The sequence below is a fragment of the Aegilops tauschii genome, chromosome 2 (genome assembly GCF_002575655.3).
Source record: "Aegilops tauschii subsp. strangulata cultivar AL8/78 chromosome 2, Aet v6.0, whole genome shotgun sequence".
NCBI classification, from domain to species: domain Eukaryota; kingdom Viridiplantae; phylum Streptophyta; class Magnoliopsida; order Poales; family Poaceae; genus Aegilops; species Aegilops tauschii.
Genome location: NC_053036.3, coordinates 130,922,505 through 130,994,593, shown reverse-complemented (window position 1 = coordinate 130,994,593; position 72,089 = coordinate 130,922,505). Strand labels below are relative to the sequence as shown.

At 43.3% G+C, this 72,089-nt stretch overlaps 1 protein-coding gene, 1 non-coding gene and 1 pseudogene across 6 annotated transcripts; 1 reads left to right on the top strand and 2 right to left on the bottom strand.

The window, feature by feature from the left end:
* The first annotated feature begins 29,540 nt into the window (after positions 1 to 29,540).
* LOC109786228 (MADS-box transcription factor 18-like) lies at positions 29,541 to 54,302 on the top strand. 3 transcript variants are annotated; one of them, XM_073508221.1, is made up of 9 exons: positions 29,608 to 29,687; positions 29,744 to 29,928; positions 51,658 to 51,739; positions 51,914 to 51,978; positions 52,064 to 52,163; positions 52,270 to 52,311; positions 52,575 to 52,613; positions 52,690 to 52,865; positions 53,704 to 54,302. In XM_073508221.1, the coding sequence occupies exons 2-9, from the start codon at positions 29,744 to 29,746 to the stop codon at positions 53,816 to 53,818; spliced, it is 804 nt and encodes a 267-aa protein (XP_073364322.1). In that variant the 5' UTR covers positions 29,608 to 29,687; the 3' UTR covers positions 53,819 to 54,302. The 3 variants fall into 3 exon arrangements, with proteins under 3 accessions (XP_020200409.1, XP_020200403.1, XP_073364322.1); XM_020344820.4 differs by having other exon boundaries at positions 29,541 to 29,928; XM_020344814.4 differs by having other exon boundaries at positions 29,587 to 29,928; positions 52,690 to 52,885; positions 53,704 to 54,229.
* On the bottom strand, positions 39,529 to 43,004 carry LOC141041577 (uncharacterized; annotated as a pseudogene).
* Positions 54,303 to 64,138: 9,836 nt separating the features above from the next.
* On the bottom strand, positions 64,139 to 66,841 carry LOC109786108 (uncharacterized). 3 transcript variants are annotated; one of them, XR_006669627.2, is made up of 6 exons: positions 66,501 to 66,841; positions 66,198 to 66,420; positions 65,712 to 65,800; positions 65,516 to 65,630; positions 65,350 to 65,407; positions 64,139 to 65,064 (listed from the first exon to the last, which is right to left on the bottom strand). It is a non-coding gene; the product is annotated as an uncharacterized protein (transcript). The 3 variants fall into 3 exon arrangements; XR_006669628.2 differs by lacking the exon at positions 66,198 to 66,420 and having other exon boundaries at positions 65,516 to 65,627; positions 66,501 to 66,836; XR_006669626.2 differs by lacking the exon at positions 66,198 to 66,420 and having other exon boundaries at positions 66,501 to 66,835.
* Between the last annotated feature and the right edge of the window lie 5,248 nt (positions 66,842 to 72,089).

Here is a 72,089-nt window from a genome sequence, read left to right as displayed (position 1 = left end):
TGAGTTGTAAGTAAATAAAAGTGTGATGATCATCATTATTAGAGCATTGCCCCAGTGAGGAAAGGGTGATGGAGACTATGATTCCCCCACATGCCAGGATGAGAAATCGAACAAAAAATAAATAAATAAACAGAAAAGGAGGCCAAAAAGAGGCCAACAAAAAAATAAAAAGAGAGATGGGGCAATATTACTATATATCTTGTTCCACACTCGTGCTTTAGAGGAGCACCATGTTTTTCGTATAGAGAGTCTCCTGAGTTGTCATTTTCATATACTAGCGGGAATTTAGCATTATATAACTTGGCTTGTATATTCCGATGATGGGCTTCCTCAAATGCCCGAGGTCTTCATGACCAAGCAAGTTGGATGCACACCCACTTAGTTTCCATTGAGCTTTCATACACTTATAGATCTTAGTGCATCTATTGCATGGTAATCCCGGCCCTACTCCTCGCATTGATATCAATTAATGGGCATCTCCATAGCCCATTGATTAGCCGCGTCGATGTGAGACTATCTTCCTTTTTTGACTTCCCTTATCGATCTCTATCACAGCATTTTGTTCCACTGTAACATCCCAAATTTTCAAATTGGAATGTTATACATAGCTCATTCATGCATATCATACTTTATTGCATTCCGTTTTGCGATCCTCAAAATTCTAAGCAACTCAAGGACCCTCGGAGAGAGTTGGGTATTTCCTAGTTTCATATTTGAAATTTTCTCAAATATCGAAACAAGGATCATTTTGGTTTTAATAATTTTTCTCTCTGAAAATATTCATACTAAATATATGAGAGGAGATAATATGACTTCTCCAAAATAAATGAAATATTGGAGGAAAATATTAAAATCAATTAATAAATTTTATTTGGATTTTATTGCAATTTTATTCGAATTAGGAAAAATTCGCGTTTTTCAAAATTGCATTAGAGGCCCAAATAAATGTTCACTTTGTCCGCTATATTTTTAGAGGCCGGAGAAAATTTACTTCAGGATTTTTGGAGTCCGTTTAGCATTTCTTTTGATCGTTTTTCTGCGTGTCGGATTTTTTTTAAAAAAAAGAGTTCTAACCGACTCCGGGCCGTAACCGGCCAGGACTCCCCAGGCCGGCCCCTTTATAAGCCGCCGCCCCGCGACCCCGCAGCCCACCCGAGCCCAGCCGCCGCCCCCGCGCCCAAACCCTAACCCTAAGTCGCCGCCGCCCCGACCCGCCGCCGCCGCCGGATCCGCCGCCCTGCCGCCGGAGTACGCCACCGTCCCATTCCACGAGGTAGCCACCGGTTTTTCCTTAAAACCGATCGGTTTTTATTTCTTAAACCTAGATCTCATTTTTTTTAGAATCGGTTTGTTCGGTTTTCTCGGTTCGGTTAAATAGCGGACGTTCGTCCGTACGTTCGTTTTAACGAACGTTGTTCGCCCGTTAGCCGCAGACAGCGAACGTTCGTTCGTTAGCCTGTTCGTCAGTTTTTCTTTTTCCAGGGTTTTTCGCGATTATTTTCGATCGTGATTTCTGCCCTGATTTTCGTTTTAGTTAATCTTTTCGCTCGTTTATCGGAATCAAGCGATTCAAGCGCCTAGATCTTCGTCTCGAAGTTATCTTTCTGTTTAACCAACTTGAACAAGATTTTGATACAGTAAAATTTGACTTTAGTCCAGATTAGTAATCGGATCTTGTTTCTTTCGTGGTTTGAGTTTCGTTGCTCCGTTTGATTTGATTTTTTTTGCAAACTGGAGTTCTTCAGTTGAACTTTCTGGTTAGATCTTCTTATTTGAGTTTTACCCGTGCATCATTGCTTGATTGCTTATGTATGCTATTGTTTGTTTGCGATAGAATTCCCGGAGTGTGAAGCGTGCTACTACGAGTCACTAGGTTTTGCGGATCGTCAGCAAGGCAAGTAACACATTGATCATACTTCTTTCATACCCAGTTTTTATGCATTAGTTCCAATCCTCAAACATTGCATGATTAGGATGTGTTTAACTTGTGGGTATTGGGAAGTAGTTGATGAGGTAGAACCTATTGCCCTGTATATTATCAAACCCTTGGGAGTTACTTCTATGTATGCTTATATTGCTATGCTATGCTCGTAGACGTGGTTTGGTTTGAGAGATCCATGACAGATGTGAGTTGTTAATTAATGGTTCAACTTAAGGTGGCAACTTTAATGCACATCTGGGTGGATTGCTTGTGGGCACCTGGAGAATCCAGTGTTGTCCTAGGATATCCCGGAGTACCCGTGTGATCATCCTACGGTCCGCCACCCAGGCTCAAAGGGATCATAAGATCATTCATGCTAGAAGCTTCTGTGTGCAGCCACAAGCTATTATGGGCTCTAGCATAGTTGAGTATGTTGCATGACCTCTTCCAGTGGTGGGCTAGCAGATGTAGAGGGAAAGTAGGTGTAACTGTCCACCCGGGGTTAGAGTTAATGTTTCTGAAAGACTGTGTCTCGGTCATCCGTTTCTCAAACACCTTGTAGTGCGATAAATCCAATGAAGGAGATCGAGTCTTGTGGGGAAAAGTGCGCAAACCTAATTTAATCTGTTCCCCGGTTATGGACATCTTGAGTAATCTGGTTCTTGGATTATCATATGGATCTCATCACTCTAATTTAACTTGTTGGGTTGATAATTACTTTTAATTGGGATTGAGTTGGAGGAACCTTCTCAATGATGTTTCAACTACCATAATAGTTAAATAAAATATATTCCTTTGTTGTAGGGAAAAATTGGCTTTTCGCAAAATCATATTAACCATAGAGCCTCCACCAACCATATATGCATATAGTGATAGCCTTTATCTGTTCATTACTCTACTGTGTTACATTGCCAGCATATTCCATGTGCTGACCCATTTTCGGGCTGGAACGTATCATGTTGCAGACTTTTCAGACGAGGAGTAAGGTTCGCTAGGCCGTTGTCGTGCACTCAACTATGGCGTTGGAGTTGATGGACTCACTTTATCTTCCAAGCCTTCCGTTGTTATCTTATTTAGATGGCCTTAAGCCATATTTATTGTAATAAGTTCTCTTTGGAGACTATTGATGTAATAAGTGTGTGATTGCTACTCTGTTATAAATTCTTCGAGTACTATGTGTGTCAGCATTACCGATCCAGGGATGACACTGAAGCACAGAGAATTGACCGTCTGAGGTCGGCTCGCTACAAGATGGTATCAGAGCACACGCTGAATGTAGGACACGGCCACTAAGAAAAGCCATAGGCCACTCTTCTCTACTCATTTCTGACTTCTCTCCATTTTCTACTCTTTAGGATGGCGGACTCAAGGAACAAGTTTGCACAACCGGATGAAGACCTACCTTTTGGACGACACTTGAAGGAAGTCACTAGGTACCTGAACATTGGAATACCAAGCTTCACAGGGACCTACACCGCCACTTTACCAGAAGAGGAGCGTTGGATGATTCAAGTTCAAGTTCCAGGAAGGACAAGTCCATTGCAGCTTTCATCCAGGAGCTAAATCAGCACATTCGACGCCAGGAGAACCGGATGTGCGCTAGTATGATGGATTTGAAGAAGGCGATGAACAGGAACATGGATCTAGAAGAGGAACTCAAGTCTACGCGCGACGGATATGAGGAGGAAATCGCAATACTATTGGAGAAGAATGACGACCTGATAAAGAAGATCAGAGTGTTCATGGGAGATCCCGTGCCAGGAAAAGATGACGATCAATCCAAGGACATTCGTTCTGAAGACTACATCATCATCGACGACACCGACTCCGACCCCGATAGTAGTGATGATGACTATGAAGATGAAGCTGGAGCAGATATTATGGAGTCTTCCACCGATCAAAATTTCTAGTAGACTATCATATGACCAAGTAGTTTTCCCCCATGTATATAGTATAGTCTGAGCATGGTACGATAGATAGACCGATTGTATGCCCTTGCTTGATTGATTGAATGATATGATATGATTGTGTTTGTCTCATGTGCATATGGGTAGTGTCTTCTCACTAGACCTCATTCTATTCTAATCTCTTCCCTCTAAACCCATCAGATGCCTCCGAGACGTGATACCGGATTTGTCTTCCCATCGGAGCTCACTTAGTTGATCCAGCAGCAGAATGCCTTGATGCAGTTGTTAGTTCAGAACCAAGGCAACAACAACAATAACAACAACAACCCACCGCCACCACCTCCAGTTGACAACTTAGCCCGTTTTCTGAGGTTGCAGCCGTCGGTGTTTTCCAGTAGCACCGAACCAATAGTTGCTGATGACTGGCTGCGCAGGATTGGAAGGGAGTTGACCACCGCAGGTTGCACAGATGCTGAGAAGGTGCGTTTTGCCGCACACCAATTGGATGGACCAGCAGCCTCATGGTGGGAGAATTACATAGCCACTTTTCCTATAGCCAATATCACCTGGGATCAGTTTCAGCAAGCATTCCGCACAGCCCACGTCTCAACTGGAGCTATGAGCACGAAGAAGCGTGAGTTTCGCAACTTACGCCAAGGGAACCGTACTGTGTGGCAGTACGTGGATGAGTTTAGCAAGTTATCCAGCTATGCCCCGGATGATGTGGCCACAAATGCTGCGAAGCAGGAGAAGTTTATGGAAGGGCTGAATGATGAGATGAGTATGCAGTTAATGGTGGCAACATTTAACAACTACCAGGATTTGGTAGACAAGGCTCTTATGATTGAAGGGAAGCAGCAGCAGATTGAGAGCCGCAAGAGGAAGTATGGACACGGGAAGTACAATTCAGGAGCTCAGCAAAAGCCTCGCTTTACCCCGAACTCGGGAGGACTTACCCATAACCATGGAGGCCACACTCACAATGGAGGAAGTTCTCATAATCATAATGGCCCAAAGAATGGGAATGGGAATGGAGCAAGCAGCAATCAGAACCGCTCCAATCCAGCCACGCCCGCCAAGAGGGACCTAAGTCACATTACTTGTTTCAAGTGCGGGAAGACTGGACACTATGCCACTGAGTGCCCTGAAGCGAAGAACGGAAATGGTAATGGGAGCTCTGGGAAGAAGCCCAATCCATTTAACAAAGGACAAGTGAACCACGTGAACGTGGAGGAGGTTGAAGAGCAACCAGATGCAGTTATCGGTAAGTTTTTAGTTAAGTCATTTACTGCAATCGTTCTTTTTGATACTGGTGCATCGCATCCATACATATCAAGGGGATTTGTGGATAAGTATAAGTTGCCCACTAAAGTTCTTAGGACACCTATGCTAGTAACCTCACCCGGAGCTGAGTATATGGCAAGCACTGGATGTTTTCAGATGCCATTAACCATAGGTAGTCATGTTTTCCCCTCTGACTTGATAATTCTAGAGTCGCAAGGATTGGATGTGATACTAGGAATGGATTGGCTGTCGATGTATGGAGGAAACATCGATTGCGCTAGTAAGTCAATTCTGCTTACCACCCCGGAGGGAAAAAGGATCAAGTATGTATCCAGGCATGCGCCAAGGAGAACCCAAGTAAATTCTCTCACGGGAGTTGTTCAGGAGGAAGTGCCCGTTGTGAAGGATTACCCGGATGTAATTCCAGAGGAGTTACCAGGCATGCCGCCAGATCGAGACATCGAGTTTTTGATAGAGCTTTTGCCAGGCACCGGGCCTATATCGAAGAGACCATACTGGATGCCCGCAAAAGATCTGGAGGAGATCAAGAAACAGATTAAGGAATTATTGGAGAAAGGTTACATCCGACGAAGTTCATCACCATGGGGAGCCCCAGTACTCTTGGTTGAGAAGAAGGATGGATCATTGAGAATGGTTGTTGATTATCGTGCGTTGAATGAAGTGACGATCAAGAACAAGTACCCACTGCCGATGATCAATGATTTGTTTGACCAGCTGCAAGGAGCTAAAGTGTTTTTGAAGATCGATCTGCGATCAGGATACCACCAGTTGAAGATTCGAGAGAAAGATATACCTAAGACAGCTTTCACCACAAGGTACGGGCTTTATGAGTATACGGTTATGTCATTCGGATTGACTAATGCCCCTGCCTATTTCATGAGTATGATGAACAAGGTGTTCATGGAGTTCTTGGATAACTTTGTTGTGGTGTTCATTTATGATATCTTGGTATACTCAAAGAATGAAGAGGAACACAAGGAGCATTTACGTTTAGTTCTCGAGAAGCTCAGGGAGCATCAGTTGTATGCCAAGTTCAGCGAATGTGAGTTTTGGTTGAAGGAAGTTGGATTCCTTGGACATGTTATATCAGGAGAAGGTATAGCAGTAGACCCCACCAAGGTTAAATCAGCCACTGATTGGTTATCACCCACCTTAGTCGGAGAGATCCGCAGTTTTCTTGGACTAGCAGGATATTACCGGAGAATTAGTGAGAATTTCTCCAAAATTGCGAAACCCATGACGGAGTTGCTGAAGAAGGACACCAGATTCAAATGGACAGAAGAATCTAAGGCCAGTTTTCAGGAGTTGAAGAAACGTTTGACTACAGCCCCAGTGCTAATTTTGCCGGATATACGCAAGGATTTCCAAGTGTATTGCGATGCATCTCACTTAGGACTTGGAGGAGTACTTATGCAAGACGGAAGAGTTGTTTCATATGCCTCACGACAGCTTCGATCGCATGAGTTGAATTATGCCACACATGACTTGGAGTTAGCAGCAGTAGTGCATGCGCTCAAAACCTAGAGACACTTTCTTATTGGAAACCGTTGTGATGTGTACACGGATCATAGGAGTTTGAAGTACATATTCACCCAGAAGGAGTTGAACCTCAGGCAGAGGAGATGGTTGGAGCTTATAAAGGATTATGACATGAAGCTGCATTATCATCCAGGAAAGGCCAATGTCGTAGCAGACGCTTTGAGCCGGAAAAGTTATGTCAATACTCTCTTAATGGGAGGGATGACAAAGGAGTTAGCCGAGGATCTTAGGGAACTTCGTTTGGAGATTGTTCCTAGAGGTTTTGTTGCAGCGATGGAAGTTCAGTCTACATTGTTGGGAAAGATTCGTGAAGCTCAGAAGGATGACAAGGAAATTGCTGAGATAAAGGAGAGAATGAGCAAAGGAAAGGCCAAAGGTTTTCGTGAGGATGAGCACGACACCTTGTGGTTTGAGGACCGCATTTATGTGCCCAATAATGCAGAGATCAGGAAGTTGATACTGCAGGAAGCTCATGACTCACCATACTCGATACACCCCGGAAACACTAAGATGTATTTGGATTTGAAGGAGCGTTTCTGGTGGACCGGAATGAAGAAGGATATTGCCGAGTATGTAGCCGTATGTGATGTATGTCAGAGAGTGAAGGCAGAACATCAGAAGCCAGCAGGATTACTGCAGCCTATGCCGATACCCGAATGGAAGTGGGATAAGCTTGGCATGGATTTTATTACCGGATTACCTAGGACCCGATCGGGATATGATTCTATCTGGGTAGTAGTGGATCGCTCGACCAAAGTAGCTCACTTTATCCCAGTGAAAACCACCTATACAAGTGCAAAGTTGGCCAAGATGTACATGACCAGGATCGTATGTCTGCACGGAGTTCCGAGGACCATCGTATCAGATAGAGGAACACAGTTTACTTCAAAGTTTTGGCATCAGTTGCACCAGACTTTGGGAACTAGGCTAGAGTTCAGTACAGCTTTTCATCCACAGACAGATGGATAGACTGAGAGAGTTAATCAGATTCTGGAGGACATGTTGAGAGCTTGTGTGCTGGATTATGGATCTAGTTGGGATGACAATTTGCCCTACGTGGAGTTCTCATACAACAACAGCTACCAGGCCAGTTTGAAGATGGCACCGTTCGAAGCCTTGTATGGAAGAAGATGTCGAACACCGTTGATGTGGGATGAAGTTGGAGACCGTCAGTTGTTTGGACCGGATTTTATTAAGGAATCTGAAGAGAACATTAAGCTAATTCGAGATAGACTGAAGGTAGCTCCGTCCCGACAGAAGAGTTATGCAGATTCAAAACGCAAGGAGGTAGTCTATGAAATCGGAGACAGAGCATATCTGCGAGTGTCGCCTCTGCGAGGAGTTAAGCATTTTGGAGTTAAAGGAAAGTCAGCCCCGAGATTTGTAGGACCATACCGAGTCTTGGAACGCATGGGAGAGGTTGCCTACAAGTTGGAGTTACCCGAAGGACTCTCAGGAGTTCATGATGTATTTCACGTTTCCCAGTTGAAGAAGTGTCATGCAGAGATGGCCGATATTCCTTTGAGAGATACAGTGCCCGTGGAAGCAATTCAGTTGGATAGTGATTTGACGTATGAGGAGAAACCTGTCAACATTCTCGAGTTTGCCAGCCGAGTTACTCACAGCAAAGTTATCAAGTTTTGCAAAGTTCGGTGGAGCCACCATACCGAGGATGAAGCCACTTGGGAACGAGAGGATGATCTACGGAAAGACCACCCACACCTGTTTTCTAGCCAACCCGAATCTCGAGGGCGAGATTCATCTTAAGGGGGGTAGGTTTGTAACATCCCAAATTTTCAAATTGGAATGTTATACATAGGTCATTCATGCATATCATACTTTATTGCATTTTGTTTTGCGATCCTCGAAATTCTAAGCAACTCAAGGACCCTCGGAGAGAGTTGGGGATTTCCTAGTTTCATATTTGAATTTTTCTCAAATATCAAACAAGGATCATTTTGGTTTTAATAATTTTTCTCTCTGAAAATATTTCATACTAAATATATGAGAGGAGATAATATGACTTCTCCAAAATAAATGAAATATTGGAGGAAAAATATTAAAATCAATTAATAAATTTTATTTGGATTTTATTGCAATTTTATTCGAATTAGGAAAAATTCGTGTTTTTCAAAATTGCATTAGAGGCCCAAATAAATGTTCACTTTGTCAGCTATATTTTTAGAGGACGGGGAAAATTTATTTTAGGATTTTCGGAGTCCGTTTAGCATTTCTTTTAATTGTTTTTTTGTGTGTCGGAATATTTAAAAAAAAGAGTTCTAATCGACTCCGGGCCGTAACCGGCCAGGACTCCCCAAGCCGGCCCCTTTATAAGCCGCCGCCCCGCGACCCCGCAGCCCACCCGAGCCCAGCCGCCTCCCCCGTGCCCAAACCCTAACCCTAAGTCGCCGCCGCCCGCGCCAGCCGCCGCCGCCGGAGTACGCCGCCGCCGCCGTCCCGTTCCACGAGGTAGCCGCCGGTTTTTTCTTAAAACCGATCGGTTTTTATTTCGTAAACCTAGATCTCGTTTTTTAGAATCGGTTTTGTTCGGTTTTCTCGGTTCGGTTAAATAGCGGACGTTCGGTCGTACATTCGTTTTAACGAACGTTGTTCGCCCGTTAGCCGCAGACAGCGAACGTTCGTTCGTTAGCCTGTTCTCAGTTTTTCTTTTTCCAGGGTTTTCCGCGATTATTTTCGATCTCGATTTCTACCCTGATTTTCGTTTTAGTTTATTTTTTTGCTCGTTTATCGGAATCAGGCAATTCAAGCGCCTAGATCTTCGTCTCGAAGTTCTCTTTCCGGTTAACCAACTTGAACAAGATTTTGATACAGTAAAATTTGACTTTAGTCCAGCTTAGTAATTGAATCTTGTTTCTTCCGTGGTTTGAGTTTCGTTGCTCCGTTTGATTTGATTTTTTTGCAAACCGGAGTTCTTCAGTTGAACTTTCTGGTTAGATCTTCTTATTTGAGTTTTACCCATGCATCATTGCTTGATTGCTTATGTATGCTATTGTTTGTTTGCGATAGAATTCCCGGAGTGCGAAGCGTGCTACTACGAGTCACTAGGTTTTGCGGATTGTCGGCAAGGCAAGTAACACATTGATCATACTTCTTTCATACCCAGTTTTTATGCATTAGTTCCAATCCTCAAACATTGCATGATTAGGATGTGTTTAACTTGTGGGTATTGGTATGTAGTTGATGAGGTAGAACTTGTTGCCCCGTTTATTATCAAACCCTTGGGAGTTACTTCTACGTGTGCTTATATTGCTATGCTATGCTCGTAGACGTGGTTTGGTTCGAGAGATCCATGACAGATGTGAGTTGTTAATTAATGGTTCAACTTAAGGTGTTAACTTTAATACACATCTTGGTGGATTGCTTGTGGGTACCTGGAGAATCCAGTGTTGTCCTAGGATATCCCGGAGTACCCGTGTGATCATCCTACGGTCCGCCACCCAGGCTCAAAGGGATCATAAGATTATTCATGCTAGAAACTTCCGTGTGCAGCAACAAGCTATTATGGGCTCTAGCATAGTTGAGTATGTTGCATGACCTCTTCCACTGGTGGGCTAGCAGATGTAGAGGGAAAGTAGGTGTAACTGTCCACCCGGGGTTAGAGTTAATGTTTCTGAAAGACTGTGTCTCGGTCATCCGTTTCTCAAACACCTTGTAGTGCGAGAAATCCATTGGAGGAGATCGAGTCTTGTGGGGAAAAGTGCGCAAACCTGTGTAGAGTGTACAAACTAATCATGGTTAGCTGTGTCCCCGGTTGTGGACATCTTGAGTATCTGGTTCTTGGATTATCATATGGATCTCATCACTCAAATTTAACTTGTTGGGTTGATAATTACTTTTAATTGGGATTGAGTTGGAGGAACCTTCTCAATGATGTTTCAACTACCATGATAGTTAAATAAAATATATTCCTTTGTTGTAGGAAAAAATTGGCTTTTCGCAAAAACATATTAACCATAGAGCCTCCACCAGCCATATATGCATATAGTGATAGCCTTTATCTATTCATTACTCTACTGTGTTACATTGCCAGCATAATCCATGTGCTGACCCATTTTTGGGCTGCAACATATCATGTTGCAGACTTTTCAGACGAGGAGTAAGGTTCACTAGGCCGTTGTCGTGCACTCAGCTATGCCGTTGGAGTTGATGGACTCACTTTATCTTCCAAGCCTTCCGCTGTTATCTTATTTAGATGGCCTTAAGCCATATTTACTGTAATAAGTTCTCTTTGGAGACTATCAATGTAATAAGTGTTTGATTGCTACTCTGTTATAAAATCCTTCGAGTACTGTGTGTGTCAGCATTACCGATCCAGGGATGACACTGAAGCACAGAGACTTGACCGTCTGAGGTCGGGTCGGTACATCCACCCATAGTGCTATGTCCATGGCTCACGCTCATGTATTGTGTGGGGCTGAGAATGCTAAACCGCGTTAAAAAGTATGAACCAATTGCTTGGCTTGTCATCTGGGTAGTTCGTGATTAATACAATGTGTTAGGAAGACTAAGCATGACGGGCTATATGATTTCATGGGGATAGCGTTCTTTGGCATTTTTCTTTTCAAAGGCATCACTACAAGGGAAAAGCCTAGCAGTAGCGCAGGTTTTTGGCCTACCGGTGGCGCGGGTGGCAGCGCTACTAGTACGACACTACAGCTAAAGGTTAGCAGTAGCGTGGGTTTACCCGCGCTACTGCTATATCCACTTAGTAGTAGTGTTTCCTAGAAGGGCGCTACTGGTAATTACTACTAGCGCATCTCGCAGCCCGCGCTACTACTATTATTCCGTATTTTTTATTTCATGTTGTATTCATACACTTTATACAAGTTTTCATACTGCAGCAATTTAGAGATTGTTTTTACATCATAATGAGTTATTACATCACTGGGTGAAAGAACCGTGGACTAGTTGTTGGGGAACGTAGTAATTTCAAAAAAAATCCTACGCACACGCAAGATCATGGTGATGCATAGCAACGAGAGGGGAAAGTGTTGTCTATGTACCCTCGTAGACCGTAAGCGGAAGCGTTATGACAACGCGGTTGATGTAGTCGTACGTCTTCACGATCCGACCGATCCTAGTACCGAAAGTACGGCACCTCTGTGATCTGCACACGTTCGGCTCGGTGACGTCCAACGAACTCTCGATCCAGCTGAGTGTCGAGGGAGAGCTTCGTCAGCATGACGGAGTGATGACGGTGATGATGAAGCTACCGGCGCAGGGCTTTGCCTAAGCGCTGCAACGATATGACCGAGGTGGATTATGGTGGAGGGGGGCACCGCACACGGCTAAGAGATCAATGATCAATTTGGGTGTCTATGGGGTTCCCCCTTCCCTCGCATATAAAGGAGGGAGAGGGGAGGCCGGCCGGCCTCTCTAGGCGCGCCAAGGAGGGAGGAGTCCTCCTCCTAGTGGGAGTAGGACTCCCCCTTTCCTAGTCCCACTGGGAATAGAAGTAAGAGGGGAAAGGAGAAAGGAAAGGGGGGCCGGCCCCCTCACCCAATTCAGATTGGGCTTGGGGGGCGCCCCCACCTAGGCTACCTTCTCTTCTCTCACACTAAGGCACATTAAGGCCCATATACTCCCCGGGGGGTTCCGGTAACCCCCGGTACTCCGGTAAATGCCCAAACTCACCCGGAACCATTCCGATGTCCAAACATAGCCTTCCAATATATCGATCTTTACATATTGACCATTTCGAGACTCCTCGTCATGTCCGTGATCTCATCTGGGACTCCAAACAACCTTCGGTACATCAAATCACATAAACTCATAATACCGATCGTCACCAAACGTTAAGCGTGCGGACCCTACGGGTTCGAGAACTACGTAGAGATGACCGAGACTCATCTCCGGTCAATAACCAATAGCGGAACCTGGATGCTCATATTGGTTCCTACATATTCCACGAAGATCTTTATCGGTCAAACCGCATAACAACATACGTTGTTCCCTTTGTCATCGGTATGTTACTTGCCCGAGATTCGATCGTCGGTATCTCAATACCTAGTTCAATCTCGTTACCGGCAAGTCACTTTACTCGTTCCGTAATGCATCATCCCGCAACTAACTCATTAGTCACATTGCTTGCAAGGCTTATAGTGATGTGCATTACCGAGAGGGCCCAGAGATACCTCTCCGATACACAGAGTGACAAATCCTAATCTCGATCTATGCCAACTCAACAAACACCATCGGAGACACCTATAGAGCATCTTTATAATCACTCAGTTACGTTGTGACGTTTGATAGCACACAAGGTGTTCCTCCGGTATTCGGGAGTTGCATAATCTCATAGTCTGAGGAACATGTATAAGTCATGAAGAAAGCAGTAGCAATGAAACTGTAACAATCATAATGCTGAGCTAACGAACGGGTCTTGTCCATCACATCATTCTCCTAATGATGTGATCCCGTTCATAAAATGACAACACATGTCTATGGTTTGGAAACATAACCATCTTTGATAAACGTGCTAGTCAAGTAGAGGCATACTAGGGACACTTTATTTTGTCTATGTATTCACACATGTACTAAGTTTCTGGTTAATACAATTCTAGCATGAATAATAAACATTTATCATGAAATAAGGAAATAAATAATAACTTTATTATTGCCTCTAGGGCATATTTCCTTCAGTCTCCCACTTGCACTAGAGTCAATAATCTAGTTCACGTCGCCATGTGATTTAACACCAATAGTTCACATCACCATGTGATTAACACCCATAGTTCACATCGCCATGTGACCAACACTCAAAGAGTTTACTAGAGTGAGTAATCTTAGTTCACATTGCCATGTGATTAAAACCCAAAGTGTACTAAGGTGTGATCATGTTTTGCTTGTGAGAGAAGTTTAGTCAACGGGTCTGCCATATTCAGATCCATATGTATTTTGCAAATTTCTATGTCAACAATGCTCTGCACGGAGCTACTCTAGCGAATTGCTCCCACTTTCAATATGTATCCAGATTGAGACTTAGAGTCATCTGGATCAGTGTCAAAACTTGCATCGATGTAACCCTTTACAACGAACCTTTTGTCACCTCCATAATCGAGAAACATATCATTATTCCACTAAGGATAATTTTGACTGTTGTCCAGTGATCTACTCCTAGATCAAAATTGTACTCCCTTGCCAAACTCAGGGCAGGGTATACAATAGGTCTGGTACACAGCATGGCATACTTTATAGAACCTATGGCAGAGGCATAGGGAATGACTTTCATTCTCTCTCTATCTTCTGCCGTGGTCGGGCTTTGAGTCTTACTCAACTTCACACCTTGTAACACAGGAAAGAACTCTTTCTTTGACAGTTTTTTTTGCCAATACTCTAAAGCAGCGCTGCAAAAAAAACAGCAGCGATACTACTGGAAAGTACAGTTTCCATTTTGAACTACTTCAAAAACTTGTCAAGGTATGTACTCATTGAAAAAAAACTTATCAAGTGTCTTGATCTATCTCTATAGATCTTGATGCTCAATTATGTAAGCAGCTTCACCAAGGTCTTTCTTTGAAAAACTCCTTTCAAACACTCCTTTATGCTTTCCAGAAAATTCTACATCATTTCCGATAGACAATATGTCATTAACATATACTTATCAGAAAGGTCGTAGTGCTCCCACTCACTTTCTTGTAAATACAGGCTTCACCACAAGTCTGTATGAAACCATATGCATTGATCACACTATCAAAGCGTATATTCCAACTCCGAGAGGCTTGCACTAGTCCATAAATGGATCGCTGGAGCTTGCACACTTTGTTAGCACCTTCAGGATCGACAAAACCTTCTGGTCGCATCATATACAACTCTTCTTTGAGATATCCATTAAGGAATGCAGTTTCGACATCCATTTGCCAAATTTCATAAAATGCGTAAATTGCTAACATGATTCAGACAGACTCTAAGCATCATACGAGTGAGAAAATCTCATCGTAGTCAACACCTTGAACTTTGTCAAAAACCTTTTTCGACAAGTCTAACTTTGTAGATAGTAACACTACTATCAGCGTCCGTCTTCCTCTTGAAGATCCATTTATTCTTAATGGCTCACCAATCATCGGGCAAGTCAATCAAAGTCCATACTTTGTTCTCATACATGGATCCCATCTCAGATTTCATGGCCTCAAACCATTTCGCGGAATCTGGGCTCATCATCCCTTCCTCATAGTTCGTAGGTTCATCATGGCCTAGTAACATGACTCCCAGAATAGGATTATCGTACCACTCTGGTGAGGAACATATTCTGTTTGACCTACGAGGTTCGGTAGTAACTTGATGTGAAGTTTCATGATCATCATCATTAACTTCCTCACTAATTGGTGTAGGAATCACTGGAACTAATTTCGGTGATGAACTACTTTCCAATAAGGGAGAAGGTACAACTACCTCATCAAGTTCTACTTTCCTCCCACTCACTTCTTTCGAGAGAAACTCCTTCTCTAGAAAGGATCCACTCTTAGCAACAAAGATCTTGCCTTCGGATCTGTGATAGAAGGTGTACCCAACAGATTCATTTGGGTATCCTATGAAGACGCACTTCTCCGATTTGGGTTTGAGCTTATCAGGCTGAAACTTTTTCACATAAGCATCGCAACCCCAAACTTTTAAGAAACGACAACTTGGGTTTCTTGCCAAACCACAGTTCATATGGCGTCGTCTCAACAGATTTAGATGGTGCCCTATTTAACGTGAATGCAGTTGTCTCTTATGCATAACCCCAAAACGATAGTGGTAAATCGGTAAGAGACATCATAAATCGCACCATATCTAATAAAGTACGGTTATGACGTTCGGACACACCATTATGCTGTGGTGTTCCAGGTGGCATGAATTTGTGAAACTATTCCACATTGTTTTAATTGAAGACCAAACTCGTAACTCAAATATTCGTCTCCGCGATCAGATCGTAGAAACTTTATTTTCTTGTTACGATGATTTTCCACTTCACTCTGAAATTCTTTGAACTTTTCAAATGTTTCAGACTTATGTTTCATCAAGTAGATATACCCATATATGCTCAAATCACCTGTGAAGGTTAGAAAATAACGATACCCGCCGCGAGCCTCAACACTCATCGGACCGCATACATCAGTATGTATTATTTCCAACAAGTCTGTTGCTCGCTCCATTGTTCCAGAGAACGGAGTCTTAGTCATCTTGCCCATGAGGCATGGTTCGCGAGCATCAAGTGATTCATAATCAAGTGATTCCAAAAGCCCATCAGCATGGAGTTTCTTCATGCGCTTTACACCAATAGGACCTAAACGGCAGTGCCACAAATATGTTGCACTATCATTATCAACTTTGCATCTTTTGGCATCACTATTATGAATATGTGTATTATTATGATCGAGATTCAATAAACCATTTACATTGGATGTATGACCATAGAAGGTTTTATTCATGTAAACAGAACAACAATTATTCTCTGACTTAAATGAATAACCGTATCGCAATAAACATGATCAAATCATATTCATGCTCAACGCAAACACCAAATAACATTTATTTAGGTCCAACACCAATCTTGAAGGTATAGGGAGTGTGTGATTGTGATCTTATCAACCTTGGAATCACTTCCAACACACATCGTCACTTTGCCCTCAACTAGTTTCTGTTCATTTTGCAACTCCCATTTCGAGTTACTACTCTTTAGTAACTGAACCAGTATCAAATACCGAGGGGCTGCTATAAACACTAGTAAAGTGCACATCAATAACATGTATATCAAATATACCTTTGTTCACTTTACCATCATTCTTATCCGCCAAGTATCTAGGGCAGTTCCACTTCCAGTGACCATTTCCTTTGCACTAGAAGCACTTAGTTTTAGGCTTGGGTCTAGCTTTGGGCTTCTTCATGGGAGTGTCAACTTGCTTGCCATTCTTCTTGAAGTTCCCTTTCTTTCCCTTGCCCTTTTACTTGAAACTAGTGGTATTGTCAACCATCAACACTTAATGTTTTTCTTGACTTCTACCTTCGCCGATTTCAGCATCGCGAAGAGCTCAGGGAATCGTTTTTGTCATCCCTTGCATATTATAGTTCATCACGAAGTTCCAGTAACTTGGTGATAGTGACTAGAGAGCTCTGTCAATTACTATCTTATCTGGAAGATTAACTCCCACTTCATTCAAGCAATTGTAGTACCCAGACAATCTGAGCACATGCTCAATGGTTGAGCTATTCTCCTCCATCTTGTAGGCAAAGTACTATCAGAGGTCTCATACCTCTTGACACGGGCATGAGTATGAAATACTAATTTCAACTCTTGGAACATCTGATATGCTCCATGGCGTTCAAAACATTTTTGAAGTCCCGGTTCTAAGCCGTAAAGCATGGTGCACTAAACTATCAAGTAGTCATCATACCAAGCTTTGCCAAACGTTCATAACGTCTGCATCTGCTCCTACAATAGGTCCGTCACCTAGCGGTGCATCAAGGACATAATTCTTCTGTGCAGCAATGAGGATAATCCTCAGATCACGGACCAAGTCCGCATCATTGCTACTATCATCTTTCAACTTAGTTTTCTCTAGGAACATATAATAAAACGGGGAAGCTATACGCGATCTATTGATCTACAACATAGATATGCAAATACTATCAGGACTAAGTTCATGATAAATTTAAGTTAAATTAATCATATTACTTAAGAACTCCCACTTAGATAGACATCCCTCGAGTCATCTAAATGATCATGTGATCCATATCAACTAAACCATGTCCAATCATCACGTGAGATGGAGTAGTTTTCAATGGTGAACATCACTATGTGGATCTTATCTACTATATGATTCATGCTCGACCTTTCAGTCTCAGTGTTCTGAGGCCATATCTGCATATGCTAGGCTCGTCAAGTTTAACCCGAGTATTCTGCGTGTGCAAAACTGGCTTGCACCCGTTGTATGTGAACGTAGAGCTTATCACACCCGATCATCACGTGGTGTCTCGGCACGATGAACTTTCGCAACGGTGCATACTCAGGGAGAACACTTGTACCTTGAAATTTAGTGAGAGATCATCTTATAATGCTACCGCCGAACTAAGCAAAATAAGATGCATAAAGAATAAACATCACATGCAATCAATATAAGTAATATGATATGGCCATCATCATCTTGTGCCTTTGATCTCCATCTCCAAAGCACCGTCATGATCACCATCGTCACTGGCGCGACACCTTGATCTCCATCATAGCATCGTTGTCGTCTCGCCAACTATTGCTTCTACGACTATTGCTACCGCTTAGTGATAAAGTAAAGCAATTACATGGCGATTGCATTTCATACAATAAAGCGACAACCATATGGCTCCTGCCAGTTGTCGATAACTCCGTTACAAAACATGATCATCTCATACAATAAAATTTAGCATCGGTCTTGACCATATCACATCACAACATGCCCTGCAAAAATAAGTTAGACGTCCTCTACTTTGTTATTGCAAGTTTTACGTGGCTGCTACAGGCTGAGCAAGAACCGTTCTTACCTACGCATCAAAACCACAATGTTTTTTCGTCAAGTATGTGTTGTTTTAACCTTCAACAAGGACCGGGCGTAGCCACACTCGATTCAACTAAAGTTGGAGAAACTGACACCCGCCAGCCACCTGTGTGCGAAGCATGTCGGTAGAACCAGTCTCGCGTAAGCATACGAGTAATGTCGGTCCGGGCCGCTTCATCCAACAATACCGCCGAACCAAAGTATGACATGCTGGTAAGCAGTATGACTATTATCGCCCACAACTCACTTGTGTTCTACTCGTGCATATAACATCTACGCATAAACCTGGCTCGGATGCCACTGTTGGGGAACGTAGTAATTTCAAAAAAAATCATACGCACACGCAAGATCATGGTGATGCCTAGAAACGAGAGGGGAGAGTGTTTTCTACGTACCCTCGTAGACCGTAAGCGGAAGCGTTATGACAACGCAGTTGATGTAGTCGTACGTCTTCATGATCCGACCGATCCTAGTACCGTAAGTATGGCACCTCCGCAATCTGCACATGTTCGGCTCGGTGACGTCCCACGAACTCTCGATCCAGCTAAGTGTCGAGGGAGAGCTTCGTCAGCACAACAGCGTGATGACGGTGATGATGAAGCTACCGGCACAGGGCTTCGCCTAAGTGCTGCAACGATATGACTGAGGTGGATTATGGTGGAAGGGGGCACCGCACACAGCTAAGAGATCAATGATCAACTTGTGTGTCCATGGGGTGCCCCCTTCCCCCGTATATAAAGGAGGGAGAGGGGAGGCCAGCCGGCCTCTCTAGGTGCGCCAAGGGGGGAGGAGTCCTCCTCCTAGTGGGAGTAGGACTCCCCCTTTCCTAGTCCCACTAGGAATAGAAGGAAGAGGGGGAAGGAGAAAGGAAAGGGGGGTCGGCTCCCTCACCCAATTCGGATTGGGCTTGGGGGGGCACCCCCTCCTAGGCTGCCTTCTCTTCTCTCCCACTAAGGCCCATTAAGACCCATATACTCCCCGAGGGGGTTCCGGTAATCCCCGGTACTGCGGTAAATGCCCGAACTCACCCGGAACCATTACGATATCCAAACATAGCCTTCCAGTATATTGTTCTTTATGTCTCGACCATTTCGAGACTCCTCGTCATGTCCGTGATCTCATCCGAGACTCCGAACAACCTTCGGTACATCAAATCACATAAACTCATAATACCGATCATCACCAAACGTTAAGCGTGCGGACCCTACGGGTTCGAGAACTATGTAGACAAGACCGAGACTCATCTCCGGTCAATAACCAATAGCGGAACCTGGATGCTCATATTGGTTCCTACATATTCGACGAAGATCTTTATCGGTCAAACCGCATAACAACATACGTTGTTCCCTTTGTCATCGGTATGTTACTTGCCCGAGATTCGACCGTCGGTATCTCAATACCTAGTTCAATCTCGTTACCGACAAGTCTCTTTACTCGTTCCGTAATGCATCATCCCGCAACTAACTCATTAGTCACATTGCTTGCAAGGCTTATAGTGATGTGCATTACCGAGAGGGCCCAGAGATACCTCTCTGATACACAGAGTGACAAATCCTAATCTCGATCTATGCCAACTCAACAAACACCATCGGAGACACCTATAGAGCGTCTTTATAATCACTCAGTTACGTTGTGACGTTTGATAGCACACAAGGTGTTCCTCCGGTATTCGGGAGTCGCATAATCTCATAGTCTGAGGAACATGTATAAGTCATGAAGAAAGCAGTAGCAATGAAACTGTAACGATCATAATGCTAAGCTAACGAACGGGTCTTGTCCATCACATCATTCTCCTAATGATGTGATCCCGTTCATCAAATGACAACACATGTCTATGGTTTGGAAACATAACCATCTTTGATAAACGTGCTAGTCAAGTAGAGGCATACTAGGGACACTTTGTTTTGTCTATGTATTCACACATGTACTAAGTTTCCGGCTAATACAATTCTAGCATGAATAATAAACATTTATCATGAAATAAGGAAATAAATAATAACTTTATTATTTCCTCTAGGGCATATTTCCTTCACTAGTTTCAAGTGGATGGACATCCACTTGAAGCTAATCCACGGTTCTTTCAGCCAATGATATAATAAATATCATCATCATCATCATATCATTAACAACTTATCATCATAATACATCATTGTCATATAACACCTCCTCATGATCATCATTTTCATCAATGAGACATCATATAGCAAGTTGGTCACTAGTCATAATCACAACTCCTCCTCATCATCATCAACTCTAACACATTGTACCACATAATAACACATTGTACCTAGGACCTACTTCTCTTTCATAGGATTTACTACCTTCTCTTAGGCAAAATAGCATAAAACAAGATAGGCCCTGACTCTCCATTACGGAGAATGGAGATTATCCTGTCTCCAATTCTTGCCCTTCGCACAATGTTTGCTTCCAAGTAGCTCCCTATGATTGACCATACATTTTTTTCAATCTTTGATTGTCATGTCTTCATCGGTTTTAGAAATCCGATATGGACATGAGTGATTCGTAGGATGACCTGGCCGTATGTTCAAAACATCAAGGCGACCTTTCCGAAACATCAGATGAGGCACACAATCCTTTGGGATTTTCTGTTGAAAAACATAGTAATAAGTTCATAGTTAGCAATGTAGTTCAGTTTTAGAAGAATTTATGCAAAAGATGAATGGATGTCGTAATAGTAAAAAATCTTACCATGGCATCCCCATGGATGTTACTATAGTTCAACACGTGCACTAGTGGCAGGTATTGACCATAATGTGGAGGAGTTTGATAATAGATATTATAATTCTCAAGATCAGTAATAAATGAGATCAGATGATTTTTCTCCTGATAAGTTAATTCTGAGCCATCGGTGTAGTAGGTTCTGTCTAGCATCTTCCGCACATTCTTTGAAGAATGAAAATAAGCAATCAATGGAAATAAGCTTTCAACTATTTTGAAATAAACAATATAAATTACTTAATAACTATGTTTGAGAAACTCGCATAGCATATCAACAAGGACCCAAATGTCCATATTGTCTTCGGCCATGTTAGGATCACCAAGATCCATGGTGACAAGCATACCCTCATGAAAATCATACATCTTGCAAAGTGCTTCCCAATTCGGGCAACCAAAATGGGTTACGCTCTTAGAATTGTACAGATTTACTTCAAAATCCATACCATGATGGGTCCTTAGGTGAATTTTCTTGTTTCCATACTTTCATGGTCTTCAAAATCCATCCTCTCCAAGACATAGTGTCTTGCATGGCATGGGATAAGCTAGTCGAATTGTAAAAGACGAAAATTACACGTTGAAGTAGTTGAAGTCGTGCTTAATTATGAAAAAAACACTTGTCGTCATTGCGTACCGTTTCAACATCGAGGTCTCCAGGAGCTTAATGCTGAAGCGCCGACCTTCGTCCAGGTGAGGCCTGTCGCACAGACCTCGGTCGTCGTTGCACTAGTCGCACTCCTCCGGGAGACTTTCGTCGTCCGATGACGACATTTCCTATGTTCATAATTCAAAGATTAAACTTGTACAATTAAATATATGTACTATAAAAACTAAATTAGATCATTATTATTCATCATGGGTTGACTATCGGTCTGACGAGTCTTTTCTTTAAAACTCTCAGCTCACATGGTGTATATATTCGACCGTCGGTGATGGTCGCTCCTCCCTTCGTCCCCGAGTGCATTACACCAAAATGTCTAGCACACGGGAACGAAGGAGAAGCGACCCCCATGACAACAGTCAGGATTCTTCGTCCTCTCATATATGGTGGACACACTCCCTCACTGATTCCTCTCTCACATTTGCGACCGTCGGTGATGGTCATTCCTCCCTTCCTTCCCGTGCATTACCAAAAGGTCTATCACGAGAAAGAAGAGGAGGAACGACCCCCACGACAACAGTCGGGATTCTTCTTCTCTCATATATGGTGCAGACTTTCTCCCTCCCTCATTTGTTGACTATCATGTATGAAGCCTCGACAGACTTAAAGTCAACCCGAAATGTTGTTTAATTATCTTTCTAGAAAATCCAGGCCACTCGATATTTCCTACATATTCTAGCACAAGTCATGCCAAAATTCACGGAAAAATCCGGCATGACCTTTGCTAAAAAAGGACATATTGAGCGCCTGCAATTTTCCAGAACGGAAATTAATCAACACTCAGGCAAAACATAGGCCACTCGGAGGTGTAACCTGCAAACATGGCCGGCCACCGGGGCAAGCACATATCCTATTTGAGCAACACAAGATATACATGTTTATATCTACATCATATGAGCATTCAAACTTGATGGCCATTGCATTTCAATGGTTGAAAATATGAACAAAAACATTTCAAAATATCTTATAGGACCCATATTGACATGGAAATTTGGCTGGTCTCACCTCGAGGTCGGAGGGGGTCGGTGACGGGGACGGCGGCGGGGATGATGGAGGGGCTCCTTAATTTCTGCAAAAGCAAAAACCCTATAAGCTATCAACTAATCAAATGCATACGCCTTGCATAGTGGGTCCAATTTGAGCATTCAACATAGGAGTAGTTCTCCAATTTGAGCATTCAATAAGCAAAACCAAATGGTAAAATAAATAAGTATTCAAATTAGCATGCATTCAATAAGCAAAACTAAATCATCTCTTGCGTCCGTACATCGTCGAATATTATCACTAATACATCTCGAATAGTATCATACATATAACATCACTAATACAGCTAAAACCCTAGCGAACGACGGGTATCGGCGCGGGCGGTGGACACCCAAAGAGAAGGAACATCACAGGATCATAGCTCCAGTGAGATTCTGAAGAACCTGCCAGGTATTGGAGAACCTGCCCTCCAACGCAACCATGTAGCGATGGACGTGCTCGTCCTCCTCGCCGACACGGTGACGTACCACCTCCGCGGGGTCCTCAAGCCTCCGCACCGTCATTGTCCCATGCGACCGCCACCAAAAAAGGTTTGGGTCAACGACGGGCTGGCTCCTCACCAAGCTGCGCCCCGGTAGGTAGCACCTCCCAGTACCAGCCCGGCGGAGCCCAGTCCCGGACATGGCCCCTCTGATCAAGCAGGTGTCCTCCGCCGAGTCGACGACGAGGATGCGGGATAGGCATCGTCGACGTTGATGCGGGAATAATTTCTTTAAGTAAAAAAAACAAATGTGACATGTTCAAAATATGACATGTCCACTTCAAAACGAATCAACCTAGAATAATGTTAAATACACCTAAAAATAAACTAGTTCTATTAATTTTCTTACTAAAAATAAACTAGTTCTATAGTAAAATTTTAATTAGATCATCAAATCTCATATACCTAAATTTTCTAACTAAAAATAAACTAGTTCTATTAATTCAACTAAACACTTACTATAAATAAAAATAAACTAGTTCAACTAGTTCTATTAATTTTCTTGCTAAAAATAAACTAGTTCTATTAATTCAACTAGTTCTTACTAAAAATAAACTAGTTCAACTAGTTCTATTAATTTTCTTACTAATTCTATTAAAAACTTACTAAAAATAGTAAAAAAAACTATATTGATTTTTTCTCTAAACTAAACACTACTGCCCTAATTAACATCTAGTTAAACCCTACTGCCCTAGTTCTTAAGCATCTACAAGTACTAACTAATTAAATGAACCCTAGCTAGGTACTTAAGCATCTACAACTACTTAAGCACTAATTGATGAACCCTAGGATTTTGTCCTAAAAACTAATTAAGCATCTACAACTACTGCCCTGATTAACATCTAGTTTACAATTATATTTACTTAACTACATTGGGTGCTCAACAACTATATAACTACTTAAGCATCTACAAGTAGTAGCTAATTTGATGAACCCTAACTAATTAGATGAACTCTAAAAATTGATGAACCCTAGGAACCCTAGCTAGGCAGAGGTAAGGGAGGAGGAGGAGGTGTAGGCGTGCTCACCTCGGGCGCCGGCGGAGTTAGGGAGCGGCCGAGGGAGGGGCACGTGGCGTCGAGGTCGGGGTCGGGGCTCGGGTGCGCGGCGGAGGGCGGCGATGTAGGGCGGTGTCGAGGTCGGGGTCGGGGCTCGGGCGTGTGGCAGAGGGCGTGCGAAGGGCGACGACAAAGCGCGCGGCGGCTGACAGCGATGTAGGGCGATGACGGCGGCTACAACAGATCGAGTTGGATTTGGGAGAAGTGGCCGTGGGAAAGAAGAACCGCGCGGTTAAGTCAAAAATAGCAGTAGCGCGGGCCAGGAAAAGTGCTACTGCTACATTAGCTATAGCTAACTTAGCTATAGCGTTGGCTGACATAACGCGCTACTGCTAAGTTAGCTACAGCGCATGTCCTGAAAGCACGCTGCTGCTACGCCTTTCTCCTTTATTTTTATTTTTCATTTATTTTCCTTCATATTTTCTTTTTTTCCTTCCCCTTTTTCTATTTATTTCATTTTCATTTACTTTTCTATATGTTTTTCATTTTATTTTCCTTTCATTAGCAGTACCGCTTTCTGCGTAAAACACGCTGCTACAACCACCTTAGCAGCAGCGCGCTTTGCATAAGCTCACTACTATTATTGGTAGCCTGGCGAGAACAGTATGGGAATTGTAGTAGTAGCGCGTCTTTCCTGAGACGCGCTACTTCTATAAACTTAGCTGCCGCGTGTTTGTTTTCCCGCGCGTTAGTGGTAAATAGTAGTGGCGCTTCTTTTTGACCCGCGCTACTGGTAAGTTTTTGTGTATAAGGTTTTCCCTAGTAGTGCATGATTGTTTGTTGGTATGCCTGAGTATTGATGTCTTTATATCAAATTGTAGACTATTGCCTTGAATCACTTGTATCCTAATATTCATACCGTAAAAGAGATTATATGATAAACTTGTTAGGTAGCATTCCACATCAAAAATTCTATTTTTATCATTTACCTACTCGAAAACAAGCAGGAATTAAACTTGGGGATGCCGATACGTCTCCAACATATCTATAATTTTTTAATGTTCCATGTTATTATGTTATCAATGTTGGATGTTTTATATGCTATTTACATCATTTTATGGGACTAACCTATTAACCTAGTGACCAGTGTCAGTTCCTGTTTTTTTTGCTTGTTTTTAGCTTTTTATAAATACTGTACAAAACAAAGTCCAAACACGATGAAACTTTATGATGATTTTTTCTGGACCAGAAGGGACCCTAGAAGGTTCAGGAGGAGGCCAGAAGAGCTATGGGTGAGCCACAAGCTCATAGGTCGCGCCCCTGAGCTTGTGAGCCCTCCGTAGCACCCCTTGACCTAATTCGACCTTTATAAATTCAGAAATATTCCCAAACCAACAGAGAGCCACCCGAAACACTTTTTTCGCCGCTGCAAGCTTCTGTTCTTCCACGATCCCCTCTGGAGGCCTTTTTCGGTACTCTGCCGAAGGGGGAGTCGATCACAGAGGGCGTCTACATCATCTGTGCTGCCTTTCGATGATGCGTGAGTAGTTCACCATAGACCTACTGGTCCATAGCTAGTAGCTAGATGGCTTCTTCTCTCTCTTTGATCTTCAATACAATGTTCTCCTCGGTGTTCTTGGAGTTCTATTCGATGTAATCTTCTTTTGTGGTGTGTTGGTTGGGATCCGATGAATTTTGTGGGTTTATGATATGAATATTCATTGAGAGTAATTGAGTCTTTTCTGAACTTTATTATGCATGATTGTTATAGCTTTGTATTTCTCTCTAATCTATCCGGTTGGTTTGCCCAACTAGCCTGATTTATGTTCAGTGGGAGAGGTGCTTTGTAATGGGTTTAATCTTGCGGTGCTCTATATCCAAGTGACAGAAGGGGACAAGGCACATATTTTTATTGTTGCCACTAAGGGTAAAACGACGGGGTTTATTCATATTGATTGGGTTTACTTTGTCTACATCATGCCATCTTGCTTAAGGCATTACTCTGTTTGTCATGAACTTAATACCATAGATGCATGGTGGATAGCAGTCGATTGGTGGAGTAATAGGAGTAGATGCAGGCAGGAGTCGGTTTGCTTGTATCGGACGTGATGCCTATATACATGATCATTGCCATGAATACGTCATAACTTTGCACCATCTCCCCAACCACACCAACTGGATATCCGGGAGGGGGAAATTGAAGCCATCGACATCACCAACGATCCTATCATCATGAGAGGACCAATCTTCATCAACATCTTCACCGGCACCATCACCTCTCAAACCCTAGTTCATCTCTTGTATCCAATCTTTGTCCCAAAACCTAAGATTGGTACCCATGGTTGCTACTAGTGTTGATTACTTCTTGTAGTTGATGCTAGTTGGTTTATTTGGTGGAAGATTAAATGTTTAGATCCTTAAGCATATCCAATAGCCCTCTGATCTTGAACATGAATATGATTTGTCAGTAGTTACTTTTGTTCTTGAGGACATGGGAGAAGTCTTTTTGTAAGTAATCACGTGAAGTTGGTATTCGCTTAATATTTTCATGTTATGTATGTTGTTCTTCCTTTAGTGGTGTCATGTGAACGTCGACTACATGACACTTCACCGTACTTGGGCCTAAGGGAAGGCATTGGGGAGTAATAAGTACATGATGGGTTGCGAGAGTGATAGAAGCTTAAACCCTAATTTATGCATTATTCTGTAAGGGGCTGATTTGGATCCATATGTTTCATGCTATGATTAGATTTATCTCAATTCTTATTTCGTAATTGCGATGCTTGCGAAGGGGGTAATCATAAGAGGGTTGCTTGTTCAAGTAAGAACAACACCCTAACACTGGTCCACCCACATATCAAATTATGAAAGTAACGAACGTGAATCAACTAAACATGATGAACATGACTAGATGACAATTCCCATGTGTCCTCGAGAATGATTTGCTTACTATAAGAGAACGTTCCGGCTTATCCTTTGCTATAAAAAGGATTGGGCCCCCTTGTTGTACCTTGGTTACTATTGCTACTTGTTACGAATTATCCTGCTACAAAACTATCTGTTACAGCTACTTTCAGTGCTTGCAGAAAATACCTTGCTAAAAACCACTTGTCATTTCCTTCTACTCCTCGTTGGGTTCGACACTCTTACTTATAGAAAGGATTACGATTGATCCCCTATACCTGTGGGTCATCAGATGCCACCAGAAGATGGCCACATAGTGAGGGTCAATGCACAATCGTCGAGTCGTCAAAGACTCTCCTCAAGCAGAATAATGCCACTGCTACGTCCAACAACCAGAGGAGGGGAAGCTTCAAGCTAGGATGAAGAAGGGCACATCTACCACCACCACCCGTAGCCAGGGGCGGAGCTTGGGCCAAACTATAGGAGGGGCAAATGGGCTTGGGGCGACCTAAAGCACGCTTGGGCTAGATTTCACTAGTACTATTACAGTTTACTGAGGATTAGTATGAGGAAATCTCATGGGTTGGGGGTGGTGGCCCAGGTTGGCCTCCACTAAGCTCCGCCACTGCCCGTAGCCCAACAACGCCCACCGACCACAAAGCTCCCATAGGGGCGCCTTCAAGAAGGATATGGCACTGGAAGTGCCGTCGTCGCCCAACAAAGTTAGGGCTTTCACCCGAGGGAACTAGGGGAAGGGGGAGTAGGGGGGGGTCAGACCTGACAGAGGCCTCCAATGAAGGAAACGGTCCCGTCGGACATTGAAGTCGTCGCGGCCAACCATGGTCTAGGGATTTCACCTATTTTGGACTCCCCACCGCCCACAACCCGGGAGCCCGCGACCCATGGAAGCACGACCAAAATCTGACAAGAGCACGCATGACGAATAGCGGATTGGAAGGAGACGCCCAATCTGGCGCCGCCGGCCGCCGGTGCAGCCACCACACGACACCCACGTCCTCCGAGATTACGCCACCCACATGGCCATGGATGCTGGAACCAGTGTCTGCACCACTGCTCGCCACAGAGGCGGTGGTGCCTAAAGATATGAGGTCGCCGCCCCAAATCCGAAGCCCCCCCGCGGGAGAAGCAGCGCAGCAGATGCCCCCACCGCCACCTTCCTCGGTGGCACCCTGGGCTTGCCTGGTGGCTACCTCAGGCGATGGTGAGAGAAGGGGGAGGGAGGAGGGCTACGATGGGGCTAGTATTTTCGCCCCTTGAGTCGCTTGAGCGGTGCGGCGCCCTGGGGAGGGGGGCTGTGGAGGGGCATAAGTACACTCCTAGCATGAAAATCCTTCTTGTGGCCGTCTCTAGTGAGACGTGGCAAGGCCATTGATCCTTCTTAAAGGCATAGTTGCGAATGAAGTCGAGTTAGTAATAGGTGTTATATTCATATCCTATAATGGTTCTGCGGGCTTGTCGATGTGGGTAGTTCGGGAGTAGCCGTCATACGCTCTTAGGTGCCTGTGGATGGAGCATCCGACGTGTGGATGCACCACTATTGTAATTCTGTGGACTTAGGGAATTTCCCCCTCCCCTCTATTAATGAATGATACGCACAAGTGCGTATTCTAGAAAAAATAATGGCTCTGCAATAGTTGCCTTTATTTTATATTCAACCTGCTGATGACTCTAGCCTTGTTACAGTTGTGTGCATCACAATGATGAAGAGGCTGTGGGTGTCTCACCTCATTTTCGACAAATATTGAACAATGCAACACATGATTTTTTTTTGGTGTGCGGGAAAACATATGAACCAGCTCACAAGCCCATCTCGCTGGGTAAAGATGGTAATTTCATTTTCTCATAGTGCCGACAAGACATTAAGTAAAGAGCCCACTGATTTTCTCCCAATATAACAAGGGCTGGAGTATATATCGGTCCGCAATATATTGATGTATTTGGCACGCTGATAACTGAAGGTTGAACACATCCCAATGACAATGAATGGCCGTCCTACTCAATCAACGGAGTGATAAGAGATTCGCTTCCGAACACTACTAGGGTCATACAGGATCCCTTTTCTTTTGAAAGTATGTATTCCTTTTTGAGCATTCATAGAGGTTGTCATTCATAGTTTCATACGATGATGCGACCCACGTTTGAACAGTGTAGACTTTCTTCAGTCTTCACCGAGCAGGCCCCACTGGCAGGACGGGGTCACCTCGTCCATGCCAAATGTCGCTTGCCGTCTCGCTCCCTTGTACCCGACAACCGCGGACCACACACGAGGCCTGGAAAAACCTTTTCGCACCGCCAACCCGACCACGCTCGCTCCGGCGACCAATCCCCGGTCGTGGGCGAGGCAGACCCCAGTGGTGCACCAGCGCCACGGGCCCGCGGGCCCACCAGCACCAGGTTCCGCAATAACGACCCCCGCCCGATTCAACGGCCGGGATCCTTCCCAGTCTCCTCGAGATCGCCCCGGCCAACCATAACTCGACAGCGCGCCACTCCTAACCAGCCCGGTTTCGCAATACCACCCCTCGCCCCGCATCTAAACCGCCCCCCCTCGCCCTCCCATTCCCTGCGAGCTCTACACAGCATCACACCGCATTTCTCATTCTTCCTCCCCACGTCGCCGTAGCAGCTAGCTAGCCGGGAGGGAGGCGCCGCCGCCGCCGAGTGAGGGAGCCGGGGGAGGCGGGTTGGAGGCAGGGCGGAGATGGGGCGCGGGCCGGTGCAGCTGCGGCGGATCGAGAACAAGATAAACCGGCAGGTGACCTTCTCCAAGCGCCGCAGCGGGCTGCTCAAGAAGGCACACGAGATCTCCGTGCTCTGCGACGCCGAGGTCGCGCTCATCGTCTTCTCCACCAAGGGGAAGCTATACGAGTACTCCAGCCAGGACAGGTTATATCACGCGCGCCCAGCTACCCTTCCTTCCTGACCCATTCCGCTCCTTCCTACGAGCTCTATTTCAAGATTTTGGGAACAAGAATTTTCATTTGAGCTGCTTTGTATTCATTCCACGAGTAGCTGTCTCGTTCGATAGTTCCGGTGGGGAAATTTGGTTGCGGGAGAGAGTTGCTCGGCGCGTGCGGGGTTATTATTTCGTGCTATTCTTTGTGGGTTCTGCTCGGATGGGTAATCTAGTTCTCCTTGTTTGGATCGTAGAATCGATTGTTGTTCAATTAACCAGTATCTCAGAGTTACTCGTACTCGATTGCCAGTACTAATTAATTAACGTACGTACTGTCTACAGGTTCTACCATGTGATTATGCAACTCTAATGTACTTGATCGATTACTCTATAAGTTATAGCATCTATTGCGCGAATGGCACTTCAGTAACCCCTTATTCATTTTTAGGACCAATAAAGGTGATTTTCTGATGATATCTGTTCCAAAAACTAAGTCCAGTTATTCTCATGAAATAGTGGTGAGGAGGACTTGCACATCAGATGTATAAGTTTCCTAAATGGACTAAAGTTTGCTATTCAATGATGCTGATGCTAATGTTTCACTATCATGTTAATTGCATATATACTAGAATATATATGAAACTAGCTGCTTGCTTACTGTAGAAGCAATTTAATAGGAAAGCAAAGCCTACACATATCCCTTCTCATCCCCTCTGCATCTGTCCGTCAGATATTAGCCAGCTTTACCCAATGGTTTTTGTCAGTTCTAACTGGCGTGCATGGCCATCAGCTTATTTGAGAGATGTTTCGGTTTTTTATCAGTATTCTTTATCCATACGAACACTGAGATTATGTCGTTGAAAATTTGATCTTAGTGTTGGATTAGTTTAAGTTCCAAGGAGAACAATCGTTACACAAAACCTGAAACTGGCCAATTGAACGTACATGTTTTGTTTGAGATTTTTGGACTTAAACAGTTTGGACATCTTTATATTTTATGAGTTAGATAAATGTTTGCCCCTCGAAAATGTCCGCGCCCGCCCTCTGTTCTTTGCCTAAAAAAGATATACATGGCGGGGTAACCCAAATATATAGTTTTCAACGTTTTTACTCACAGTTGAAAATACCTGCATATACTATTCTAAGGCCTAAACATATAATATTTGTGGTATATCATTTCATAGTTAGACAGACCACAAAATCACTTGTGTGTATAGTGTATACTATCTTTTTTATTTACTGATTACTTGTTCCGCGGGAGTATATGCCGCTTAGTTACGAATATCCATTTCGGCTCCCGAGCTCATCTGATCTCCGTGAATAGTAAAATCGAAACAAATAGTACAAAAATAAAAAACGGATTTTTTTTTGCATGGAGAAGATTTAGCGCGTGAGGTCCGTGCCAAATTTCAGCGCATTTGGACATCCGAGCAGCTCTCAGAAAAAAAATCGGTTCCGAATAGTAAACTTTTTCACATACCCCAATTTTGTATTTTTTTTTCTGAGAGCTGCTCAGATGTCCAAATGAGCTGAAATTTGACAAGGACCTAACGCACTAAAACTTCTTCCATGCAAAAAAAATAGAATTTTTTGAAATTTTCTAATATTTATTTTGATTTTACTGTTCATGCACGGGAGCAGGTGAGCTCGGGAGCCATTTAGTTGCTCTCACTTACTTAAGGTTATAGTTTCGAAGCTAGGGTAGTGCAACCTTCTGGCAAGAATGTTAGGCTATACTCGTATGGGGCACTTCATAACTTCTATTCACTTGTTTTGCATTTATGAACCGTGCTTTGCACAAATTTCTGCTTAACAATCATTTCAAACTTCACTGCAAAATAAAAAACAATCATTTCAAACTACATTGCCAGTACTATGGTGAGCTTGAGGTACCCTCCAGCACTCCTTTGTTCATTCATGAACTAATTTTTTTCATTTGAATGAACTAAGGAATAGGAGTGTACCCTAGCTAAAGGCTAACCATTTGCACTCCTTGTACAAAATGGTTGGTCTTAGCTAGCTAGTTGTATGAACAAAGCAATGCCCAACTTTATGTTAATCAAATTTACTAGTGCATAAAAAGTCATTCCTAATGGTGCATAGAAAGAGACTCGTGGGCTAGTTTTAATCCTCACATTACGTTTAGATGTTTTTTTACACAATTGATTACCAGGCTAAATTCCTGCTATTGTCATGTTAGCAGCGAACAGTTACCATGATAAAAGTGTATGGCTGCTAGTTAATAATTTATATGTTTTTAGATTAGGTTTTACGATGTTATGCAGAAGTAGAGAGTGACAAGTTCCACCAACAAAAAAAATAGCATATCGTCATAGAAGTATTATCACGGAAGTCTTACATGTATGGAGATGGATGGAGAATAGTGTTCAATAACCTGTAAAAAGTGGCCATTGCTTAAATTTTTTAAGTAATAAAGCGCCCCTTTTCGAAAACAAAGTGGCCATAACCTACCAATAACTTAGCTAGTAAGTGAGTATTAACCTGGCAACTACTTGTGTGCAAAGAAGTTGTCAAAATATATCAACATGAGATCTACTTGGGAAGTGAATATTTTTTTCCAACATACGTCGTCACCATGACTTCACCAACTACACAGCTCCGCCATAATCATCGTCGTATCCTTGTCAAGGAGTAATTGAGGCCAGCAAGAGCAGGTTGTCCATCAAGTCGTCGTTGCAGGGTTGTCGCGATAGCATAGGAGTTCCTGTCTTGGGTGTACTACATGTAGAATCTAACATCTGGTGGAAGATGGCTTCTCTCTGCTTGCTCATCTCCTTCCCTTTAGTGGAATCGTGCGTGGTGGCAGCCAATGCATGTATGTGTTAGATCTAGGAGAGCGTGGCGCCACCGCATCCATGCAAGGTGACCCATGCCGCTAGTTGGTGGCGAACGATGCCTCGCTACTATAACATCAGATTCCACGTACATTGCAAAACTCTTCATCACATGTCGAACTTTGGCCAGTCACTACTGGCTTGTTGTATATGTGAAATGGATATCGCACAACGTTCCCGTACGTGTGCGTTGTGCCACCACGCCGCAAACATGTGGCATCGAAGAGCCGTTCTCATAGCAAACGAGCACCGTTATATCACCATGTGCATCGAGGACCTTAGTGCACACACAACTCTGCTTAATCGTGTGTTGTGTAGAGCAGATTGGACACACCCTAATTTGCACCGCGTTCAGTATAAAAAGACACATAATTTTACCAAAAAGTCTTTTGCCCCGCTTTATATATAAAGCAATGATCAATAGCACCTGATACAAACGCACGCTCCCACAACACACACACAAGGCAGCATACATAGGCGGTGAGCGCAGCAACACAATCCCTAGCACTACAAGAGCAGCCGGGGGCTTCCACCGTGAACACGCCACCGCGAAGAAGTGAAGCCGCATATGACGAACCGTGGGCTCCAAGGCAGCACCTTTAGGAAGGATATGGCACCGGAGCGCTGCCACCACCCGATCTAAGGATCATAGTTTCCCCTGGAGCAACACGACAGGCAATAAGAGCTGCGACGACGCTTTCAAGAAGGGAGCGAGCTTCGCCGCCACCGGTCCATCCGAAGGTAGAGCAGGTTTTCGCCCCGGCCAACACTCACCGCCACCGAACGCCACACCTCGGCTACCACGCCACCCACACGGCTGTGGCAACCGGGCAACACCGAGGCACGGGCTCTGCCCATGAGCATCGCGCCACCACCACCAGGGCCGCCGCCCCGGTATCCAAGACCTTGACACCAAGTCACCCGGGACCCTTCGCTACCCCAGCCGAAGTTACGAGCGGAAAGGAACCGCCTCTCGCACCCCTGGTCGACACCCAACGTCGAGACCCAATAGGTCGGCCGACCACAGCTGGCCTCCATCGAACCGTCCTGCAGCATCGGGCGTGATACGAGCGCAATCCTCCTGCCGGGTGTGAGACGGGCTGGTCTTGCAGCCGGACGCGCGGCGAGCTCGGTCCTGCGGTACTGGACGCGAGACGAGCGATGTACCGCAGCTGGGAGAAGGCCAGCCCTCCAACAAGAGTAGCGACCAGACGATGAGGAGAGAGGTCGAAGGCCGACACAGGTCGCCTACAGACAAGCCGACACCAGAACGATCCGGCTGTCGCCGCACCCGACCCGCCACCACCACATTACCTGTGCCTCCGCGCCCTGGCCAGATCCGCCCGGAGCCCCGCCACCCGCACGGGAGCAGCTCGGACACTGGCCGCACCACCACCACCTCCACAGGGTCGCCGACCACCACCGCCAAGTTCGACCATCACAGCGCCGCGAACACGTCCCGAGATCACCGGACCCCACGAGCGGAGCTGGGGGAGGTGAGGAGGAAGCAGCACCGGCGGACCATGAGGATATGGGTGAAGAGCGCCGGAGCAGGGGCCGGCCGAGACCCGACGCCGCGGGCAGGGGAAGGCGCCCGTGACGCCAAACACCCCCGCGCAGGGGGAAACCGCCCCGCCGCCGCCAACGCCACGCGGCCTTCGGCCACCGGTGCCCTCGGCTGCGGCGAGGGAGGGGGAGCCGGGGCGAGGGACCGGGGTGGCGGCGCTGGGGTTGCCTCCCGAGGGCGTGTGCGGGAGCGCCTCGGGAGGGGAGGGGGAGCAGTTGATGGAGAAAGTCCTGTGTATGCTTCTCAGAGCTTGTTCAAAGAAACATGATTTTCATACATCACATAGCTCACATCAGTTCATCACAATGAACATATAATATAACTAACATACTTTTAACATCCATATATATCTCTACTTTTAATGGGGATTCCGTAATCGTTTCGTTTGTTTCGTCTTCGCCTCCTTCCAAAACCACGTCTTGCGTTAACTCAACCAAAACAAATCAAATCTTACCAAAACCTCAACTAAATCAAAAAAAAAATCTTGTCTTCCCTTGCCCATACCCAAATCAAATCAAAGCTTACTAAACCCCAATTAAATCAAAACTTTTTTGCCTTCCTCTACCCATACTCAAATCAAATGAAATCTTACCAAAATCTAGAACATGATTGGTGTAAGATATATGTGTAACATGATTGGTGTTGAACCACTTGAATATGTATGCCCCATTGGAACGCATGGGCAACTAGCTAGTTCTAGATACTATCTATCATAATAGAGAGTATGTATGCATATTATGTATTGGGTAGTATATATTCGACCATTTACATGGTATGTACCATACTTTTAGCATACTCATTTTACATACCAATATTAATGTATTTTAAAAATATACTAAACACATAGGCTTAGTTGCAATTTTTCGTGTATTTCCCCAGATGATAGTGTATGAGATGATGGTGTGACTACACTCGGTTGTAGGACGTGCTTAAGTTTACATCCAGCATAATATATCTGTATCATGAAGTGTAGATTACAACGTAGTAAGGGGAAAATATTAAGTCGCTTCTTTCTTCTTACGCCGTTGTCTTTGCACTTTGGAAGGATGAGGTGCAGACATAGAGTGAGGAACATGCTGGCCGACCATAAGCTCCACTATCCCCTGTCTCTATGCTTCTTTGTCTCTCGCTACAGAGGAAGATACTACACCTGTGTGTGCACAAAAAGCCTAATCAAAATACACAATAATGAGAACATATAGGTTGGCATAAATATAATTGAACGGAAAATAAGTGTATAACAAGTTTTAGAGGATTAGATAGCATCTGAACTAAACAAATAGGTCGGGGAAACGAAACAAATCTTACTTGGTCACGTCCAGGCTCAGTATGTTGCAAAAGCCATTGCATGAAACATCATATTGTAACCAAATCTGGTTGTATAGTGTAAGTGAAATAAGTGACATGTCTTAAAAACAATTCAGGTTAGCAATGTGAGAAGGGAAGTGACAAGAGAACAGAACTCAGACTTATGGCTAATGATTTGTTCGGGAAATGGGTGCTGGAAGAAGGGAGAGATAAACATTTAGTTAACAGATGAGATGATAGGAAAGAAGTGACGATAAGAAGATAAAAAAGTAGTAGGATATATACTTAAAAATTTAACGTAGACAAAGAAGACCGGGGAATACCCTCTCGTGTCTACTACACTAATGCAGACAAAACAACATAACATCTTATCTCAATTAGTTGAATTCAACTACTAACCATAACAAATGAAATTATGGCATTAGAATTAGCAATAATAAAACAATAGCAACTTATATTAATTAGTTGTTTAACAGTAGCAAAACAACAGAACATTATCTTAATTAGTTGAAAATAGCATGTAGTATCGTCTTACTTATAGCATAACATCTATGTTATAAATTAAAGTACTAGTAGTGGCTGTTAGGAATAAGCAACTTGTATTCCCATGAGGCCATAGGCCGATATATATACATGTACAGGTGTGGAACATACGCAGGAAACCCCTTATACAACGGGATAAATACAAAGGGGTACATGACTTATATTATAACTCTAACACCCCCCTCAAACTCACGGTGGATGAACAACACTGAGTTTGGAGAGATAAAAGCCATGTTGTGCTCTAGTCTGGGCCTTCGTCAGGAAATCCGCCAACTGTAACTCGGAAGGCACATACTGAAGAGCAATAATCTGATCCTGCACACCAGCGCGCACATAGAAAGCATCAACACCAATATGCTTGGTGAGCTCATGCTTCACAGGATCGCGCGCAATGCTAATAGCACCTGTACTGTCAGATAAGAGCAGAGTCGGTGTAGTGACAGAAACACCAAAATCCTGAAGTAACCACCGTAACCAAGTCACCTCTGCCGTCAAAAGAGCCATGGCTTGTAACTCAGCCTCGGCACTCGAACGGGAAACTGCAATCTGTTTCTTCGTCTTTCAGGCAATGAGAGAACTGCCAAGAAAAACACAGTAAGCAGAAAGTGAACGGCGATCAGAAGGATCACTAGCCCACGTAGCATCCGAATAGGCCTGAAGCTGTAAAGAACTGGAGCTAGGAAAGAATAGACGGTGAGAGATCGTGCCCCGAAGATATCGGAGAACACGAAGGAGATGACTATAGTGAACCGATGTGGGAGCGGAGACAAATTGACTCAGAATATGAACCGGATAAGAGATGTCCGGACGAGTGACAGCTAGATAGACAAGACTGCCAACGAGATGACGATAACGCGTCGGGTCAGGGAGAGGATCACCATCAGTAGCACGGAGGTGAACATTGAGCTCCATAGGAGTCTCAACAATGCGCTCGTCAGTAAGAGCAGCACGAGCAAGAAGATCCTGGATATACTTTTCCTGGGATATAAAAAAGCCATCAGAGGTAGAAGAGACTTCAATCCCAAGAAAGTAGCGAAGAGGTCCAAGATCAGACATAAGAAACTGCTCACTAAGACGGGCCTTTACAAAGGCAATATACTCGGGGTCATCCCCAGTGATGATCATGTCATCAACATAGAGAAGAAGAAGAGTCCGACCACGAGGAGAAAGGTGAATAAACAATGCTGGATCATGAGCACTTGCTGAAAAACCAGCAGTAGTGACCACAGAGGCAAAACGCTCAAACCAGGCGCGAGGGGCTTGCTTAAGGCCATAGAGAGAGCGACGAAGACGACATACCATGCCATCAGGAACAGAATACCCAGGTGGTGGCTGCATGTACACCTCCTCACGCAGCTCACCATTAAGAAAGGCATTCTTAACATCAAGCTGAGATATAGACCAGTGGCGTGCAGAGGCAATGGCAAGAAGTGTACGAACAGTGGTCATATGGGCCACAGGAGCAAAAGTCTCGTCATAATCACGACCATGCTCCTGCTGAAAACCACGAGCCACAAGACGAGCTTTGTGATGCTCAAGAGAACCATCGGAGCGAGTCTTAACCCTGTAGACCCACTTACAAGTGATGGGACGGACTCCGGGAGGAAGAGAAACAAGATCCCAGGTACCAGTGCGTTCAAAGCAGCAATCTCCTCTGCCATCGCAAACTGCCATTCAGGATGAACAACAGCCTGGCGATAAGAAGTCGGCTCAAGAACAACAGCACCAGCGGTGGGAAATCCAAAGCGATCAACAGGCGGACGAGGACGAGAACGCAAGCCATAAGTAGGCTGAGAGGAAGAGGACGACTCATCCAATGAGGCATCCACAGGTCGTGAACGACGAGTGTAATGCTGAGGAAAAGATGGAACAATAGAAGGAGGAATCGCCAAGGTAGAATCGGGGGGTGGCGACGAAGAAGTCACCGGAGATGAAGGTGTACGAATCCGGTGACATGCTAGGCGAGGAGACCGGAGAAGATGGTGGCTGCAAATCGACTAGAGGTGGAGAAGCAGAGGGAGTGGAACGAATAGGCACAAGCGCGACGGGGGTGATAGGTGAGTCAGGAAAAGTGAGAAAAGAGATATCCTCCACTGAAAAAATCGAGGAAGATGGGCGTGGGTAGAAAGGACGAGACTCATCAAAAGTCACGTCGCGAGAGATACGCATCCGACGACCGATAGGATCCCAACAACGATAGCCCTTATGCTCATCACTGTAGCCTAAGAAGACACACTCAACAGACTGAGCGGTCAGTTTGGTGCGTTCGCGAGGGGCAAGAAGAACATAGCAAACACAACCAAACAAGCGAAGCATCGAATAATCGGGAGAACGATCAAAAAGACGCTCGAAAGGAACACCACCCTGTAGAGCAGCGGAAGGCTGTATATTGATAAGATAGGTGGAGGTGGAGACGGCCTCAGCCCAAAAATGAGGCGGGAGAGAGGCAGCAATCATCAATGCACGAGCCGTCTCAAGAAGATGTCGATGCTTTCGCTCAGCCACACCATTCTGAGCATGAGCACCAGGACAAGAGAATTGAGAGAGAGTTCCTTGCTCAGCAAGAACACCACGCAACATCTCAGAGATATACTCGCCAGTGGAGTCAGCACGAAAAACACGAATGGGTGAAGAGAACTGAGTATGAACCATGGCAGCAAAACACTTATAAATAGACAACACCTCACTACGAGAAGTCATGAAATAAAGCCATGTGTAACGAGAGAAATCATCTATGAAAATAATATAGTATTTATGACCACCTTTCGAAGCAAAAGGAGCCGGACCCCAGACATCAGAATGGACTAAATCGAAAGGACGCTTAGACACTGACTCACTGTGTGAATATGGTAACTGAATCTGTTTGCCAAGACGACAACCCTGACACTCTAAAGAGACATCACCTGAGACAGACCCCAGAAGACCTCGACGAACTAAAGACGACAACCGAGAACCACAGAGATGACCAAGTCGATGATGCCACTGCTTGAAGGAACCAGTAACGGAGGCGACAGAAGCAGAGGAACTGGCGATGGTGGTGGCAGCGGAAGGAACATGAAGCCAGTCCAACTCCCAAAGACCCTGAGAATCACGGCGGCGAGGGCCAGCCCCAGCCAGAGTGTGCGTGTGACGGTCCTGGACAGAACAAGAGTCAACGTCAAGGATGACACGACAACCAGAATCAGTAAGTTGACCAGCAGAAAACAGATTCATGGTAAGTCGAGGAACATGAGCAACATCAGGAACAGAATAAGGAGTAGAAAGATTGCCTCTACTAGCAACAGAAAGTGGAGTACCATCAGCAGTGAAAACATGAACAGGAGAATCCAGCGATCGAAGAGAGGACAAAGTGGAAGAATGAGAAGACATATGAAAAGAAGCTCCAGAGTCCAGAACCCATGGGGATGTACCTGACTGTGTAGAGGGCGGTTGCTCAGTGCGGGAAGCATCAGTCACAGAACCAGCAGTACCCGTCGAGGAAGAACCTGAAGCCGCGAGCAGACGCTTAAGTCTCAGAATATCCTGCTCAGCCAAAGCAATGGCTGAAGCTGTCGAGGGAGATGACGAAGTCCCGGAGGATGATGATCGCGCCTTGCGCAGGTGTTTCCGCTTTGTGTAGCAGTGGGACTCAATATGACCATCATTGTTGCAGTAACCACAATGTGGACGGGGGCGACCTGAGCCTCCAGAAGGAGTGGGCAAGAGCGGCGGAGCACTCGAGCGAGAATGGGTCGGTGCAGCAGGTGGAGTGGAAGAAGCCCGAGTAGCGAGCACAGAGGGAACCTCCAGCAAACCAGCACCACGTAAGCGAGTCTCCTCAGCACGAATCTCTGAAAGCGCCTCCATGAGAGAAATACGGCCACGAGCAAACAACTGAGCACGCCGGGGCTCAAACTCCTTACGGAGCCGAGACAGGAACTCGTAGACGCGATGAAACTCCAAATTGGCCTGGACAGCCTGGCAACAGGGGCAAGTACGACAACCAGCACTGCGGAGAGAATCAAGCTGGCGCCAGATAGCAGAACTCTGTGCATAGAAGTCATCAACAGTAGAGTCACCCTGCTGAAGAGCATGCTCCTGACGAACCACAGAAAGGTATAAGGCATCACCAGAGGGCTCATAGCGCTGACGAAGACAGGTCCACATCTGAAAGACAGTAGGAAGACCCAGAAACTCAGAAGCAAACTGAGGCAGAACACTAGCAGTGAGAACAGCTGCAGCACGAGCATCATCATCAAGCCACTGGGTGTAAACAGACAAAGCACCATGATACGTCTGAAGAGCCTCCTCATAAGCCAAAACCCTCTCATCATAAGCACGATCAGCAGCCTCATTAGCAAGCTTAGCCGCATCCTTGGCGGCCTGATTAGCGTCCGTAGGAAGAACCAGTGGAGTCGGCGGAGTAGGGGCCACCGGAGGAACCGGACGTGGCGGACAGCAGACCTCGCCAGAAAGAACACCCCAGAGATGGATGCCACGCATGTGAATGCGCATGAAGCCAGCGAACTCGGTGTAGTTAGTACCATCGAAGATCACCGGACAGCGAGGGACAGCAACATAGTCCGATGCAGCAGACATTTTTTTTTAGGTTATTTTTTTCACAGAAGGCAGACGACGAGCGGGCGGCTTCGATCCGAGCTCGAGCAGAAGTTGGGCAAGAAGCGGGCGGGCGGGCAGCTTCGATTCCGGGGCTTCGCGTCGAGCAGAGAGGAGGACCAGCAGCGGGACCGGACGTGTGGAACCGGCGGCGGAGAGAGAAGCAGTCGCGGCGCCACGGGAGGAACGACCCGATGCCAATGGAGTGAAGGACGCGACAGCAGCCTGAGGAGTCGGCAACGGGAGGCGGCGATGTGAACTCCGGCAGGGCTTCCGAGATCCAATCTGGACGGCAGCAAAGGTGAGCCGGACGGGGCGGCAGTCAGCAGGGCAGCGACGACGTGGGGAACAGGGAGCAGCTGGAAGGAAGACACGGCAGCCGGAGGCAGCCGGAAAGAAAATTCTATCAGGAGATGAGGACGAGTTGCGGCGTCCGAGAAGACCTAAACCTAGGCTCTAATACCATGTTAGGAATAAGCAACTTGTATTCCCATGAGGCTATAGGCCGATATATATACATGTACAGGTGTGGAACATATGCAGGAAACCCCTTATACAACGGGATAAATACAAAGGGGTACATGACTTATATTATAACTCTAACAGTGGCATCTTATCTTATAGAAATTATGTACCATCTTATGTTATAAAATTAAATTACAATTTAGTATGTATTGGTTGAATTTACCTACTAACAAAATTAAATTACTAATAGTAGCATCTTTTCTTATAGTAAAATTATAATAGCAAAATCATTGCACAATTAACAATATAAAAAAGTACCATATAGTGATTAAACTTTCTTTTAAAAATACCGAGTACAACATAGACACACCTAGACATGCATAACACTTTGACAAGAGCAACTTATCTGTAAACATAGTCCAAGGGACGGCGCAAATATATAGTACAATAGACTTGGGTTACAAGGAAGGGCATCTAGACTATATATTGACACCTAGATCAATACTAATACTCTTTAACAACCACCACCACCATCACACAGTGCCTATAGAAGATCAAAGTCCGAAGCTTCAAGATTGACGAAGTCAACATAGGCAGCTCGCTATTAAGGGGAACACAATGGCATATAGTGATCTAATTTTTAAGTATCGAGAAAACAAAGTTACTGATCACAATCAGCGACCCGAAGGCCAGTTCACATTCAAGATCCTTGACACGATGGCCAGAACCATACAAGGTGATCCCTCGGGAGACTCCGAGAGGTTGCTCGGGATCTGGGTCGTCGTGGTGGCTAAAGTAGAAATGGCCATCATCAGCTTTTGCTTCAAGATTAATGAAGTGGCTATAGACAGGAACACAACGGCATGTAGTGATGGAATTTAACTACTAACAAAACTAAGTTACCGACGATCAATGGCTCGGGTTCCGGTTCACATTCAAGATCATTGCCATGATGGCCAGAACCATACAAGGTCATAGATTGGGGATCTCTGAGAGGTGGCTTGGGATCAGGGTCTTCATGGTGGCTCTGGTAGAAATGGCCAACTTCATGCTCCACTCCACCTGCAGTTGAAAGCCCGTGTGCTTCGACATTGCAAACGGGTTTGCCGCCCCACTCTTGAATCAACCCATGATTGGACAGGGGCTCCCCCGTTGCTAGTGCCAGCCTTGTCTCATCCTCTCCCCATAAGCGACCTCTTCCACTCCGATAACAGAGGTGAGACTACCTTCCCACCCATGAATCGTCTTGCAATAAAAGCATACCTACTCCCACGTCGGTGCTAGCATCACCATCTTCTTATCCTCCCGAGCAGACACCGGCCCCGCCCTCCTCTATCCCTTGTGCCCGCGTTGGCCCCATGCCCTTCTTGCCCCCCCTTGGACAGGATCCGATGATGCCCAAAAGGGAGATGGGGGAGGCGATGATGGGCACCACAATTGGATTAGTGCATTTGGTGCGCCTCCCCACCGAGATCTGGTGACGCACGGCTGGGAGGTGGCCACCGCCACCGTCTTGTTCAGATAAGGAGAGGATGTGATAGGGCTAGGATCAATAAACGGTGCTTGGCTTATAATTGTATAACGCCCAAGCACATTGCACACGACTGTAGTACCTCTCGGATCTTGGTGACAAAGGGAGGTGCCACCGCATTGTGATTGTCACATGTACTGGAGCTTGGATAGGCTAAGAGAGGGAAGGGAGAGGAAGACGAAGAGACCAACGTGGGAGAAAAATAAAGTTCATAGTTTGTTGTGATGGGTTGCCACCTTAAAAACCGTTTTGGATGAGCATTTGGACATGTAGGACTCTATTTTGTTGAAATATATCACCCAACTTTCTCCACTAGTTTGGACTTTGGATGAACTGGTTGGTGCATGAACTCAATATTGTATTAGAGCCAAGAGGTCTCAAGTTCAAGACCCGAACAATGTACTATTAAATGAAATAGTTGTAACCTACATAGATCCGACGTCTAAGGCCTGGAGTAGCTCAGATGTGAGAAGGGGGGGTGTTGAAATATATTGCCCAACCTTCTTCATCAGTTCAGACTTTAGAACGAACTCATTGGTGCATGAATTCAATAAATCTATTTACTAGTGAATGTAAGACTCTGAAATAACATACACTTAATGATAGACTTTTAGGACACCTCATGGAGTCTACTATGTACTAAGAGCATCTCTACCCCTTCTCCTAAAACATAACTCCCTAAACCACCTGCCCAAACTTAACTTCTGCAACTTTGAGGGCTTAAACTCGGTTGCAGCAAGTCCTTTCCATAAACTTAACTCTCTATACTTTTTCTTTGCTATTTCTTCTATGCCTTTGCATGCATATATCCTGTTTGAACTATATTTTCACAACATATTAATTCGTACCTTGATATTTCAAATGCTCACAATTCAATAAGAACACAAATTCACTGTCATCATATTTAAAAACTCCAAATTCAAACACAATATAGGGTCTAAATGAAGAAAATATTCCAAATAAAACATGATGAAAGCATAATAATAAGAACTATGAAGTTCCCACAAGTGGTCCACAAGATCACCTCTGAGATGGTCATGAGCTTCTCGCCTCTCCATCATGTGATGCTCTCTGAGGAATCTTTGGATTATGCTGGCTTGATATATTCCAGATGGACTAGTAGCCCATTGTAATCGTAGTCAAAGTTTCTTGGTTGACCTCCCTCATCTGTAATGATCATGTTGTTGAATACCACACATGTTGTCATGATCTTCCACATTATCTTTAGGTCTCAATACTCAACAGGGTCACAAACAATAGCAAAGCAATCCTGCAACCCACCAAAAGCTCTCTCAACATCCTTTCTCATGGCTTATTTGGCACATTGCAATGTGAGATATCGTGTTGTCTTTATCGCTCTTAATTATCCTCACAAGTGTGATCCCTTGAGGGTAGATGCCATCTGCAAGGTTGTAATGGTGGCCATTAACAACATAGTTACAAGGCGGAGCTTGGCCGGCAACAAGCCTCGTGTATAGAGATCTCTCTAGGACATTGAGGTCACTATGTGAGCTAGGCACTCCAAAGTATGAATGCCAAATCCATAGATCCTCTAATACAACTGCTTTGAGCATGATGGTTGAATCACGGCAATACCCTCTGAACTGCCCATGCCATGTAGCAGGACAATTCTTCCATGTCCAATCATGCAACCAATGGACTCAAGCATCTCTGTCCACCCTCTTGCTTGACCCGTAGCCAGAAGCCTCACATTGTCTTCATCAGTGGGTGCCCTCCTAAGATATCATCACAACTTTTGATATCCCTTCATATTCTCGAGGATGGTATCTTCTCCAATGTGAATCTACTCATCAACGAGGTCAATTGCCACTCCATATGCAAGCACTCGAACTATTGAGATACACTTTCATCAAAGGACTTGCACTGGTTACTCCAACTGCATTACTTCTCAGTGTGAACCAGTGATCATCCTCCTCCATAGCTCTTGCAATGTGCACGAAGATCTTTGTGCATTCGTAATTGTTGCCCTAAATGATTTGTTGGATACACGGGGGATTGTTCACAAATTAATCCTGAAAACTTTGGGCATCTACCTGCGATAGATGCGATGGTGGCCGAGAAGCACATTTCTCGTTCCTCTCTTCCACTCAAATGATCACGGGCAATGCCATCTCAAAATCATCATCCTCTTCTTCCTCGGATGACGGGATGCTGAAAAAACCCTTCCAATCGCAAGATGAACTTTTGACCTCTCCATTGACCTACGTGGAGGTGCCAGAGCCCACGATGGCAGGTGTAGGCCACGTGGGGAAGGAGACGAAGCAGCACAAAGGTTGTGGAGGAGCAACTCCACCTTGCTGCTACAATGTGTGCAACACAAGTGTTGAAGGAACAACTTCAACGTGTTGTGCTAGATATTGCTCTAGAGGCGAATGTAGGCCAAAAGGGCAGCAAGAGTTCAATCCAGAACTCCTAGGGCACAAGATCTACTCCAAGATCTTAGATAAGAACAACAAGTTCTATTATAGGCAGTGGGTACATAGACTGGGTACAAAGTAGAGGTGAGGACCTCTATTTATAGGGCTTTGAGAAACCTTCACATACTTCAACTTATAGCTGGAATACTCTAGAAACATTATTAAGTTTCACCATTCTACTCATAGCTACTCACAACTAGAAGACTCTAGAAAACAGTAGGTAGGATAGAGTAGAAAAGAAAAAAAAATACTACACTAGAGTGGATGTATCTAGAAGTAGCCAAACAGATCTGGCATGTGTTTTCTTTCTTCTTCTTTTTCTCGCATCTATTGTTCCTCATCATTCGCCCTCGAGTTATCGTCATAGAGCGCTTCTTCTGGGTGGTAGAGAGGCAAGTCCGCAACATTGAAAGTGTTGGATATGCCCATGTCGCTTGGAAGATCTATCACATAAGCATTATCATTTATCTTCCTCACGATAGACAAAGGCCCATACCTTCGTTGCCTAAGCTTCCCCTTAACACCTAAAGGCAATCTCTCTTTTAGGAGGTAGACCATCACCTTGTCACCAACTTGGAATGATTTTGGCCTCCTTTTGCAATCATCAAGTTGTTTATATTTCTGATTTTGTGCTTCCAAAGCACCACGAATCTCTTCAAATAACTCAGTATAATTATCAGCAAAGGACAATGCTGATTTTGAGTTTCCCTTTGATGGTAGCTTCACCAGGTCCACCACATGTGTTGGAATTTTAGTGTAGAAAATGGAAAAAGGACTCCTTCCTATGGATCTATGCTTGGAGTTATTGTAGGAGAACTCTGCAAGAGATAAAGCCATATCCCAATGTCCCTTTCTTTCTCCACAAATGCAACGGATTAGATTACCCAAAAACGTGTTCACCACTTCTGTTTGCCCATCTGTTTGTGGATGAGCAGCGCTAGAAATTTTTAGTTCAGTGTTGAATTGCGTCCACAAAGTGAGCCAAAATGCAGCAAGAGACTTGCTATCACGGTCTGAGACGATGGACCTTGGAACTCCATGAAGTCTGACCACTTCTCGAAAGAATAGGTTTGCCACATGATGAGCATCCATTGTCTTGTGGCATGGGATGAAATGAGCCATCTTAGAGAATCTATCCACGACCACAAACATGGCATCACTTCCTCATCTAGTTCTTGGCAAGCCCAAGACGAAGTCCATAGAGATGTCCTCCCATGGAGCAACAGGAACAGGCAAAGGCATGTTTAACCCCGTGTTCTGGACTTGGCCTTTGCAGGTTTGACATATAGGGCATCACTGGACAAACTTTCCAGCATCTCTCTTGAGTTGTGGCCAAAAGTAGCGAGCTTCCAGGTTAGCGATAGTCTTGTCCCGTCCAACATGGAGATCACTTGAATGGAGTTCTCTAATTAGTTTGTCAGGCGGAGAACTCCTTGGGATGCACACACGATCATTTTTTAAGAGATAGCCATCCTGCACCAAATAGTCATCACCTAATGGTTGGCCACTGATGTGCTTTACCCAAACATGGCCAAAGTCCTCATCATTCTCATACAACTCCTTTATTTGATCCATGCCTGGAAGTTCAGCCTCAAACGAAGTCAGGAGGCATGCACGACGACTCAAAGCATCGGCCACTCGGTTAGTTGTTCCAGACTTATGCACGATGAGATAGTTAAACCTCTCCAGATATGCTGCCCACCTCGCTAGCATGTGGTCAACATGCTTTTGATTTCTAAAATACTTCAAGGATTGATGGTCACTATATACAATGAACTCTTTAGGCAGCAAATAAACTTCCCAAGTTTTCAAGGCTCTGAAAACGGCATACAATTCTTGCTGATAGGCGCTCCATTTCTATCTAGCTTCACTTAACTTCTCACTAAAGAAGGCAATGGGCTTCCTTTCTTGAGATAGAACAGCTCCAATGCCTACTCCACTTGCATCACGCTCCAACTCAAAAGTCTTGTTGAAACCAGGTAGCGCCAAGATAGGAGCTTGTGATAGTTTTTGTTTAATCTCACTGAAACTAGCTTCAGCTGCTTCTGTCCATTGGAACTTTCCTTTCTTCAAACACTCGGTAATTGGTGCCATGATAGTGCTGAAATTCTTCACAAATCGCTTATAGAAAGTTGCAAGGCCATGAAAACTTCTTATCTCAGAAATGGTCTTCGGAGTTGGCCATTCTTGGATTGCATCAACCTTAGAATCATCAACACGAATACCGTCAAATGTTATGACGAATCCTAGGAAAATAAGTTGTATATGCAGGAAAACACATTTGTTCAAGTTGACGTAGAGCTCATTTTCCCTTAGTACTTCTAGCACCTTCCGAATGTGATCAAAGTGTTCATCCTCATCCTTGCTATAGATCAAGTGTCATGGAAATAGACCACAACAAAGTGGGATAAGAAGGGTCGAAGGACTTGACTCATCAAGTGCTTAAAGGATCTTGGTGCATTTGAGAGTCCAAATGGCATGACTAGCCATCCAAACAACCCTTCTTTTGTCTTGAAGGCGGTTTTCCATTCATCCCCGGGTCTGATACGGATTTGATGATATCCACTTCTTAAATCTAGCTTTGTGAACTCTTTTGCTCCACTAAGCTGATCCAACATATCATCCAGATGGGGAATAGGGAATCTATACCTTACGGTGATCTTGTTAACAGCTCTACTGTCCGTACACATGCGCCAAGATCCATCTTTCTTGGGCGTGAGCAGGGCTGGTACACCACATGGGCTAATACTTTATCGAATGTGGCCCTTCTGTAGCAATTCCTCTACTTTCTCCTTCAATATATCATGCTCTTTTGGGCTCATTCGATAGTTTGGAAGATTAGGAAGACTTGCTCCCGGAATTAAGTCGATTCTATGTTGAATCCCTCTCATCGGCGGTAGGCCTTGTGGCTCCCCAAGTATGTTATGAAATTTTGCTAATAAGCCACGTACCTTTGTTGGAATTTCAACAGTCGGGTGCTCTTCTCCTTTTACAATAAGTGCATCACACAAATCTGCCTCCTTCAAGTCTTCCATAAACTCATTAGAGGCGTGGGAGATAGTTAACATACTTTCCCCTCGTCCTTAGAGATATTACCTTTAGTTTTGTTTGGTAGAATAATGATCTCTTTCTTATTCCAAATGAAAGAGTAAGAATTTTCCTTGCCCTTGTGTGTAGTATCCACATCAAATTGCCATGGTCTCCCAAGAAGAACATGGTTGGCGTCCATATCAACCACGTCACACAACACATTTGAGCGATAATGCTTGCCCAAAGAAAGTGGCAGGTTGCATTGTTTGGTGATCCTCATATTCACTCCTTTCTTGATCCATCCAATAGTGTAGGGATTTGGATGATCATGGGTTTCAAGCTTTAAGTGGTTCACCAAATTCTGGGAGATAAGATTCTCGCAACTGCAACTATCAACCACTAATATGCATACCTTGCCATTCACCGTGCATTTGCTCTCAAATATTTTTTCCCGTTGTGTGTCGTCAGGTTGTGGTGTGGAACATAGGAGACGCTGAATCACACATACCACCTCTTCACCTTCTTCTTGACAAACCTCTTGTCCCTCTACATCTTCAGATTTTTATTCTTCCTCATCGTCTTCACCATCATGGATAGTTGTGTTCACAAATTTTCTTAGTGGGCAACCGCTGGATATGTGTCCCTCTTCACCACATTTATAGTATTTTGGGCCTTCATTAGACTTACCCTTGCCATTAGTTTGCTTCTGGATCGGTCGTTTTGTCTTTGGTGTACCGATCTTTTCTTCCACTCTATTAGGCTAACTCCTAGACGAGCCTTCGGCATGAGGATATGGAGGATATGGAGCCTTAGTTTCCTTTCTTGTCCTCACAAACCTCTCGGCCTTTAAGGCTAGAATTTGTGCTTGATCAATGGACCAGATTTGTTGCATCATTAATCGATCTTGAATAGCATCATTGATACCATTGATGTACCTAGCAACTTGTTGATCTTCAGTTTCGGCAAGGTTGCACCTCACTTGTAGCTTTAGAAACTCCTCTGTGTAATCTGAAATAGTCCTATTTCCTTGAGCACAATTTTGAAATTGGATAAATAGGATCTGGTCATAATCAGCAGACAAAAATCTCCCTTTCAAGAGAATTTTCATTTGCCGCCAAGTTCTCACACGAGGTTCTCCTCTCAGCCGGCGTTCTTCTTGAACGTGATGCCACCATGCACCGGCTCCTCCTTTTCGCTTGTATGCGACCAAAGGAACTCTACGATCTTCCGGAAGCTCCATGATCTCAATGAAAGTCTCCACTTCATATAACCAATCTAGGCACCCTTCAATATCAACATTTTCATTAAAAGTTGTGATCTCATCTTTCACCTTTTATGTATCTCTTGCATATGTATGGTTGGGTACTCTCCGATATGCGTAGAGATCCGGTTCTTCAAGGGCATCATCATATTCTTCACCTTCAGAATCTTCAACATAAACTGGCCTTCTTGAAGCACGTTGAACAGCGTGTTGTTGTGGCAGTCTTTGCTCCAAGATTATCTCTCCTTCTTTGATGAGCATATTCTTCTTCTTTAGATGAATCTCCTTCATTAGTAGCAGGGGTAACACCCTTTCTTATCATCTCAACCAGCTGGTCAAATCTCTGATTAAGATCTTCACGCAGCTCTTTGATTTGATGTTCTGCAGCATCCATCCTCTTCTCCAATTGCTCCATTGCTTGCTGCAGCTTGCTCTCGAAGAGGATAGCAAGAACTAGTATGGGTCAACGAGGCTCTGATGCTACCTGAAGCGGCACAAAGGTTGTGGAGGAGCAACTCCACCTTGCTGCTACAATGTGTACATCACAAGTGTTGAAGGAATAGCTTCAACGTGATGTGCTAGATATCGCTCTAGAGGCAAATGTAGGCTGATAGGGCAGAGTTCAATCCAGAACTCCTAGGGCACAAGATCTACTCCAAGATCTTAGATAAGAACAACAAGTTCTATTATATGTAGTGGGTACATAGTCCGGCTACAAAGTAGAGGTGAGGATCTCTATTTATAGAGCTTTCAGAAGCCTTCACATACTTCTACTTATAGCTGGAATACTCTAAAAATATTATTTAAGTTTCACCGTTCTACTCATAGCTACTCACAACTAGAAGACTCTAGAAAACAATAGGTAGGATAGAAAAGAAAAGAAAAGAAATACTACACTATAGTGGAAGTATCTAGAAGTAGCCAAACATATCTGGCATGTCTTTTCTTTCTTCTTTTTCTCTCATCTATTGTTCCTCATCAGACGTGGAAGCCGGGAGCGTGTCTGCGCGACTGTGGTGAGCTCCTAATCCTCTGACGGGTGCGTGGAGACAAGCCGAGGGTGCGTGGTGGCCGCAGGAGGGATGGAGCTCGGGTCGGGGTGAGGCGGGTGGCGGGACCTAGGGCCGCAGCAGGGCTTCCGGCGAGTAGGGAGAAGGCACAAGGAGAGTCGGCGGGGAGGTTGGAGGTGCCGCCTCGGAGGAGCTATGTGGCGGTGGTTGGCGGTTTAGCCTGCCAAAAACGTTTGGTTTGGAGAGGGTTTGAGGAGCTCGTGCTTCCTGGTCAAATTTGAGCAGTAAAGGGCTAGGTCGAGGAGTTAGGGTGCTCCCAATACTAATCTCTTAGCACGAGTTCATAGGTAGAATGCGGATGTGGCACACCAATTAAAGAAGAAAGAGAATGGGCTCTTAGCATGTTTCTGTACATAGTGTAATTAACGCTTTCATTCGGTGTGGCTCCTTTTCCTATGTTTCTCTCTTTCATTATTTCTACGACTAGGTCACACTATTAAAATGCACATATGATCCATAAACCAATTAAATACAACATCACTTAGAAACAATACTAAGTGACGATGCATTGAGGTGATTGTCTCTAAAGATTTATTACCACCTAGGATGACTAAAACTTTTGGGAGTTAAAGTTTTTGTATTAATGGCTAGATAGTGTTAGCTCCCAAGAGAGCAGTTTTTTGTGGGCGTTATAGAAATTTGGAGGAAGCAGGGCTAGAGATGCACTAAGTTGTCCGATTCTAAACAAACCTTTTGAATTTTCTCCTGTGCTATCCTTGGCTTTCTGTGCACACAGTGCATGTGATGATATGCATCAGGATGTGACACACAAGTTGCTTTACAACTATATTTAACAACAAGGTTTGCTCCAAAAACGAATACTATTGTATTTTGCTATACTTAAAAAATATGAGAAAATAGCCCTGATCAGTTTGTTTTTCACTCTCAAATAAGGAGCACATTAGGCCTGGTCATTTCAATAGTTTCAGTCACAGGACAGGATTATTACACTGTCGTAATTTTGGAGATAATGTATGAGTATTAGTTTGGTTCTAATATAAGACCTCAATTGCCTTTTTGTGCATGTACGGCCTTATTTGGGGACATTTATTCAGTAGCATGGATGTGATTCTTGAACGTTACCAACGTTACTCATTTGAAGAAAGAGCTGTACTGGATCCAAGTATTGGAAACCAGGTAAATAACATTCTTACATTTTTTGTCGATTGTTTTTGAGATAGCTAACCACTCATTCCAAGTGGTAACATTCTTACTTGTTGTGGAACTATTTATGCATGTTCATGCAGTGAATGTTCATCTAGCTAATTAAATTTACTTATTATATGTACTTCATATACTTTTTCTTTGTAGGCAAACTGGGGAGATGAATATGGAAGTTTGAAGATAAAACTCGATGCACTCCAGAAGAGTCAAAGGTATTGTATTTCTAGGAACATTCTCATTCTGGTTATATGATGGGTGCTAAGTGCTAACTGGCGTTTGGTCTATTTCAAACTCAAGGCAACTCTTGGGTGAACAATTGGACCCACTCACCACAAAAGAACTCCAACAGTTGGAACAACAGCTTGATAGTTCTTTGAAGCACATAAGGTCAAGAAAGGTGAACCAATTGTGTTGATGTTTTGCCATTGGTGTGCAGAGCTAGTTTTCATCTGCCAATTTTTAACTGAAATCTTATGAAATAGCATGACTTTTTCATTTTACAGAATCAACTTCTCTTTGAGTCTATATCTGAGCTTCAAAAGAAGGTATGTTACTCTCATTAAGTTTCCTGTGTGGTTTACCTACGTGTGTACAGTGACCACCAAGGAGTATTGTCGATATGATGCATTGGCCTCCCGCCTTTATAAACACACCGTCGTCTGAAACATTTGAACAAAGAACCACTTGAATTCGTCCATTTGTTTTCCCATGTTTTAATCATAGTTAAACATCTATTTCCTCATCATTTGTAGATATTAAGTAGACCTAGGTTAGCAAATATTTATAATCATTGTCTTATACTTTGCAGGAGAAGTCATTAAAAGATCAGAATGGCGTCCTGCAGAAGGTAAATTTTCTTGTTTACTGTAAGGTGACTAGCTGTGTAGGCCAGAGGCTAAAATCTTGTTTTTTATTTTTCATAGCACCTCGTAGAGACAGAAAAGGAGAAAAATAACGTTTTGTCAAATATTCATCACCAAGAGCAGTTGAATGGAGCAACAAATATTCATCACCAGGAGCAGCTGAATGGAGCAACAACAAGCTCACCGTCACCTACACCAGCGACAGCCCAAGATTCCATGGCGACTCCAAATATTGGGTACTTATGCTTTCACTTAGGTATGCAGATTTGAAATCTTTAGGGTACCCTCCAACCCTCCTTAGTTCAACTAAATGAACTAAAATTTCAGAATTTACAACACTTTTGAAATTTTAGTTCATTTGGTTGAATTAGGGAGGGCCACATGAGACCTTAAAGGATCCAAATTTGCATCCCTACTTCCACTGTATTTACATTTTTTCCTTGTTTACGTATCACTAAATAAAATAAGAATGTGCGTTGTTCTTCAGGCAAAGTATTTGGATGTCTTTCTTTAGAAACACTGATTACAACGTAGATGTACACATGCTCACATTCACACCACCACAGGCGCCTCGCTGTTGATGGAAACGTCGCCTCCCACTGAAAGAATAATCTGCATTAATGAGACACGAAAGCTCAAATATGAGATTTGATCCCTGGTGGGTTAATGGTACCACTGTCTTCCTAGAGGACTTGAGCAAAACATGCACTATGCATGAGCTATCTCCAATTTTAATTCATTTTTGTGAAATGGTTAAATCAAGGGCTGTTAGTTCATTGAGTTCAGTTCACACATAAGCGCATGCTGAAATCAAAAGCTAGATGCTAAACGTTTCTGGGAATAGCTCCGTAAGGAACAGTAAAACGCATGAGCAAATCTTTGTTCCATTTTGCTAGATACTCCCTCCGTAAGTAGTGATCTAAACGCTCTTATATTTGTTTACAAAGGGAGTAATAAACCTGTCATGAAACCAAGGCTGGACAATGTATTTAACATAAGCGATTATTTACTAGCACTGTTCCTAGATGAAAAGCCAGTCTGTTTAAGCACGCTGCCATTTCTTACAAAATGCAGGCCATATCAATCTAGAGAATCAGGAGGGGGGAATCCAGAACCTCAGCCGTCTCCAGCACAAGCAAACAACAGCAATCTACCACCGTGGATGCTCTCCACCATCAGCAACAGATGAAGGCTGGCGACAGCCTCATATGACTCCACCTGAAGGCGAGAATGGCGCCTGACATGCGCCCACTATGGAAGCTAGCCGCCGGTGTGCAGTCCATCTCCGGCAATGGGTTCCGGTGTAGCCACCAAATAAGACCATGTGTCTTTGCTACAGGGTTTATGGGGTCTTCCTGTCTTAAGCTTTTCCTATACTATGAGATACAGCGTCTTGTTTCCACGTTTCGGTTCCATTTTTTTCTCCTATCGATGAGCACGATCTTGTGGTTGGAGTTTCGTGTGTAACCTTTAATGGAGTTGTGGTATGTTTTTACGTGTTGTGACGGTTTTTGTATTCCATCCGTTGTAAAAAAGCAAAAGGGCGCTGTCTTCTCTTTACATTGTTATTAAAAAAGAGTAGGGCACTGAACTTTTGGCAGATGCATGACCACGACTGAGTACTGACATTTCATTAAGTTTTAGCTTCTGTTGGAGATAAAATTTGCGCTGTATCTCTTGTGTTCAGCAATTTAACTTTTTTTTTAGTAATGTGTTCAGCAATTTAACTGAACTCCGGAAGTTTCACCCTGGCTTCAAGGCACCATTTTTTTTTGGGTTGTTTGTTCCCTGTCATTTTGATTCGATAGTAGATGAGAAACGCAATTGCTATACATCGCCCGTAGCGACGTTTATGTGTGAATCGCCCATACGTACTCTGGCATGGGCTGGCCCAGCACTAATCCCTACAGGTGTTTTATACTGGCACCTTGGATTTTATCTTTCAGCCCTTTTTTTTCTGCTGAGAAACCACTTTCTTCCGTTTATTTCCTTTCAGCCTTGTAAAATCATTTTTTATACATGATCTTTTTTGAGAAAAACTGGCGTTAAACATTTTTCAATAATGTTTAACATTGTTTAAATACATGTTGAACTATTTTCAAATGCATGTTGATATTTTTAACACATGTTGAACATTTTTTATTACTTGTGTAATTTTTAAGAGTTCATGATTTAAAAAAAATCCAAAGCCACTTTTGATATTTGGAAGATTTTTTAGTTTTGTTAAAATTTTCAAAACTCTTGAACATGTTTTAAAAGTCAAAAAAATATTTAGAATTCAATTTTTTTGGGTTTGTGAACTTATTAGATTCACTAAACATTAAAAAATAGCGTAAATTTTAAATTCTTGAATATTTTTTAGTCCAGGAACATTTTCTAAACATTATTTGGTTTTAAAAGAGCATGGTTTGGACGTCTCGTTTGAAAACTATGAAATTTTGAATTTTTATCATACATTAGTACAACAGACATAGATGCTTACTGCAGAGTGACCTAACCAGCTCTAGGCCGAATAACGTCTGTTTTGTGCTCTGCTTGTTAGTGAGCGATCCAATGGTACGAAGCTTAGTAACTTTATTGATTTAACCCGACAACAAAAGATACATATGCACAGACACTTGTACAGAAACACCACCCTAGCTGCCACGAGGACCTGCAGATGGACCAAGAGTCAAAATCAACAACCGAACACATACATATGGCCTGCCTACGCAATACACATCCCCGATTCACTAGGACACTCCCTTTTGAGGGAGCTTAGTGTTTTATGAGTTTTTGCAAGTTTTGCAACCATCAGATTGTAAAAGGTTGTGAAGCATGTGTATCTTGCAGGGACACATTCCTATCTCTATCACTAATAGCTCCCTGAATCACAACACTCATGTTGTGATTGTCCCCGAAGTTCTTGAGTAGCCTAACCGGGAGTGTCTTGGTGAAGCCAATGCTAACTAATCTCGGGATAGAATAAACGAGAAACCTCTAATTTCCTTTGAGCAATTATTTCATGGACAAAGTGAAAATCTATCTCGGTGTGTTTTGATCGGCATTTCGTATGGTAGGTTGTTACTATATCAATGGATGTGGATTTTCACCCATAATTGGGTGTTTCAAAATTAATGTTTCAAATATCCTCCCCCTAATGGCCCTTGTGAAATCGGGTAGAAAAAAGGTGCACAAACACGGTAAAACTCTAAAAATCCTATAGTTATGACGTAAACAGAAAATAAAAGTGATACAAAAATGGACTCATCACGTCTTTCAAATCGAATGACTGAGAACACCTCACCCCCAAAAGGGAGGTTTCAGCAGCGACAAAGTTGAGAATATGGAATCAGGGTGGCTCAGGTTGGATCTTGGCGAGGCTTCCAGTAGTCCCCGGTCCAGTGTCCTCAGCGGTGATGTTGCGTACCCTGTCGGCGTGGCAGTGCGGTTGTAGTGACAACGGTGATGGCAAAGCTTTAGCATAAATGATGCAAGCGATTCGAGTCATCTGCGAGGGGACAACCGGCCAGGGAGATGCGCTAGGAGGCTGGCCTTTTCTTACCTGTGAAGAGTGCATGCATGCACCAGGGTAATTATGGCATGCCCACCTTTTTTTATGGTAATACGCCATCATGACGTTTTATATTTCATGCTCAAATATGGATACATCGTTTGCCAAAACATCGACAAGAAAATCTGGAGGCTCCGATTGCCAAACAATGGATCGATCACTCCGCCTTGCTAGCTAAAATGTCTGCCGCCATATTGGCCTCTCTAGGACAATGATTAAAAGTAATAGAAGACGGAACACGAGGTTGTGAAGGAAATAACGGCAAGGTCAATCGGTTCCTCACCTCGTTGGAATGGCTAAAGCGATGGTACTAGAGCCCGGTTCTAAGTGAGCCCGTGCTCCAAAAGGTCCCTAGGCATGCAGAGGGTGTCCAATGGGTTCACCTAGGCACACGCAAACGAGAGAGAGAGAGAGAGAGAGAGAGAGAGAGAGAGAGAGAGAGAGAGAGAGAGAGAGAGAGAGACTGATTTTGCCGTATTTCACCGGCAACCGGGACGACAGAGGCGACGACAATGAGCTCCTAGTGAAGAAGCCTGGTGGTTGTGGCTGTTCGAAAACGTAGTAGAAAACAAAAAATGGCCTACGGGTCAAGATCTCAGGATCACTATGATGATGCATACAAGGTTAGATCCGATCGTTAGCAACTTCGAGTTCCAGCGAAAGAAGAGTTTGTGTAGATCGTTTTGAAGTCCCTCGAACCGTCCCACAAATGATCCCTTGAACAAAGATCGAAAACACGATCTCTCTACGGGTTGCACCTGGATGGGCTTGACGATCTGGGTGCACTTTTCCACCCAAAGCTATGCATCACCGGAGAACTAGAGGAGACAGAAGAGAACCTCACGGGGCTTCTCTATCATCTGGAAGTAGAGAAAACTAGGGAACTACAGAGGAGGCACCTCAATCAAGAGAACATGTGTGTTCTAGGCCCCCCTCATGTATATATAGGTGTGGGGGGAGGGGGTCTCCCTCCCTTGGTGCGCTGGCCAAGGAGGGGGGGTCCTCTTCCAATTCCACTTCCCCCCTTAGATTGTTGTCCAATAAGCCAAAGGGGGGCGCCTCCCCTAATGGGATTTCTAGGCCTATTAGTTGTCCTCTAATAGACTTTTAGCCTATTAAGGCAGCCCATGGCGCTTAGATAAATTGCAGGGTGCTCCTAGTAATTCCTAGAGCCCTCTTATATTTATTGTAGGTCCTAGTATATTTTCCACCTATCCACTGTTACACGGTGTTCTCTGAAACCCTCCCGGTAACCATAAAACACTTTTGATTTTGAAACAATTCCTATTATTCCCGAAACTTTGGTAAATTTTTCTCATATTCCTAGCTCCAATAGAACTCAACAGATCAAAAACCCTTAAAGCGTGTGAGCCTTCAGGTTCGATGAAATATAGAAATGAACGAAAACACCTTTCATTCAATGATCAATAGCGGAACCATGGAGATCCATATTGTTGGAAATATGCCCTAGAGGCAATAATATTTTATTATTATATTTCCGTATTCATAATTAAGTGCTTATATTTCATGCTATAACTGCTATGATCCTGGAATATGTGATTCACTGGAAAACTCATATGCACGTGTGAAATGACAAATAAATAAAATAAAGGTACATAGTCTCGCCTCTAAGACTAGCTCAAGTGTTGTTGGTGATCATGTTTTTCGGATCTTAGAAATATCATTAAGTGTAACAATAGTCCTAAAACAACATTGAGATTATGACGTTGGAAGAACGATCATATTGAATCGACCCAAACTTGTTTGTTGTGATTTGGACTAATATTGTTTGTATTCAATTGTAATAACATGGAGTGTGAACGTGTGATCTTGCTCCTTAGACCATGAGAGTATCATGGTCACTTCTTACCATACGGTGGGCTTTGGGGTTGCTCAACGTCACCTGTAACACGGTGATCATAAGGACAACTTACAGGTTCATCGAAAAGTTTAACAAGTGGCTCGATAGCTCAAGAGTGGGATTTTCTCCTCCGACGATGGAGAGGTGTTCTTAGGGCCCTCTCGGTGCGACAGCATCGACCATCGTCTAGCCAGACACAGGTGACTTAGATACGTCTCCAACGTATCTATATTTTCTGATTGTTCCGTGCTATTATATTATCAATCATGGATGTTTTATATGCATTATTATGCTATTGTATATCATTTTTTGGGACTAACTTATTAATCCAGTGCCAGTTGCTATTTTTCCCTTATTTTTGTCTTTACAGAAAATCAATACCAAACGGAGTCCAAATGGAACGAAACATTTTGACGATTTTTCTTGGACCACAAGACACCCAGGAAGGTTCAGGAGGAGGCTAGAAGAGCCACGAGATGGCCACAAGCTCGAAGGGCACGCCCTAGGGGTGCGCCCCCCAAGCTTGTGCCCAGCCCCACCCCCCCGTGGCACTTTCAACCCTAATGTTTCTTCTATAAATACCCAAATATTCCCCATAGACCAGAGGGCACACCAAAAATACTTTTCCGCCGCCACAAGTTCCAGAACCACGAGATCCCATCTGGAGGCCTTTTCTAGTACTCTGCGGGAGGGGGATTCAATCATGGAGGGCTTCTACATCAACCTTGCTGCCCTTCCGATGATGTGTGAGTAGTTTACCACAGACCTACGGATCAATAGCTAGTAGCTAGATGGCTTCTTCTCTGTAGCGATCTGACCTCAGACGGTCAAATCTCTGTGCATAAGTGTCATCCCTGGATCGGTAATGCTGACACACACAGTACTCGAGGATTTATAACAGAGTTCAATCACACACTTATTACATCGAATGTCTCAAAAGAGAACTTAGTACAATAATATGGTTGAAGGCCATCTAAATAAGATAACTGCGGAAGCATCGAAGGTAGTAGAGTCCATTAACTCCAACGGCATAGCTGAGTGCACGACAATGACCTAGCGCACCTTACTCTTCGTATGAAAACTCTGCAACATAATATGTTACAGCCTGTGTAGGTCAGCACATGGAATATGCTGGCAAGATAACACTATAGAGCAAAGAACAAATAACAGCTATAACTACATGCATATATGGCTGGTGGAGGCTCTATGGTTATCATTTGCATAAAGCTAGTTTTTCCCTACAACAAAGGAATAAATTCTATTTAACTACAAAGTTGGTTGAAATATTGAGAATGTTGCTCCAACTCAATCCCAAAATAATAATTATAACCCAACAAATTAATTAAGTAATGTGATGAGATCAAATCAATAATTCAAGTACCAGATACTCAAGATGTCCATAACCGGGGACACGGCTAACCATGTTTAGTTTATACACTCTGCAGAGGTTTGTGCACTTTTCCCCACAAGACTCGATCTCCTCCATTGAATTTCTCGCACTGCATGATGTTTGAGAAACGGATGGCCGAGACACAGTCTTTCCGAAGAGGTTCCCTTAACCGATAGATAGGCCGGTACACCTACAATCCCCTACATCCGCTAGCCCATCATAGAAAAGATTCCCACAACTTACTCAGCTATGCTAGAGCCCATAATGGCTTGTGGCTGCACACTGAAGTTTCTAGCATGAATAATCTTATGATCCCTTTGAGCCTGGGTGGCGAACCATAGGATGATCACACGGGTACTCCGGGATATCCCAGGACAACACTGGATTGCTCCAGGTGCCAAGACAACCACTGGGTGCTCCAGGGTGCCTTAACCAATCCACCCAGATGTGAGTTAAAGTAGCCACCTTAAGTTAACCATTAATTTAAAACTCTCACATCTGTCATGGATCACTCAAACCAAACCACGTCTACGAGCATAGCATAGTAGTATAAGCATAACGTAGAAGTAACTCCTAGGGTTTGCAATAAAGACAATAGGTTCTACCTCATCAACTACTTCCCAATACCCACATGTTAATCAGATCCTATTCATGCAATGTTTGAGGATTGAATCTAATGCATAAAAACTGGGTAATAAAAGGGATATGATCAAAGTGTTATTTGCCTTGCTGACGATCTGAAAACCCTAGTGACTCGTAGTAGCACGCTTCGCACTCCGGAAACTCTATCGTGAACCAACAATAGCATACATAACCACTCAAGCATAAGATGCCAGGGTAAAACTCAAGAGAAAAGATCCAAACTGAAAGTTCAACTGAAGAGCTTCGATTTGCAAAAAGAATCAATCAAATCGGAGCTACGAAACTCAAACTACATCAAAAGAAGTTCGAATTCAAATCTGCTTGAAACCAAATTTTAAGTCGTCAAAATCATGTTCAAGTTGATTATCTGGAAAGGAACAAGACGCAGATTTTGGCGTTGGTTTCACTGGATTTGGACAAACGAGTAAAAAGTAGCTAGGGGTTGAAAATCATGGACTAAACTATGATAAAAGTATTTGCGGATAGGTCCCTCGCCGAAAATTTTAAAATAAAAAGAAAAACCTAACGAACAAACGGTCGCTAACAGAAACTAACGAACGAAAATCGTTCGCTAACGTGGATTAACGGACGAACGTCCGCTAATTAGCTCATATCGAAAAAACCGAGAAAAACCCTAACCCTAAAAATAAACCAAAAGAAAACCGAGGAAAACCGAAAAAACCGATCGGTCTTTTACCGGTCAATGATGGCGACGGGGTCAACGGCGGCGACGGAATCCGGCGGCGTCGGCGGGGTGGGGCTTCGGCGGCAGTGGCGGTCGGCGGCGACGGCGAGGCGCGGCTGCGGCGGCGATGAGGTGGGGCGGCTGCGGGCGGCGGGGTGAGGTGGAGGTGGCGGGGTGGGGCGGCTTATAAAGGAACGAGGGGGGCTGCCTTGGAGGAGGGGGCGCTGGCGACGGGAGTCCGGCTCGGACTCCCCGAGCTGCGGCGGCGCGCGGGACTCCTCCCGCGAGGAGGAAGGCAGCGAGGCAAGGTGGGCTGGCCTGGCTCGGCTGGGCCTTCGGCCTAGTCGGGCGACGAAACTTTTTTTTAAATAAATTTCACCCGAAAGAAAAAAAATCCTAATAAAATATAAAAAAAATCTGAAAATACCAGAAACAATTTTCACCGTCCAAACCTAATATTTAGGACAGGATGAACATTTTTCTGGCCTAAAATGCAATTTTCAAAAATGCATATTTTTTAAAAATTCAAATAAAATACGAATAAAATAATAATTTGATTTTAAAATTTCTTCTCCAATATTCCTCTCTTTTGAAGAAGTCATTTTATCTTCTCTCATTTATTTTTATTATTGGAAATAATTGGAGAGAAAAATATTAAAATCAAATTGATCCTCCTTTTCAAATTTGAGAGAATTCAAATATGATTGTGAAATCTCCAACTCTCTCCTTGGGTCCTTGAGTTGCTTAAGATTTCTAGGATCACAACCAAAAATGCAACATAAAATATGATATGCATATGATGACCTATGTATAACATCCAAATTGAAAATTGGGATGTTACATTCTCTCTCTCTCTTTGATCTTCAGTACAATGTTCTCCTCGATGTTCTTGGAGATCTATTCGATGTAATCTTTTTTTGCGGTGTGTTTGTTGAGATCCGATGAATTGTGGGTTTATGATCAGATTATCTATGAATATTATTTCAGTCTTCTCTGAACTCTTTTATGCATGATTAAGATAGCTTTGTATTTCTCTCCGATCTATTGATTTGGTTTGGCTAACTAGATTGATTTTTCTTGAAATGGGAGAGGTGCTTTGTAATGGGTTCAATCTTGCGGTGCTCAATCCAGTGACAGAAAGGGACATGCCACGTATTTTTATTGTTGCCATTAAGGATAAAAAGATGGGGTTTATTTATATTGATTGGATCTATCCCTCTACATCATGTCATCTTGCTTAAGGCGTTACTCCGTTTTTGTTAACTTAATACACTAGATGCATACTGGATAGCGGTCGATGTGTGGAGTAATAGTAGTAGATGGAGGCAGGAGTGGGTCTACTTATCTCGGGCGTGATGCCTATATACATGATCATTGCCTTGGATATCTTCATAACTATGCGCTTTTCTATCAATTGCTCAACAGTAATTTGTTTACCCATCGTATGCTTTCTTTCAAGAGAGAAGCCTCTAGTGAAAACTATGCCCCCCCGGGTCTACTTTTATCATATTATTCAAAAACACAAAAATACCTTGCTGCAATTTATTTACTTTTATCGTATTTAACACTTTTACTTATCTTTTATATCCATCACTATGAGATCTCATCCTTGGAAGTAACCATGAAGGGATTGACAACCCCTTTATCGCGTTGGGTGCAAGTATTTGTTTGTTTGTGTAGGTGCAATTATTGGAGACTTGTGTGTCGACCTACTGGATTGATACCTTGGTTCTCAACCGAGGAAAATACTTATTTCTACTTTGTTGCATCACTCTTTCCTCTTCAAGGGAAAACCAACGCAAGCTCAAGAAGAAGCAGGAAGAATTTCTGGCGCCGTTGCGGAGGAGGTTCTACATCAAGCCTACCAAGTACCCATCATAAACTCTCATCTCTTGGATTTACATTATTTGCCATTTGCTTCTTGTTTTCCGCTCCCCCACTTCTAAAACATTTTCAGAAAAATACAAAAATATTTGCCTTCTTTCCGTGTTCCTTTATGTCTTACTTGGTTTGTTTGCTTGTTCGCTTGGCATAATTGTATGTTTATTCCAAATCAGAAGCAAAACGTTTATGGATCCTCATCCACTTGATAATCTTTTTAAAATATCCAACTATGATGAACCAATTGCTAGTGAGTTGAGTGGACTAGATTATCTTTATGAAGTTTTGCTTGAAATTGGTGAATCTGAAAATTGTGATGAAGTGCTAAAAGAGGAAATTTATGAAGTGATTCATGATAGCTCCTTGAATGAAAAGCATGATTGCAATGGTGTTATTATAAATTCTATTAATATCAATTTTGCTAATAATATGCAAAACCCCGAGCTTGGGGATGCTAATTTTGATATGTCCACTACTTATTGCAATGATCATAGTGATTCTTCTTGTAATCTTGAAAATTTATTTAAGCCTCATGATGAACATGTTTGTGATAATACCGAAAGTGGGTTTGGAAGAGTTCCAACTTTATGTAATAATGATCCCACTACTTTGGAGAGTGATCAATCTTATTATTTTTTATAAAAGTGGACTTGGAGAGGTCATGACTTTATTTTATGATAATCCTACTATTTTGAAAGAGTGTCAACTTTGCATGCATGTGGATCATATAAAGAGAATATGTTATGTGAGAGTTATATTGTTGAATTTAATATGATCCCACATATAATTATTATGAGAGAGGAAAATATGGTTGTAGAAATTTTCATGTTAGTAAATTACCTCTCGTTATGTTGATATTGTCAATGTTTTATTCTTCTCCCTTGCGTATGCTAGTTTTTGCTAGCCTTGACAATTTGTTTGCTTATATAATGCATATGCATAGGAATCATGTTAGACTTAAATTTTTTTTTCAACATGTTTTATGATGCTCTCTTTGTGTTTCAATTATTATCTTTCAGGTGAGCATCATTGAAATCTCATAGCCTAGCTTAATGGCTATAAAGAAAAACGCTTATTGGGAGACAACCAATATTTTTCTTTTCTATTTTTCAATAACTACACCATTATACTTCTGTTATGATGGAGTTCTAATGTTTTAATTAGCGTTTGTGCCAAGTAAGACCTTTGGGATGATTTCACTACCAAAAACGGAAATTTCCTGTGAGCCGAAAACCGACAGGGAAATAGGGAAAACCGGCAGGAATATATTTTCCTGTCGGCCAACTTTCAGGAATGGCCACCAGCCATAGCTTACAGGGAAAATAAGCTATGCCTGTCGGTTGGCCGACAGGAACTTTATCACTGTCGGTTTTACTAGTTTCTTTGGCGGTTTTGGCCCCACAGGGCTGTGTAGGCGTCAGGTTTGGCCAACCATGAAAGTGGTACATCCCTGTCACACAGCCGCCAGGAAAATAAGATACAAAGAAACAAAAAAACTCCATATTGATAGTTTTACACATTTATTCCATTATTCAGAATACTCAGAACACAGAAACATCAATTTCAATAGTTTACGTCAACCATATATCTACAATTCACATATCTCCTGGTACAGTTCCATAGAATTTACATGAATCAAAGGCTAACAAAAACAGAGGTCCAACATGAGACCTCATTTTCTATAATGCCTTGCTGCAGCTTAAGTTGCAAGCTGCTATTCAAGGTTACCTTGCAGTGGCATAATTGAACTTGTGAAAATGAGCAAGTGTTAAAAAGGTAACAAGAAACAGGATAACATATATAAGATATGATCAACATAATCTATTTGGTATCTCAGCTTCTCACATTAACATTGGCATATATACCAAACTTGTTTTTGTCACAGCAGGGTTACCAAATTTAACAGCTATATAGCCAAATAATGGAGTGATTTGTTCTAGCATCATGTCTCAGATTTGATGCAAACCATACAGCTGACTAAATCCATTCAAATGACAACCTGAGCACAAGCTTCTGGGTCAGTTTGACAGAACTATCAGCTAACAGTCGGAGTAGATAATTTATTAGAGACTTCTTGCAAGTCACTTCAAAACACAATACCAATGTTAATAGAATTAAGTGCAACTCCTCAAGGATGCATAACCACAAAGCTACATAATAAGAAAATAGTAGGGAGTTAAGTCTATCCATTTCAGATTTGCAAGAATGCTCGACAGATCCTTGATCATCTCCATAATAGTAGAAACCAAAGCATTATGCAAATATTTGATAATGTAATAGCAGGAAAAGGTACCTCTTCATTCAGAACAATATGGTAGAATTTCTTGCCTTGATTGATGACCTCAACTTCTTGATTGAACCTCCTTGTTGTACTGATAATGCTCCTTGTACTTGCCATGCAGCTGGTCAATGCTTCCTAAATCCTAATATAATAAAAAAGATCAAACCAAAAACTATGGATAAACAAAACTAGAGAACACATTTTTACAACACTTACAAATTGAGACAATAAAAAATCAAAAGGGAATAGAAATAAGTTGTGTTCATACTAAACAAACATAGAAATTACTGGTTAAATGCAGATCTCATGATCTTTGGCACAATGGACATAGCATGGTATGATTTAATGTACATGAGACAACTTGATCAGCAATTATTAATGATAATCCCTTGATTAGAGACCAGGGTGAAAACAAAAGTAAAAATACCTTGATTAGAGCAAAGGCTCTTGCATCTCACGTGGATCACGGATCTTGATTTTTGCCCCTAATCATGAGTTGCAAACTAGAAAAATCAGTCCTCAAATAAGCGATGGCCAATATTTAATTTCTACGTTCAAGTGCATACAACAACAAAATATGGAAGGAATATTACCACTTCATTTGGAAGAATATTATACAATTTCTTGACGCCAAGTGATAACCTCAACCTCATCTTTAACCTCTCTGTTGCATTGATGATGTTCATTGTACTTGCAACGCAACTGCTACTGGATAGAGAGCAAACTGTAAGAGAATAAAATCATAAGGAAATAGAATGGCAAGTAACATTTGGACTGAACAAACATTACTTTCATGACGTGTTCCCTGCAATGTTTTCATTTTCAGTGCATTATTCCAGACAGAGCAAACCAAAGCAATCCGGTTAAGAAAGAGTTCCCTGCATTATTTTCATTTTCAGTTCAAGGCAGCAATATGGTCACCGATTAAAGCTTGAAAAAAATAGTTACAACTAACACACCAGACGAAGCATCTAAATGATCTCAACATAGTTACAGGCCATATTATAAACAAATGTATATACCCTGTACAAGCCACTCAAAAATCAGAGGAACCATGTTCATGTATGAAAACTCCGGGAAGTAAAAACGACCAACATGCACCTCCATGTATAGCTACATCACAAAATATGGGTTGTTATATACAACCTAAAAACAGTAATCAATCTTGGAGAATAATAAAAATTCAAAATTCAACAAATCATCATAAGGAAAATCATGCCCCAAAAAATTATTATTCCTGTAACCTGGAGATGAAAGCAAAAGATCTCGCACAACCTTTCTAAAAGCAGTTGGCTCTAGTATCAGTAGAGTATCTTGCAGACATATGGTTGCAGAGGAGAGGCGTTCGACTACTTTGGCCTATTCAAAATGAAACTCCATATAGAGCCATTTGCTTCCGCTAGTACCCAACAAATTAGGGAGGAGAAAATGCTTATTATTTTTTGCTGAATCCAATCATAGGTGCTCACAGATGAAATTTATCAGAAGGATACAGATCCTAAAAAAGGGAATACATCGATTATTATAAGTGAAAAACATCATAGTAGAAGTGGTGCCTAGATCTTGAAGGGACGTTACCTGGATGGAACGGGGTGGTACTCAAAGAAGGATGCTACGGCGGTCGAGTGACGGCAGTGGCGGTGACGTTGAAGGAGACCCTCCCGCGGAGGCAACAGGAGGTTGACAGCGACATTCCGGAGGCGGTCGTTCCGTGGTCGACGACCCAACAAATATGGCGGAGGGGGCAGGCGAGAGAGTGGAGGAGGTAGAGCCGCCGGCGAGGGATTCAGCGTGCAGCCGGGCGGCGGCGAGGGATTTGGGGCGCAGCTGGGCGGCGGCGGCGGCGAGGGATCTGGGGCGCAGCTGGGACTGGGAAGATGACTCGGGTGGGTACTGATTTGGGATTTTTTTTCGCCAGGGCTTTTTATCAGTCGGCGGGCCAAAATTCGGCTAAGCGGCAGGACGGGCTTTCGTTTTGGCGCGCGTAGCTGAAATTCCATAGGGCCAAACATGGGCCTCTTTTTTCGGTGAGTTACGCACGACAGGGATAGAGGTTAGTTCTGTGGGCTGAGCATTGGCCGACACCGATATTATTAATTCTGTGAGTTTTCGGTTCGCCCACAGGAATATACCTCATTTTCCTGTGTGCTAGTGCGGGCCCGACAGGAAAATATTATGACCCACAGGAAAATTTCGGTTTCTGGTAGTGGTTGGAAGATTGTTGATTTGATTATGTAAAAAAACAAAAACTTTTGCATCCAGTAATAAAATTGATGTGCTCTGCTGGAACGTGATAAAACTCTATTTTTTTACACTTCATTGATATACAAATTTTCCATGTTGTCTTATTTTTTTAGAAGTTTTGGAGTTACAAAGTCTGGCTAAAGTCTAGATTACTACAGACTGTTCTGTTTTTGACAGATTTTGTTTCATTGTGTTGTTCGCTTGTTTTGATGAATCTACGGGTTGTATGGGGGGGGGGGGTTATGAACCATGGTGAAGTTAGAATACAGTAGATATAATGAAAATATAAAATTGGAATGAGTTTACAATAGTACCTAAAAGTGGTGATTTGCTTCATTTCACTAACGGATCTCGTGAGTTTTCTGTTGTGTTTTGTGTTGTGAAGTTTTCAAGTTTTGGGAAAAGTTTCGATGGGCTACGGAATAAGGAGTGGCAAGAGCCTAAGCTTGGAGATTCCCATGGCACCCCAATGTAATATTCAAGGACAACCAAGCATCTAAGCTTGGGGATGCCCCGGAAGGCATCCCTCTTTTGTCTACAATCCATCGGTAAATTACTTGGGGCTATATTTTTATTCACTACATGATATGTGTTTTGCTTGGTGCGTCGTGTATTATATGATTCTTTGCTTTATTTGCTTTTTAGTTTGCCACAATCATACTTGATGGACACACCTTTTTGAGAGGGACACACATTAATTGTGAATTTATTAGAATAATCTTTGAGCTTCATTTATATCTTTTGAGCTAGGTAGTTGCTCTAGTTCTTCACTTGTATCTTTTAGAGCACGACAGTGGTTATATTTTGAAGAAATTGATGAACTCTCATGCTTCACTTATATTATTTTGAGAGTCTTATAAATAGTATGGAAATTTTCTTAGGTTATGAATTTAGTCATAATATGATGGGTATTCAAGAGGGATATAATAAAAACTTTCATATTCCGAGATATATTGCCATGAAACTTTCACCGTTCTGTTTTATTATGACACATATCACCATCGTCATATTGCTTTGCATGATCATATAGTTGACATAGTATTTGTGGCTCTGCCACCGTTCATATTTTTTATACATGTCACGCTAGATCATTGGACATCCCGGTACACCGCCGGAGGCATGCATATAGAGTCATATTTTTGTTCTAGTATCGAGTTGTAATTTTGTTTTGAGTTGTAAGTAAATAGAAGTGCGATAATCATATTCATTAGAGCATTGTCCCATGTGAGGAATAAAAAAGAGGCCAAAGAGCCCCAAAAAAGAGGCCAAATGAGCCCAAGAAAAAAGAGAGGCCAAAGTGCCCAACAAAAGAAAAAATATAAAAAAAGAGAGAAAAAGAGAGAAGGGACAATGTTACTAACCTTTTCCACACTTGTGCTTCAAAGTAGCACCATGTTTTTTCATGATAGAAAGTCTCCTATTTTGTCACTTTCATATATTACTAGTGGGATTTTTTCATTATAGAACTTGGCTTGTATATTACGATGATGGGCTTCCTCAAATGCCCGAGGTTTTCATGAGCAAGCAAGTTGGATGCACACCCACTTAGTTTTCTTTTGAGCTTTCATAAACTTATAGCTCTAGTGCATCCGTTGCATGGCAATCCCTACTCCTTGCATTGATATCAATTGATGGGCATCTCCATAGCCCGTTGATTAGCCTCGTCAATGTGAGACTTTCTCATTTTTGTCTTCTCCACCCAACCTCCAACATCATATTCTATTCCGCCCATAGTGCTATATCCATGGCTTACGCTCATATATTGTGTGAAAGTTGAAAAGGCTGAAGTGGATTAAAAAGTATGAACCAATTGCTTGGTTGCCATCGGGGTTGTGCATGATAAATACTTTGTGTTAAGAAGATGGAGCATGACAAGATTATATGATTTTGTAGAGATAACTTTATTTAGCCATGATATTTTGAAAAGACATGATTGCTTTTTTACTATGCTTGAAGTATTATTGTTTTTATGTCAATATTAAACTTTTGTTTCGAATCTTATGGATCTGAATATTCATTCCACATAAAGAATGATTACATGATAAACATATTAGGTAGCATTCCACATAAAAAAATCTGTTTTTATCATTTACCTACTCGAGGACGAGCATGAATTTAGCTTGGGGATGCTTGATACGTCTGCAACGTATCTATAATTTTAGATTGTTCCATGTTATTATATTATCAATCTTGGATGTTTTATATGCCTTATTATGCTATTTTATATCATTTTGGGGACTAAATTATTAACCCAGTGCCAAGTGCCAGTTGCTATTTTTCCTTGTTTTTTCCTTTACAGAAAATCAATATCAAACGAAGTCCAAATGGAACGAAATTTTTTGACAATTTTTCTTGGACCACAAGACACCCAGGAAGGTTCGGGAGGAGGCCAAAAGATCCACGAGATGGCCATAAGCTCGGAGGGCGCGCCCTAAGGGGGGGCAACCCCGTCGTCTCGCGTAACGTGAGGAATAGGGCCGCTCAGTTTTGAGGAGCCAATCACTACTAGGAAAAGGCCTACTAGTGGCGCACCAGTTTTGCCTACTAATGGCGCACTACTGGTGCGCCACTAGTACCACGCCACTAGTATTTTTTACTAATGGCGCACCACTGATGCGCCATTAGTATAGGCCACGGTGCGCCATTAGTATAGGCCACTGGTGCGCCATTAGTATAGGCCATGGTGCGCCATTAGTATTTTTGAATTTTGAAGGCGGGAAAATAGTAGTGGCGCACCGTCTAACCCCCACCGTGCGCCATTGCTATTTTTGAATTTTGAATTTGGATATGGATCGCGATTTTTTTGCCCTTTTTTGCTCGTTTTTTTGCACGATATTATTTCAAATTTTGTTCCTGTTTTTGGATCTTGTACGTTCTTTTGCCGTGTTCTTTTGCCGGAGAGGAGTTCGCCGGAGAGGAGGAGGAGGAGGTCACCGGAGAGGCGCTCGCCTACATCGCCGGAGAGGAGGAGGAGGTCGCCGGAGAGGAGTTCACCGGAGCATCGGAGAGGAGGAAGGAGAAACCATGAGGGGATGGGAGGAGAGGAGGGAGGAGGAGCTCACCGGAAAGGAGGAAGGAGGGGCTCACCGGAGAGGAGGGAGGAGGAGCTCACCGGAGAGGAGGGAGGAGGAGCTCACCGGAGAGGAGGGAGGAGAAACCGTGAGGGGAGGGGAGGGGAGGAGAGGAGGGAGGAGGAGGTCGCCGGAGAGGAGGAGGGTAGTATGGTGGAGGAGAGAAGGGAAGATGGAGTGGAGGAGAGGTGGAGTGGAGGAGAAGAATGAAGAGGTAAGGAGGAGAGGACCACGCCCAGCCATATATACGGCATAGTAATGGCGCACCGTAGGCAGGTGCGCCATTACTAACTTTTTTTATTTTTTTATGTTGAATTTTGAAGGCGGGAAGATACTAATGGCGCACCACGGGCAGATGCGCCATTAGTAACTTTTTTTATTTTTTTTGACTTATTTTGAATTTTGAAGGCGGGAAGATAGTAATGACGCATCATGGGCAGGTGCGCCATTAGTAAGTTTGAATTTTTTTTGCCTCTCCAGATCTTAAAAGCCCCGTATCTTTTTTTCTGTTAGGTTTTTGAGGATTTTGAAAATGTTTAACGGGGTTCGGATGTAACTTTTCGAGTAGATGATTTTTCATATAAAAAACTTTTTCATCCGAGTTCGTATGCAAAAGTTATGCCCATTTTACAAATTCTCGAGAGATTTTGCAAATAAAGTCGAAATTCATATTTGTAAATTTTCACAACAACTAGACCACATATCACATGGGAAACTGATTTTCTTTTATTTTTTTGACATTTCCATCTTTTTTTATTATTATTTTTTAAACTGAAAAGGCGGTCCACAGGGGGGGTGCATTCGGTGGAAGTGGTGGCCAAGTTACTAATGGCGCACCGTGGGAGTGGTGCGCCATTACTAGTTGAACTAGTAATGGCGCACCACTCCCACGGTGCGCCAACTAGTAATGGCGCACCATCCCACGGTGCGCCATTAGTAATTATGTTTCAAAAATCTAATGGCGCACCGTGGGAGTGGTGCGCCATTAGTATTTAGTAATGGCGCACCACATGTACAGTGCGCCATTAGTGTCCATATTGGCTATAGCTGTTTTTGTAGTAGTGAATCCAACTGTGGTATGAGACAGATGGATTTGGATAGATTTTGTATTAGATTAGAATTAAAAAATGTCAAAAATTTATATGTGGTGTTTCCCCACAGTTATCTTCATGTGAATAGTGCAAAAAATTGTAAGCTTAAAATACCTTTTAGAGTTAAGATCTTATTTACCCGTAGAAAAAGACCCACAAAAAAAGAGTGAAAGATCTGGAAATCCAATTATCTTCTTCTCGTTCTTAAACCACTGGTCTTAACTAGAGATAAAGACCGTTATAATTCTTTAGAAAAGGTATCCAATCATTAGAGGATGGGCAGGTCAAGACGAGGATTGAAAACTCCCAGCGAGCTGACGAGTGTGGATAGTTCCCAACTGTTGGTGTCAAAACCGGCGGATCTCGGGTAGGGAGTCCCGAACTGTGCGTCCAAGGTCGATGGTAACAGGAGATAGGGGACACGATGTTTACCCAGGTTCGGGCCCTCTGTATGGAGGTAATACCCTACTTCCTGCTTGATTGATCTTGATGGATATGAGTATTACAAGAGTTGATCTACCACGAGATCGCAATGGCTAAACCCTAGAAGTCTAGCCTGTATGACTATGGTAATGAGTCTTTCTCTTCCGGACTAAGTCCTCCGGTTTATATAGACACCGGGGAGATATAGGGTTACACAAGGTCGGTTACAAAGAAAGGAATCTACATATTCGGTCGCCAAGCTTGCCTTCCACGCCAAGGAGAGTCCCATCCAGACACGGGGCAGTCTTCGGTCTTCGTATCTCCACAGCACATCAGTC

Bases quoted from the DNA above. Each gene is read 5' to 3' on its own strand.
- LOC109786228 (XM_020344814.4), top strand. From the start codon at position 29,744: ATGGGGCGCGGGCCGGTGCAGCTGCGGCGGATCGAGAACAAGATAAAC. The intron at 51,979-52,063 runs GTATTGTATTTC...TTCAAACTCAAG, and splicing joins GCACTCCAGAAGAGTCAAAG to GCAACTCTTGGGTGAACAAT. The intron at 52,312-52,574 runs GTATGTTACTCT...TATACTTTGCAG, and splicing joins TATCTGAGCTTCAAAAGAAG to GAGAAGTCATTAAAAGATCA.